The sequence below is a fragment of the Micromys minutus genome (assembly GCF_963924665.1).
Source record: "Micromys minutus genome assembly, chromosome: 1".
NCBI classification, from domain to species: domain Eukaryota; kingdom Metazoa; phylum Chordata; class Mammalia; order Rodentia; family Muridae; genus Micromys; species Micromys minutus.
In genome coordinates, this window is record NC_137969.1 from 140,600,703 (window position 1) to 140,672,791 (window position 72,089).

General features: G+C 39.3%; 1 protein-coding gene and 1 pseudogene across 2 annotated transcripts; one reads left to right on the forward strand and one right to left on the reverse strand.

Annotated features, from left to right (window-relative positions):
* Nucleotides 1–23,449: 23,449 nt before the first annotated feature.
* TMPRSS11E (transmembrane serine protease 11E) lies at nt 23,450–43,707 on the reverse strand (the record flags this gene model as incomplete). The annotated part of the gene is made up of 10 exons (XM_080910188.1): nt 23,450–23,611; nt 26,036–26,178; nt 29,816–30,075; nt 30,604–30,784; nt 32,351–32,389; nt 34,651–34,814; nt 36,220–36,287; nt 39,782–39,903; nt 42,983–43,284; nt 43,661–43,707. 10 exons carry the CDS (start codon nt 43,705–43,707, stop codon nt 23,450–23,452), a joined length of 1,488 nt encoding a protein of 495 aa, XP_080766314.1.
* Nucleotides 43,708–48,309: 4,602 nt separating this feature from the next.
* Nucleotides 48,310–48,923, forward strand: LOC308415232 (high mobility group protein B1-like; annotated as a pseudogene). The gene has a single exon. The product of its transcript is annotated as a high mobility group protein B1-like (transcript).
* The last annotated feature ends 23,166 nt before the right edge of the window (nt 48,924–72,089 follow it).

Genomic DNA, 72,089 nt, shown 5'->3' on the forward strand with positions numbered 1-72,089 from the left:
CATTTTTAGAATGTGAGACCCTAAAGTCACAGAAATGCTTAAAGTCAGACTCAGAGACTTTCCAGTCATCCCAAGGCTATGAGATCCCACCTGTGCCTGACAAATAAAAACAATGGCCCAGAGTAATTCTCAGAAAAAACTCAGAATATACTGACTGACAGCCACCTGGTCATCTAGTCATTTGCGGCTGTTTCAATCATGAGTAGAAAGAAGGAACCACACTTTATGGATTTACAAGTTATTCTAAAGGGCTCGGGTTTTCTTCTTTAATGCCGTTGAGATGGAAAATAGAACCGGTAGAGTTATATTCCAAATAAGAGGAAAATACTGGACAGAATTGTGGATAATAGCTCCATAAGGCTTTAGCACACACCTTTATTCCCAGCATTCAGGAGTGGGCAGATGGACAGTCATGGACAGTCTCTGAGTTTGAGGCCAGCCTGGTCTACAAAGTGACTTCCAGAACAGACAGGAAGAAACCCTGTATAAAGAAAGAAAGAAAGAAAGAAAGAAAGAAAGAAAGAAAGAAAGAAAGAAAGAAGGAAGGAAGGAAGGAAGGAAGGAAGGAAGGAAGGAAGGAAGGAAGGAAAGAAAGAAAGAAAGAAAGAAAGAAAGAAAGAAAGAAAGAAAGAAAGAAAGAAAGCTGCTGGAAGTACCTCACATGGTGTTTAAAGTTTTCTCTGATCATAGTTGGTCTGTTCATCAAATGGCTGGGGAGGGTAATATGAGAAAAACCTGTCATTAATCTCTCTATTGAGTTCTTCACTATTAAATCTTGGTTTGGGTGATGTGACAGATGAATTAGGAAACATGAAAGTAGGCTTTGAATATCTGTTATACTATTAGATGTGATTATTTTAAAATATGATTCTTAAGGTAAATTTTGTTCACTAAACTGAAAGTGCTTTCTGTGACAAATTAAAAATTATAAAGTATTTGAAGCAACAACCATAAAAAGTACAAAGAAATTCTTTTCACAATTAAGCACAGTGATTATGCTGAACAGTAACATTTTATTAAAATGTGAGCTTTTCTTATTAATTTCACAGTGACCATAACTAAAAAGAAAATGTCTTGACTTACAAAGTACAGTACTACTCAGCTATTAAAATCAATGACTTCATGAAATTCTTATTGTCCTGAGTGAGGTAACCCGATCACAAGAATACACCCATGGTGTGCACTCACTGATAAGTAGATACTAGCCCAAAAACTCGGAATACCTAAGATACAATTTACAGACCACATGAAGCTGAAGAAGAAGGACAACCAAAGTGTGATGTTTCAGTCCTTCTTAGAAGGGAAAACAAAAATATTCTCATGAGGAAATATGGTGACAAAGTTTGGAGCAGAGACTGAAGGAAAGGCCATCCAGAGACTGCCCCACCTGAAGATCCAGCCCATACACAGCCACCAAACTCAGACAATATTGCTGATGCCAAGAAGTACATGCTGACAGGAGCCTGATACAGCTGTCTCCTGAGAGGCTCTGCCAGAGCATAAGAAATACAGAGGCACATGCTCACAGCCAACAATTGAACTGAGAACAGGGTCCTTAATAGAGGAGTTAGAGAAAGAATTGAAGAAGTTGAAGGGGTTTGCAACCCCGTAAGAACAAAACCAACCAACCAGAGCTCTCAGGGACTAAACCACTATTCAAAGAGTACACATGGACAGACCCATAGCTCCAGCTGCACATGTAGTAGATAATGCCCTTGTTGGACATTAATGGGAAGAGAAGCCCTTGGTCATGCCAAGGTTCAATGCCTGTACTGCCTGGTTTTATGTCAACTTGACACAAGCTGGAGTTATCACAGAGAAAAAGAGCCTCAGTTGAGGAAATGCCTCCATGAGATCCAGCTGTAAGGCATGTTTTCAACTAGTGATCAAGATGGGAGGGCTTAGCACATTGTGGGTGGGGCCATCCCTGGGCTGGTAGACCCGGGTTCTATAAGAAAGGAAGCTAAGAAAACCAGGGGAAGCAAGCCAGTTAGCAACATTCCTCCATGGCCTCTGTATCAGCTCCTGCTTGAGTTACAATCCTGACTTCCTTTGTTGATAAACAGTGGAAGTGTAAGCTGAATAAACCCTTTCCTCCCCAACTTGCTTCTTGGTCATGTTTGTGCAGGAATAGGAACCCTGACTAAGACAATGCACCAGTATAGGGTAGTGTCATGGTGGGGAGGTGGGGAGGGGAGTATGAGGAGGGAGTGAACACCCTCATAGAAGCAGGGAGGGGGAATGGGATTGGTGGAATATGGAGGGGAATCCAGGAAAGGGGATAACATTTGAAATGTAAATAAAATATATCTAAAAATAAAATAATATAAAATTTCTTGACATGTAAATATCAAAGTGAAGCCTCTGAAATTATACTTAGAGTTGAATTAAAGACAATAAAAAGCTTGATTAACCACAGTCACTAGCAGGTAATACTTAGAGCATTTAACAACACATCTGGGAAAACTGCCAACAACTAATTTGTAATATTGTAAAATAAAGCCTTTAAATTTTTTATTAATTACTTATTTTATTTATTTATTTACATTTCAAACATTGTCCCCCTGGTTCCTTCCCCCAAGGTTTTTCCACCATTCTTCCTCACCTTTACCTCTGAGAGGATACCCCCTCCCACCACCCCCATCCCACCTCTGGGAATCCCCCTTCCCTGGGACATGGTACATGGACTAGGCGCATCTTCTCCCACCAGACCAGGCAGAGACACACGTATGTATCTCTGCTACATATGTGCCAGGGGCCTTAAACCAGCTCATGTATGCTCTTTGGTTGGTGGCTTCATCTCTAGGAGCTTCCAGAACTCCAGGTTAGTTGACATTGTTGGTCTTCAGCTCCTTCCCCTAACTCTTCCATAGGGGTCCCCAACCTCAGTCCCATGCTTGGCTATAAGTATCTGAATCTGTCTCAGTAAGCTGCTGGTAGAGCCTCTCAGAGAATAGCCATCTTAGTCTGTAAGCACATTATGGTATCAGTAATAGTGTCAGGATTTGGTGCCCATGCATGGGATGAATCCCAAGTTGGGCTAGTCACTGGTCAGCCATTTCTTCAGTCTCTGCTCCTTTTTTTTTTTTTTTTTTTTTTTTTTGTCAAAATTTTTGAAGGTGAGTTGGTGTGGTCATTCCTCCACTGTGGGCCCTGCCCAACTACCGGAGGTGGTCTCTTCAGGTTCCATTTCCCCAAGGTTGGCATTTTGGCCAAGATCACCCACCTTGAGTCCTTGGAGCCTTTCCCATCCCAACTCTCTGGGACTTTCTAGAGGTTCCTCCCAGCACCCTAACCCTGATAGCTGCATATTTCCATTTATCCTCTTTGCCCTCTGGGCTTCTTGTCTGTCTCCCTATACCTGCCCCTGCCCTCACTTTTACTTTCCTCCACCCCTCTCCCACCCAGGCTCCCATCCTTCTGCCCCCCACCATGATTATTTTGTCCCCCTTTCTATGTGGGATTGAAACGTCCTCACTTGGGCCTTCCTTCTAGTTTAACTTTTTGTGATGTGTGGGGTGTGTCATGGGCATTCTGTACTTTCTGGCTAATATCCACTTATCAGTGAGTACATACCATGCATGTTCTTTTAGGTCTGGATTACCTCCCCCAAAATGATATTTTATAGTTCCATCCATTTGCCTGTAAACTTTGTAATATCCTTGTTTTTAATAGCTGAATAGTATTCCATTGTGTAAATGAACCACATTTTCTGTATCTATTCTTTGGTTAAGGGACATCTGTGGTTGTTTCCAGTGTCTGGCTATTATGAATAAGGCTGCTATGAGCATAGTGGAACATGTGTCCTTGTGATATGGCGGAGTATCTTTTGGATATATTCCCAGAAGCAGTGTACCTGAGTCTTAAGGAATAACTATCTCCAGTGTTCTAAGGAACCACCAGATTGACTTTCAGACTTGTACCAGATTGCAATGCCACCAGTGGAGGAGTGCTCCTCTTTTTCCACATTCTTGCCAGCATCTGCTGTCACTTGTGTTTTTGATCTTAGCCATTCTGATGGGTGTAAGAAGGAACTTCATAGTCATTTTGATTTGCATTTCCCTGATGACTAAGGATGTTGAGCATTTCTTTAAGTGCTTCTCAGTGTGTGGAATCTCTAAGAAGTCCCAGAGACCAGGGATGGAGGAGACTCCCAGAACTCAGTGTGGTTGGCCTCAGACAAAATGCTCAACACTGGGGTTATGGAACCTGAAGAGACCACCTCCAATAGTCAGACGGGACCCCCAGTGGAGGAATGGGGACACCAACCCACCTACAGATATCTCTGATCAACAACTTGAGAAGAGGTATCCCATATCTGGACTCAACTTTTCGTTTGGTATTTATTATTTATATATACTAAGATAAGAGTAATTCCCCATGGAGGGAATCTTCAATGTGTGTGTATAGTACATGATATGTATTTTATAACATGTATAGCATAGTATGTATTATAAGATAGATTTCCTTATGTTTTTAACATTTTGAGAGTTAATTATCCCTCTCGATGTAAATCCTCTGCCCTCCTCCCACTTAAGCCTCCTTCCCCCTTGTTAACTCATCCTTCCTGAGTTCTACAATCCCCCTTGCCTTAAGTGTTTTCTTTTCCTCCTCACCATTAGCATCTCTCTGCCTCTTGAATTCCAGTACTACCCAAACTAAATGATATATAAATCTAAAAATTTGATGCTATGATTTACCTATGACTGAAACATAGATTTGTCTTTCTAGGTATGAGTTACCTCCGTCTGTATAATTTTTCCAGTTCCATAAACAATTCACAATTATGTGAACGTCATAGTTTTACTTTTCTTCACAGATTAATAAAACCCGCTAATAGGTAGCCACCATGTTTTCTCCATCCAGTCACCTAGTCTGTTTTCATGCCCTAGCTATTGTGAATAGAGCATCAGTGAATATGGATGTGCATATATGTCTTTGTAGTAGCAAATGTAATCCTTTGGTATATCCAAAGGTCAGGTGGAATGGAAGATCTGTTTCTAGTTTTCTATAAAACTGCCAAACTGATTTGCACAGTGACTTTATCAATTTCCAGTCCCAAGAACAATGCATAATGATCCTCTGTTCCCTATATAATACCAATGTTTTTTGGTCGGTTTTATTAATCTAAGTCATTCTGACTACTATAAGATGACATTATTTGTCATTTTCCTGAAGGATAAGAATAGTGAATACACTTTAAAATATTTCTTAGCCATTTGTATTTCTTCTGAAAATTCTCTCAGCCCCATATCCACGTTTTAAGTGGGTTGCCTGTTCTCATGGTGTTCAGGGTATTTTTTTTAGTTCCGTGTATCTTCTATACACTAATCCTCCAGCAGATGTGTACCCACCATTTTTTTCCCATTCCCATGACAGCCTGTTCAGCAAACCAACAACTTCCTTTGTTTCACTGTAATGGGACTGGACCCAAGGTAATCATCCTTTGAAGAGAGGCACTCTGCCAGAAGTCAAGAAAGCAAGAAGGATCCCTGTCCCTTCTAAAGGGAGGACTCTCTATAATCCCTGCAGGTGGGTGGCTTGGTTCCATTGTTGACTTCCCGATTCCTCTCCATGCACACTGGAGTGGAAATTGTCTGTTCTAGTCTTCTAACCTGCCACATAGCTGTGAAATGTAGGCATCTTATGTGCTTTCATATACATCACCTGTGTGTTAAAGAACAAATCACGAGTCACTCCAAAATCTTCCACTTCTCTGGTACTCGCACTGGATGACTAAGTTAGGGCTCTGCGTCCCCCACTTCCTCTATTGTTTATTTTGTACTGCAGCTCAAGCCAACAGAAGTGATTTCTCTGCTGACTCCATACCTTAGCAAATGTATCCTTGGCTTGCTGATCTATTATGAAGTACACTGTTAGCGCAGAGAAGGCGAAAGGAATTCCAGTGGGCTCACAGCCCCAGTAAGAAGCACTCACACTGAGCAGTCCTGCAGCTGGAGATCTGTTAAACAGAACTCTTGTATCTAATGTTCACAACACTGGGTGTCACATGAATTACAGGCCCCGGACTGTAAAGGAGCAACATAAAAGAGGACCACAAAATGTTCTGAAATGTTAGGTTTTATTTAGAATCTAAGAGAAACAGTTATTACCATCCCACATATAACAAACAGTTCTTCTCATTAGCATCCTCCAAAAGAAAACGATTTTATTTAAAAGTGCATCGTACTGAGCACTGGAGAGATGACTCAGCAGTTAAGAACCATTTCAGCTTTGCCAGGAGACCCAGGTTTAGCTCCCAGGAATCATGTGGTGCTTAAAAACCAGAGATGTAAGGGGCTGGAGAGATGGCTCAGTGGTTAAGAGCACTAACTGTTCTTCCAGAGGTCCTGAGTTCAAATCCCAGCAACCACATGGTGGCTCACAACCATCTGTAATGTGATCAGATGCTTTCTTCTGGTGTGTCTACATAAAGTAAACAAACAAAAAGTAAATAGACTTAATCACTGTGATTCTTGTTCCAGGGTATCTGCTGCCCTCTGCTGACTTCTAGGCATCTGTGTGGTACACACACAAACATGAAGGCATAATAAAAACAAGAACAGCAAGGGCCTAGAGGCATGTTCAGTGCAGTTCCCCATGGTCCTTGTCCACACATACATGCATTCTGCCACTAGATCCAAGCAAAAATCTGTTAAATGATATTAAAGAAGTGTTAAAAGATGTTAAAGAAAAGCAGGCCTTTTCCAAAAGATCTTAGAATACTAAAGGCATATGCAAGGGCAGCTTAGGGAGACTGAGACTTGAAACCTAATAGAAGAGTCACTGGCTTTATCTAAGCTGTGAGCAACTCCCAGAGATAAGGATAGGACTTTACAGATCAGAGGTCATAATCCAATAATAAAAATAATGGTGGTCAATATTTAACTGTAGGTTGATTTTTACTTAAAGACTAAGAAAAGGTGAAAATTGACACAGTAAGTAAAATTCTCTTTTAAGCCAGGCAGCTGACATTCTAAATGTATTCAGCTTCTATGTAGAAATATGAACACTGACGTCTAAAGCTGGAACTGTGGGAGTTTGGGAGTTGCCACTGAGGGCAGGTTGAAGCTTCGGACTAGCTGAGCTCGTCCAGGGAAGGGATGTGAAACAAGAGAGAGGTGAACTAGGCTGAGCCATGAGGCAGCACAGCCTGTAGGATCTGAGGAAGTACAGGTGACGCTGCCTAGAAGACCGAGGGGGACTTGATGGGGAAATAGAAAGATTTCAAAGAAACATGCAGAGCTACCAAAATAAGCACCTCACAATCCCCTGCCCTCCGTCATTTCAGATCGCTCCTGCTGCAGAAGACAAGCGTGAGGAAAACAAGAAAGACATAACAGGAAAAGCTGTTATAATAATTGCAGTTTTAGAATCATTCCTTAATTCTTGATGGGAAACATTGGATCTAAACTCAATGAAGTTAAATTAGTTGATTTACCAGAAATGATCAAGGAGAGAAAATTCCCTTCTCTAATCTTGTGTTTTAAACTATGAATTGAGAGACTTGGTGTAGAATGACTTCTGATATCTTTATCACATGAATTTATAAAGTGCCTAACTATCTTATAAATAAAAATATACATTGCTTTTTTCATATGTTCTAATTTAATGAAGTATAATAATAAATTATGGGATAAAACTAGTTTGACCAGTATACCATATATGTTTTAATACTTACAAGTAAGTATTTCCCTTTAATTATGAAAAACATATTAATGTTAATCCTAAATATAATGGTAAGATAAATCATAACAAGGCTGTCAAAGTAGTATTTTAATATTCTTCCCTTTCCATTCTGTTTTTTATGTTAGTAAAATAGATTAATAAATGAAGAGACATGTTAATTGAAATAAAATACTCATGAAGATATTTGTATTTTGTTGTGTTAAAAACATAAATGATACATTGGGCTGGAGAGGTGGCTCAGCGGTTAAAAGCACTGACTGCCCTTCCAGAGGTCTTGAGTTCAATTCCCAGCAACCACACGGTGGCTCATAAGTACACATAATGGGATCTGATAGCCTCTTCTGGTGTGCATGAAGACAGTGAACACATATACACAAAATAAATAAGTAAATAAATCTTTAAAATACTTTAAAAATGATAATTTATCACTAACTAAAAATAGATGTTTAAGTAATAGATAAGAGATCTTGAGAATGTTTTTATGTTCCATTTCACAGTTATTTTATTTATAGTTATTTTTCTTTTTATAGTGACTTTTCTTTCTGAGTCCAGTCTTGGTAATCCAGTTGCAGTAAGTGGTCATTTGGGTGTGTACAACTGGTTTACTCTTTTCCCCACATCCATTATTCCAGTTTAATAGTCCAACAAAATGCCAGATAATACTAGAATTAGAAATATCTAGTGGTACCAGTAGTCCACCAGAATCATTCTAAAAGAAAAGAAAGCAATGGTTTTTGTTTGTTTGTTTGTTTCATGGATTTTAATAAAGAATTTTCTTTTGCCTGTCCTCTGAAGTTACCAATTTCTCCTGAATACAGAACCAACTCACTTTCTGTAGGTTTAAGATTCTGGAAATATTGGGTTAATTCAAAACCCAAGGCAACTTCAAGACAAAATATATTGCTGACATCTACTAAATGTTGGAAGAGCAGACACTAATTTGTCTTTAGAGTCCAACCATGAATGTCAGAAGGGCAACTTAACTGCTGTGAACATTGCACTGAAGTGTCTCTCCGGTGTCTTGGATGGTGCCAGATCTATACGTGAAATTAAATTAAGAAATTTTGAAGTGAATTAAAATAAGAAACTGCAATAAGAAATCATTAACTCATAGACATGATTTTCTATTGACCTAGGAACTATTTTGGGAAGTATTTTGAGGGAGGGGCAATGACTGGATAACTATGAGACATGTGGTTCAGGTATCAGCTTTTCCTGACACGTATGTATCCAACACACAGCATTGAATCAGTCACTAAGCCAGAAAATGAATAAGGGGCATTGCAATTTTCATTGTCAATAATTTTCAAAAAAAGCTTAGAGTATTACCGGAAATGAATCTAAAGACAATAAATGCTGTGCATTATAGAGAGATAACCTTGTTTCTTGCAAGAAAGAAAATATGTAGCATAAATGAAGTTCTTTCATTGTTTAAGATCCAGGTCGGCCTCAGGCTATGTTAGTCTCCTTTAGTCTCCTTCATATTTATGTTGTAAATGGCTGCCCCTCAGCTCACAGTGTCTTTCCAAATACCACTCACAAAGTTATCTGAGAACTCAGACATAAGAAATTGTACATTATGCCAACATAGTAGCCTTCTTTTCAGTATGTTAATTGCAGAGAAGGAGGGGTTAGTGATGGATGTTTTGTTATGAAGGGTGTTCCCATGGAGCTATTATGTTGATTGACAAACTTACCACTCAGTGAAACTGCACACTGTGGACAAGGACGATTCAAACTGGATGTACCCTAAAAACCTCCTTCCTGTCTAGCTTTCATAGTACTAGAAACTACTAAGCAAGCTCCCAAAGGAGGGACACAATCAATTGTCCTATGCACATGTGACACCTATGAACCACAACAATGGCCCACAAGTATCCATAGGAGATGAGTAATGCCATTGTGCCCATGGACTCATTGCTATTATGGTTACCTACACAAAACCTACACATGTTCAAACCAATACAGTCAGTCGGCATTCCAACAAGCAACGCTAATCAGACCCAACGTATTAACATCTAAGGGGGAAAGGAAATAAGGGACGAAGGCAAGAGTGGGAAGTGTTGGGAGTGCTGGAGGAGAGAGAGGTAGGGGATACAGGATCAAGACACATGGCTGGAAATAACAAGAATAGAAGGACTATCTTGAGTAAATTTGTTCTTACAAAGGTTTAATGATCAGAGACTTCACATATTTTTTATGCCAGAGCTTAGAAAAGCATCTGTTGAGAGGCAGGAAAGAGATTAAGAAAGCCACCCCGCATATTCCCTCTCTACCTTCCTACCTTCCTCCACTGCCCTTTTTTTGAGATATTATCTCAGTCCTGTCTTAACTGATCATCCTTCTGACTTTGGTCCTGAATGCTGGACATATAGTAGTAGACCACCACCCTTGGCTACACAACGTATATTTCAATAAAATTTAAAACAAAACTAATTTTTAATTTTTTACTTATCTTCAATATCTCTGCTCAGATCAGCGGCGGCTTATGAATAAAACTACTCACGGCTGTCAATGTGAATTACTCCAGAAATGTGAAAAATGACCTTGATAGTACATCTTTCCTGTGGCATAGAGAAACATCCAAAGAATTTAAATGTAGGAAGAAATGTCACTTCTGTGTTACTGTCTCAAAACTAACATCAATATGTTAACCATTCACCAAGTGCCAAGAATTCACACAACAACACCTTCCTTCCCTTCATAAGATGACAGCCATTAGTGTCCTGAAGAGTCCTGGTGGGTACACTCTTCAAAGCAGGAATACCAACTGCTAGAAAAGCCCACCTGATCATACGCTCCAAATGAAGCACATGAATGTTTCATGTACTGTTTAAAGTCCCGGCTTGGTGAGTATTTTTAACCCTACACGCTCCTGAAATAGTAAATATCACAAGCTTTCACGCTGACTGTATTCTGCGAATGGCTTATACTCTCCTGTATTCCTTGCCCTGTTGCCTGTAGATGTCCTTTCCCTTCCTTTAAACCATCCCATGAAGACCTCATGCTGTCTTTCCACCTCTATTGTGTGGTAGTTCTTCAAATCACAAACGCACTTTTGTGTTGCTGGCATAATTAGCCATTTGTTCATTTCGAGAGAAATTGTGTGTTCCAGTCTACCGTTATTTTTTTAGGACATGGAAATTATGAATTCCTCTTCTGAAGGTCTTTCTGGCTAGTGTGTAGTCAACTTGACATAAGCTGGAATTATCTGGGAAGAGGAATCCAGGTTAAGAAATGTTCTACCAGATTGCCTGTGAGAAAATCTCTAGGGTGTTTTCTTGGTGAATGATGGATGTGTAAATGCCCAGTGCACTGGGGTAACAGTGCCACCCTGGGCAGGTGAGCCTGGTAGCCAGGAGGCTAAGCAAGCAAGAGTGTTCTTCCATGGCTTCGGCTTCGCTTCCCACTCCAGGTTCTGGTCTTGATTTCTGCCCTGGCTCCTAGATGATTGATAGGTTATGGTGTGCAAATATAAGCAAATCAATAAAACCCTAACCCCAGATGATTTCAGTATAGTTTTTAATCACAGAAATAGAACGCTAACTAACACAAACACACTATTTCATTACGGGCATAAATCTGTTTCTTGTACTTTTACCATTTTCTTTTTTTTTTTTTTTTTTCTTACAGTAACCCATGCATCTGAGGGTGACATGCCATGTTCTGCCCTATGTAAAAAGCATGCATGTGATGTCAGAGGAACTCGCACCAACCATGACAGAAATGGGTTGGGCCGCCTCTGCATTTCATCGTAGCCCTCTAGAACATCTTTATTAATCATAAATATTAATAGAGAAAACTAAAGAGACTTTGATAATATTTTTTCTTACAACTTTATTTTAAAAAGAGAGATACATGTACATATTTTCAAAAGCATCTTGGCATAACATTATATGAATATATTTTTGTCTGTACTTAATTCTTTTAGAGGTTTGAAAGCATGCATTGAAATCCCACTTAAGTTACCATAAGCATAAAGAACATGTAGGACAGAACGTCACATGGAAACTGAGTTTTTATGGTGTGTATAGATTAAACATAATGATCTTTGAATACCAAAAATTGCCACAAGGCTATATTCCTAGCTCTTGGATTATTAATGACTTAAGGTCTAGGTGTACCACACTCTGAGAGGATGATATACACTTATTTTTTTTCCTAAGAAGGACTGAGACTTTCACTATTTGGCCTTTGTTATTCTTGAGCTTCATATGATCTGTGAGTTGTTTCTGGGGTATTCAGAGCTTTCTGGAGCTAGTATCCAATTATCCTGATAATGTTTTATAATTTTAGTGCACAAAGCTTGTCAATAAATATCTTAGAGAAAGTAACTATAACCTACTAACTTAGTAACTATAACCTACTAACAGAATGCTGAACCTGCATGTTTACATGAAGGCAGATAAATTTGTCCATAATAGAAGATATCATGTCCAGGTTCAAAGAAACCATTGTGTTAAGATTTCCTACTCTGGCTTATTTCTAGAAAATCATACTGCTTTTCTTAATTATTATTATGAAGTCCATCGTTCTCTGATTTTTATTTTGAAGCTCTAGATGGCACAGTAATCTTGTTTGGAGACAGATTCTTATAGAAAGAAATTATGGTTTATAAAAACAATTATGATGAGAGCCCATGAGCCAGAGAAATAGCTCAGAAATTAAAAATACTTTCAGCCAAGCATGAGGAAATAAATTATATCCTCAGAATCCACATTGTAAAAGAAAAGAACTTCTGCAAGTTGTCCTCGGAGTGGAACACATGTGTTGTAGCACATATACGCGTGTATACACACACAATAAATACATAAACAAATATTAAGATTAAATAAGAATAGTTGAAAATAAAGAAAATAGATTTTATTAGTAGTCAGTAAATCACTTAACGAGAAAATCAAGAGGGAAAACATCAAACCAGTATAATTCTTTCTCATATCCCTAACCCTCATCTGTACAGAGTGAAAAGCCCATTTGAGAATCCAGTGAGAAGATGATTGTGAGCCAGGAAAATTCATCAGAAACTGACTCAAAGAATACCTAGGCACTGAACTTAAAACTTCTGTCTGTGTTGTGGCAGCCTGAGCTGACTGATAGAATTGCCTACCTACAATCAATGGTAACTTTGTGTCTCACAGTGTGGCTAGAAAGGTTCAAATTTACAGAGCCAGCAGCAGTCAACCAGCATGGCAGCAAGCCCTTTCATTCCCAGAGTTCGTAAAAAAGTGTTCTGTATTAACAGAATAGATGCGGTGCTACCTCTCTGGAGTGGTATGGTAAACTAAGGGGTGGCCACAGTCTCTGAATCTCAGAAGCACTATAAAGAGTCTAACAACACAAATTGACTGATCCTGCCCTAATGCAACCAAACCAGAAAACCCTAAGGATGGCATAAGGGTAGATGGCTCAATGTGCAAGCGTGATTGTCGTACAAATATGAGAACCTGGTTCTGCATCTCAGAACCCCCACGTAAAGAGACTGGTGTGAGACAAGTCACCTGTGGATTTCCCCCTTGCTATTTACCAATACTATTCTAATAATCAATAGCTCACCAAGAAGAACAGGGACCCCAAAGTTTGTGTTTGTTTACTCAACAATTCAGCCAGCCTACCAAGAGCCCTCCAGACAAGCTCTGCCATTGCGTGCTGGCAAGAAGCCCTGCAGTCTTGCCCTCACTGCCATGCTTGGACACAGGGCCGATCAGGAGGGCTGCAGACTCAAAATCTTAATAAAGTGTTGTGGCAGTTAACAGAAAACCATAATAATGGAATAAAATGGTAAGTAAGTAAGAAAACTTGCTAGAAGAAACTCAATATTGCTGGCTTTTTCTCAATTTTGTGAACTAAAGGATTGAACAATGCTGAGTAAAATTGAGAATAGGATACTATAGGTTAGTACCAATGGCCAGAAAATGAATGAAAGAGCCCAATAGTTACTCCCAAGACTACAAGGGAAATAAGGACCACCATCCACAGAGACCCAGGTCCCCAGGAGGATGTACCAAGTTTCTGAAAGAAGGTGCTTCAGATTAGATGGTAGATGTTCCAAATCTACCTGGCTTTCATTCAGGTCATACATGGTTTATAACTTACGTATTAATACCTGCTACTTTAGAGCAGAGAGGATTCAAGTGTTTCAAAGAAGAAACTCTCTAATGTTTGTTCTCTTGGGGGCAAAAAGAGAGAGACATTTGACTATTACGTTAACTAGTGAGGCTACCACTGAGTACAAATTAAAAATTATGTATAATTTCAGGTTTCGGGTTATGGAGACAAAGGAAAAAAAGAAAACATTTTAAAAATCAAAAACATATTATAAAGTATTAGATTGTGGTTTTATTGTATTTTTATAAATCGTGAGTATATCATGGTTATGAATATATACAATTTATGCATAATTAAATCAATTCTATTACATTGTTCACAGGCTTATGTGGGAGGGAGCACTGTCTCTCCTGTCACCTTCATTAATCCTGCTTCTATGAAATTAGGGTTGGTCACTTCCTTTGCTGTTTAACTTTCTGCAACTGAATGTTTATAAAGTTTGGCAACGAGTGTCAATTATCCATCTAATAAAAGATGGTGATTATTTAGTATTTATTTCATGAAAATCAAGCAATCAGGTGAAAAAGAATCACAAGATATACCAGCTTAACATATGAAAGTAGAACAGTTTACAACTAGAGGTAGGTTTTCAGAGCCATACTTAACCTAGTCTATATGAAGTTTGAGTGTTGTCTTTCAAATTTACAACTCTCTCCCTTCCCCCCCCCTCTCTCCCTCCCTCCCTCTCTCTCCCCCTTTCTCTTTCTCCCTCCCTCTCTCTCTCTCCCTCTCTCTCTCTCTCTTTCCCTTCCTCTCTCTCCCCCTCTTTCTCTCTCCCTCCCTCTCGCTCCCTCCCTCCCTCTTTCCCTCCCTCCTTCCCTCCCTCTTTCCCTCCCTCCTTCCCTCCCTCTCTCCCTCCCCCTCTCTCTCTCAAATAACTCCAACTATTTATCCAGTCTGTGTTTTGCACCACTCTCTAGAAACCTTAAAACACAGCTGTGGCTGGGACATGCCCAGCAGATTAGCTGTGCCCTGTGAAGATGTGGATGTTTTTGTTCTCATGGCAATGAACTGTTAGGCACTATTGTTTTATTGGGTAGGATTGTCACTTGCTTTGCTTCAACATTACCTTACCCACAGTTGAGCAACTCTGCCTGCTCTTATTTCCTCTTAACACCTCTCTGTGCCTAATCCTCCTTCCTTGTACTTATCCCTTTTGATGACTTGTTAATCAGCATCTTCCAGGAACAACCTTATTTGTGAAATCTCTCCGAAGAAATTCCCTATTTCAGACACATCTGGTGTCTGCTCTCACCTGGAGCTCGGCTATTTAATCTCATCCTCAAAGGGAAAATGATTACTCGGGCCAATGTTTCCTTCTAGGGTTTCAACTCCTTTGTACTTTATAAAATGCCTTTTCTGATGACTGTAAAAAGATTTACAGTCTGAGTAAGGACTCCTTTGTTTTGGACCATCCTGCTCACATAGGGTGCAGCTTGATACATCTGGGGTGTGGACTTAAATGTCCAACAACCTAATGATGGAATGCTGAAATGACTTCTACAAAAGTAACTACTATTTTACAGCATAGGAGAGAATGAATGTTCTCTGAAAGCCGCGGTTGGATACTCTGGAAAATAATAAAGAATTTATACTGCTGTCTCCAGCTCACAAAAGACTGTTCTCCTTCCGTGTGACCCTCTTCCTGTCAAACACAACAAAGAAAAATTCTTTACCACGACTTATAATTAGTTCATCTTTTTCTTTAGTAACTATGATACATGTATTATAGAAATTGACTGTTTTGATTAATCGCTAAATTTGATATTGTCTAAACAAAGGCAGAAAATAATTTACTGTCTTTCCAAATTCATTTTTATTACATTTGTGTGAGACAGGGCCTTGTGTTTCATAAGCTAGTCTCAGGCTACCTGTGTACCCCAAGAAGAGCTTGAGTTCCTAATCCTACTGCCTCTACCACTGGGTACTAGCATTAGAAATGTGCATTCCCACACAAGATCTGTGGGGTTTGGGGACCAGAACCCAGGGCTTTGTGCTTGTTCTGTGAACATTCTACAACTGAACAACCAAACTTCTCCGGCCAGTTCAATTATGTTTTCAAAAGAATTTATATTTCGGGATAGTTCTTTAACAAATGTTTATTTTTAATTAACTTTCAACAAACTTAAAGTCTTTCATACATTAAGCTAAGCTTAAGATTCCTTCACTTTGAAATTAAATCTGTTTTAAGAGTTCTTTGTTATTCGGGTGAGTCAGCCATTGGTCTTATTCATCATACAAAAAACTGCACTATTTTTTAAATTAATGTAACCACCATATTCACAATACTAAAACATCATCTTCACTATGAACCTATGCTCAGACTCCATGACAAGTATCACTTCTAGGTTAGCTTTGTCCATAACTATACTCAGGAACTGGTTCTGCACTCAAACTGTACAGCACACAAAAAAAAAATAGTTTAAAATCTATAAGGAATTAGATTTACAAACTACCTGATTTAGTTCTTCCAGAACCCATTATATTAAAGTCTTAAAGCAAAGTTCCCTGAATTCTGTAAAGATAAGCATTTTTCGGTAGACACAGAGATAAAAACTTTCAGTAAGGAGCTCAGAGTCTGATTGGTGGCTTCTACAACTCTCTCCGGGAACCGTGGAGCCCATAAGCCTACTGACAAACCCAAGGAGTTTAAGAAACACCAGCTACCTCGTTTGACTTCTTCGCCTTAGACTGGGGCTGCCCAGCAGACACCCTGAGTCCAGGCACCTTACTGTAGCTTTCAAATATTGCCAGACTGAACAAAGGCATCGACACAAAATAATTTTCCATAAAAATAATCCTTAGGACAGACAGTTGAAGACATTTATATTCACTGTGTTTATCTAACAATTTAAGGTTTTCTGAAATAATTTTTGTACCATGGCTGTTTGCTTGTCTTCAAGGTACTTCTTTCCTTTCAAAGCAGGACATTTCCATGGTGGTCATCCTTCAGTAGCAGATATGACAGGCTTAAGAAAGTGATTTCCACTGTCCCTATCCGGTCACCTCACTGAATTGCATCCTATGGTTGTAGGTTTTGTGTTTAAAAAGTATAAATGTGTCTTTAGTGCTTTTAAGCAATGGTCTCGGCAGAATTTTATAAATGTATTTGACCTGATAAAACCAATTTCTAGCTTCCCTCTTAGACTGTCCCTCGGACAGCTTTACCTGACGACTGGGATAACTTGAACATGGTGGGTAACGCAGCTGAAGTGGCCTTACAGTGCAGATCCTGCAGACCCTCTCAGTCATGGAAGGTGCTCTTTGCTAGACAGAAACTTGCTGGCGTCCAGTATTGTTATTTTTGTCTAAAGTTCTGTAAATACAAACTTCAATGCTCTCTTTGGGAAATCTATATAAATAAGAGTCAACAACATAGAGACTGTACAATTCTGTGTTACATGTGTGCCCAGTGCTCTTCTGGCACTTAATAATTTTAAGTAACAAGACTGATGGTCACATAGTGAAGGCATATTTTTCTTCCGACTTGAGACAGAATATGACTCTATATTAACGAGACTCAATAAACCAAGCCTACACATGAGAACTTGCCTCATTACTTTCTAGCCATGCCATGCATGTTTTTTTAAACCATAAAAGACAATGAAACTGATTTTTGAAATGAGAAAAAGAAAGAAACACCAGCTACCTGCCAACAGCTAATTTGTGTTTTTACTAAAGATGGTTAGTAATAATACTCACCTATTCATTGTTTAAAATAAAACATTTTTTTTCTGGTGTATGCATGCATGGTGAGTGTGTGTGCGGTGTGTGCATTTGAGTGTACAGGTGCTTGTGCACACGAGTGTGCATGCAAGAGGTTAGGTACCTTCTTTTCCTCTCTGTCTCATTATCTTGAGGTAGGGTCTCTTGCTAAATCAGAAGTTCACCATTTCAGTCAGGCAGGAAGCTCCAGGATCTGCCTGAGTCTGTCCCATAATTCTGGGGCTTTAGAAATACACATCCCTATGGTTCTGGGGTTTAGAATTCAGGTCCCTTTGGCTTGTAGAGTAAGCATTGTTACCAACTGAGTCTCCTTCCCACCCCTAAGGAAGATTTGTATAATATAAAATGTGAAAGTAGGCCTGGTGGTCCATGTTTGTAATTTCAGTCCTTAACGAAGCTGAGATAATGAGTCAGGGTTGAAATAAAACACATAGCAAAACACTGTCTCACAAAGTCAAGAAACAAAACAAAACTGTTAATTGTACAAAACTATAGTGTCATATGGATGAGTAAGAGCAGAAATGTTATACCTAACCCCATTAATTTTTCAACTCACTTATAAATTTAGACTTTCCCAGTAAATCAAAACCATACTACGTTATGCTCCTTTTGGTTTTTACGTTTTTTACCTTTGAGAATTTTCTCGGGAACATCAATGAGCTTTTATGCATTAAACAGATGGAGCAGCACTTAGAGCTCCCGCAGAGGCCTCTCCGCACCTTCTTTACAGCACTAATGATGACTTCCCTCATGCAGTACAAATAGAACCATGAGAGCAGTCGGTTGCGTCGTAAGCTAGTCTCACGCTCTTACGTCACATCCTCCGTGATGCAGCCTGCAGGGCCCATGATGTCTTTTCTCCCCGCAGCTGTGCTGGGGAGGATGGGCGCTGGCTGGCAGACTTGGAAAATGCTGGCCGGCATTCTCAGGCCGATACGTGATTGATTTTTCTGTGCCCTGCAACCAAAAAGGCTGAATGGCAACGAAACTCAAGTCCCCCGTCATGGAGGGTGTCTGTGGTTGGCTACAGACAGAAAGGGCATTAACTGGTACAGGATGGAATCCTGAAACGGGATGTAGATAAAAAAATTCTTATCCACAAACAAAATTATTTGTTTTTTTTAAGCTGGTAAAATCTAAATAAGATTGACAGGCTGGATTTACTGCCAAATTCCTGATCGCATAAGACTGGATCCTTATACAGAACCTACAGAAAGAAAGAAAGGAAAAGAAAGGAAGGAAGGAGGGAGGGAGGGAGGGAGGGAGGGAGGGAGGGAGAGAGGAAGGAAGGAAGGAAGGAAGGAAGGAAGGAAGGAGGAAGGAGGAAGAAGAAAAATGTTACTGTTGCCTTTGCTTTACCAGAGTAATAGGACGGAGGATTGTCTGAAGTGTGTCCTGGAAGTATATGAAAACCGAACCCACTAGATCTCAGAAGAGAGTACCTACTCGGGGGTCACAGAGACATTTATAGAGGTGGCAAAATTTAAAACAGACTCTAGTGTAAACTCTGCGGTTAGCTTTAAAAATAAGGATGCAAATACAGCCATGCATTGTTTTCTGGTGGGATGCGTTCTGAGAAAAGAGTCACCAGGATGTTTTATTGGCAGAAATGAGCATCATATCGTGTGTGCGAAACTAGACAAGAGAGGTCAGTGGCTCAGCGCAACATGTGTGATGCTGGTGATGATGATGATGGTGGTGATGGTGATGATGGTGATTATGGTGGTAATGGCTTAACATGACTCAGTGCTTTGCAGTAAATGTTTTTAATGTAAAAGGTGTACATATCAAATTAACAATAAAAATTACAGAACAGTAAACACACGAACTATTGTTATGGTCACTTATTATCATCCTTAAGTGCTAACTTACACTTTCCTCCAGCTGACAGGCCTGTTCACAGCACTGTAACTACAAATGCAAAGGCAGTGTTCTGCTCGTCACGGTGACTGTAGGAGCAGAAGGCTGGGGGACTTCTCAGCACCATCCTAATCTTACAGGAGCGCCGTCCTGCACATGCAGTGTCACTGATGAGAATACTATTAGGTGACACGTGACAGCATAATACAGCTGCGCTTTCTGCACAGTGACGTCAGTAGAAGAAGCATCGAATAATACGTACGGAAAGAGTATTATGTGGAGGGGCGCCTACTGGTGGTGTGGGACAGAAGGTTGGGAAGGCAGATGCCTGTTCTGTGTAACGAACACACTTATCCTCTTCCAGTTGTGCAGCATGGTTCACATGAAATCCCGAAAAGCACTAAAGCTCAATCTGCCACACCAACCCCAGGAGATTCTGTGTGACAAGTCCCGCAGACTGAGGCGCAGACTCGGAAGGGAGGAGGTCTCCTGGAGTCGCTGTGCAACTCTCTGGCCGGAGAAAAATATTGAGCAGTCATTTCATGGCGTTTGTCTGCTCTGTCTTCTTCTATTCCTTTCTATATTTACGAGATGTTCCTGACAGCCTGGGCTGAGATTTTAAGCGAGGAAATGAGATAAGAAGCCATCCCTTGAGATGCGGTCCCTGGCCATAACCTTTTCTCCAAGAGATCCAGCACTTTGCTTCATGATCATTTATGTAATTACAACATAGTATTATGATAAAACCTTCCCAGCACTAAATGATCTTTTATGGCTATGGGTGTGTAGTTGAGGTGGGCTCCGGCACATTGCTGAAGAAAGCATTCTTTTAGAAAAGAATTAAGAACAGTTTTAAATTGAACTTTGAGGATTTGTAATAAGACAGGAGCTAGATGTTAGATAAAGATTACCCATAGAAATGTATTAACTTGTGTAAGACCTAGAGGCCATAACCAAGTGCCCCGAGGACCTTATGAACTCGCTCGTGGGAGTTTGCGATTAACTAGAAGTCATTTTTGCACTTTGTTCTGATGTTATCTGTTCCATTCATAATTGATTCTTTGAACTCACTTTTTAGAAACTGCAATACCTGAATGATCTTGTATTTTCTGTGCCACATGATCACAATAATTATTCTTTGTAACTGCTTCACTGGACACATATTTTGGAGTCTTAATACCTGTTTCTCTGTGCATTAAAAACGCCCGTTTGAAAGCTGCAAAATGCACTCAGATTCAAACTGCCTCTGTGTTTTTTTCTGTTTGTCACCCCGAATCCTTACCCACATCCCAGGGACCCCATGCCCGGCTGGGGTGACCCCACTGGGGTGACCTGTGGCATCACTTTACATTATTTTTCAAAACAAGTTGCTATTTTAACGATATGGTATTTAACGCAAGTTGATATTTAACATGCTGACGACTCCATATAACATTTGAAGAAGTGTTTGGGTTTTTTCTTCTTCTTTTCATTTCATTTTGTTGCCTTAAGCAACAAAAGTTTGTTGTGACACAAACTGCTAATTTTTTTTTTGTATTATATATAAGGAAACACTACATATATTTATCTAAGAAACATAGCACTATCATTAAATTTAAGTTTCGAAAATTTATGTTCCATTTGACTCCTTAAAAGGTGGTTTGTAGGGAGAGTCTCAAATCATCCAATATTAATTTTATTTTAGTTTGGAACCCAAATTCCAGAAATCTGAAAGATACTGATAAATGACCTAAATTAGCATAAATTCATCCATAAATCCGTTTTCAAACATAAATTTTATTTTGTGGTTTTTGAGATACAGAAATTTGATTTCTGTTTTCACTGTATTTTAAATACACAAATGTCCTTAAATTCCTGACTTTCCTAGTAACTTCCCACAGCAGTAGGCTGCCACCTAGAGGTTTGCATGAGTAGTACACTGTTGTAATATTTTTTTTTAATTAGTTCTTTTCTTTCCTACTCCAAGTTCTCCCGTCTGTCTCTTCTCGCTCTTATTTTCAAATTCATGGTCTCTTCTTCCTTCGTTGTTGTTACATAAGATATACATAAGTACAATCTGCTCAGCCTGTATATATATATATATATATATATATATATATATATATATATATATAATACTTTCATGTATATTCTAAGGACTGACCAGTGGTATTAGATACCAATGAATACAGTTGGATACGACATGGTGCAGTCTTCTCTAAGGGGATCTATTTCTCCTACTCTTTGTAGGTGTGTAGTCTGTGTGTGGATGTATGAGACAGTGCCCATTGAGGCCAAAGGTGTTGAATGTCCTAGGAGCTGAAGCTAACATCTGTTGAGTGCTGTCCAATGTGAGTGCTGGGAACCAAACGTCTATCCCCTGGAAGAGTCCCTAACCTCTGAGCTCTCTAGCCACTAGAATCACTTTCTAATAGGTCTCTGAAAGTAACCTAACTTTAATAGTCTTATATACCTTTAAAATTTATCATTTTTTAATTTCCCCCCCAAAAGTTTAATAAGTAGAACAATAACACTGAATATTAAATATTGACAATCTCTGTCAGTTTTTGTATCTTATTTTAGACAAGTGCCAAATTATCTGCTGATATGTCAATATGATTTAAGTTAATAGAAATTAACATTTTTATGACAACATTAGTTTATGATATGACTATCCTTTGGCATAATGTGTTATATTATGGATTCTCAGAGTCCGTATATAATGATGAGAAAGTTGCCGAATGCCTTGGTGAAAACCTACTGTTAACATGTCAGAGACCCCAGCATCAGGCCGAAGTTTATTACATCCTGGATCATTGGATACAGGATATCTAATGGCTCAGCAATAATTTATCAAACTAAAATCACTAAGGGGGCTAGTATCACACACTATCTCTCTCCAGTATGCTGTTGATCTGGGCTCCGATTCTACACCTGTCTGAATGTAGCCTCCAGAATGCCTTCCCTGTGTTGTCATTCCAGAGAGTCACATCTCAGCACAGATGAATGGAGCGTGCCCGCTGTTTACCTTCAGGCCGAAAACCACAGCAGAGCAAGCATATCTCCCATCCTTTCCAAGAAAAAGACCAAGTCCCAACTATGACCGCATGACTATTGCTACAAACCAATATATGAACCTTATTCCAGCCATGATCTGGAACTTGGAAAGAGGTTAAGAATAATCCCACCACTGGCGTTAGTGTAGACTGAGATTTTAAATTCCATTCAACGACACAGTTATTTTATCATAAAGGGTAAGCTGATTATTTTGAAATAAACCTTTAATTTACCCTCAAACTTGGAGAGGCTTTTCGGGAAGTTGATTAATAATATACTCCACACCTTCCATTCCTTCATTAATTTTTATGTTACAATGTCAAGCAGCAAGTCAGAGCTTTGGGTATGTCATCGGCTGTATATTGACATCCTCTGCAAGTCGATTACCAATAGATCATCTCTGTATTGATTTGTTCATAACAAGCGCATTACAATGAGTTCCTATGATTTTTGTAGCCCCAGGGGACAAGAGCTCTTGTGTTGCTCTTGTTAGTTATTTAGGAATAAAATTAAAGTATATGTCAGTTTCTCTGTTTCTGCAACTTCTTCTCCATTGTAGAGTTCTGAGCAGTCTGAGGCTGCACCTGCTCACTGGTCTTTGATGGTGAATATGATCATTTCCCCGAGTTCTATTCGAAAATAACGCCAATGTAAAGATGGGTTTTGTTCTTTTTATATTTTACTTCATTCTTTATCTTACACTTGAAAAGTAGACGTTTACTAATGTGAGAGAAACTGAGAGATGAAGGAAGGGGGTGCTTCACCTTGTACGTGTGCCTGAGTACTTTAGATGGCTGAATCAAAACTTGGGCAACAGAAAACTTGTCAAAAATGAGTGTAGGCTGTGAGTGTCCGCCTGGAAGCTGCAATGTGCTCGTGTGAAGAGCAAGGCTGGGAAGGAAATATACACTTTGGATGGTTCAGTGAGGCATCTCCGGCCCTCCTGATTGGCAAGGCTTCTTTTCCATTTGTATGTGTCCAGGAACAGTTTACAGGCAAAAACATCCATTTCATCCCTCTGGGTCTTTATGCTCTAGATACCGGTGTAGGAAGCAATCCAGTCTCGGAAGGCCGTCACTCTAGTATAAACACCAGGCTTGTTGGGTTGGCCACATTCATCTCCCCAGCTCACTACTCCAGCCAGGTACCAGATGTCTCTGACGTCCGGAGTAACAAGTGGGCCTCCGGAGTCACCCTAAAGAAAAAGATTGTTCTTAGCCAAGATAAACTGTAATGAACGTAGTAATTTTCAAGTATGAGCAGGGAGGGTTCAGCTACCTCCAAAAAGGAGTTCGGCTGCTGGAAGAGCAGCGTAGGCCTCAGGTTTCAGTACTCAAACAGAAGTCTTCATTTAGCTAAAGACTGAACAGTACTGTGGACTTCCCTGACACACCATCTCATTGAAATTGTCTAACCCACCAGAAAGCGGTGAATAATCTACTACTGAGAAAAAGACAGGCATGAGCTTTGAGAATCCACTGAGACACTAATACTTGAGGCTGGAGAAATTGCTCAACTACAGAGACCTGAATTTGGTTCCTAGTACTTAGAACACCCTGCTCACAAGTGCCCATAATTCCAGCTGCACGGAGAGCCAACACTCTGGGCTTCCATGGGTATCTGCACTCACGTGCACACACTGACACACATGCACACATAGTAAAAAAATAGTAATAATAAATAAATATTTAAAAACAGCATTTTACAATCCTGAGTTTGTGGTGGCAATTAAATTTTCAGCTCACACTAATTACAGTAAACATGAATAGAAATGGCTCTGAAGTGGAAATTTGAAAATAAATTTGGACAAGAGTTTAATTTGGGAGATGTGAATCTTTGGGGAAGTCATTAAAACAATTTCAGTTAATTTTTTTAAGATGGTGTATTTTAATGGGAATACAGACAACAAGGGAAAAAATTCATATGATGTCTGAATTTTAAATTATCTGAGGAGGCATCCGTATTATGTTTCTGCCAGTGACCGCTACTTGGCACCAGCAACAGTACTGGAGTTTGGTGGATACGTATGGGGTGGATCCCCAGGTGAGGCAGTCTCTGGATGATCTTTCTTCAACCCCTGCTCCACTCCAAAGAAGAAAAAGTTAATACCAGTGGACTATAATAAGGCACATATCACATACATGTATTTACATAAATAAGTTAGAGGAATTGCTAAATTCTTTTTCTACAAAGAAATAGTCAAGAGTAGTAGTAGATAAATAAGATAGAATTCCAAAACAATTAATTATGTGATTTTACATAACATTCTGAAAATCAAAGGATTATAGAGATAGGGAAAAATAGGGAAGGCCAAGAGTTTATTACCCATTGTAGGTGTTCAGGGTGATGGAAGAAGCTTCGTATTAACTGCAATGGCAATTTCATACATTTATTGGCAAATGGCAAAATACCATAATGCCTAGATGCATATTTTTGGGCATTGCCAACTCTCTGGATTTCACATAATTACATTTCCCTATAGTTTTATCATAGCTATGTGAGTGTAACCATGGAAGAAAATTGGATAAAGGGGATCCAATGGCAGGCAACAGTCAGAGACAGTCTCTGCTCCAATTCTTTACAGAGCCTGTGCCACATGCTGTTATATCTCGTGTGTGTGTGTGTGTGTGTGTGTGTGTGTGTGTTTGTGTGTGTGTGTGTCGAGGGCTGGCAAGAACGCTCAGTACCTCAAGATCATTTGCCACCAAGCCTGGCTCCCTGCACTCAATTCCTGGAACAGGACTACAGAAGAAGAGAACCTGCTCTAGAAAGTTGTCCTTGGCCTGGAACTCCATGGGAAGAACAAAATTACTAACTAGCCAAGCCCACCACAGCTCCCAGGGACTAAAACACCAACCAATGAGTTTGCATGGAGACCCATGGCTTCAGGTGCATATGCAACAGAGGATGCCATTGTCTGGCATCAATGGGAGGAGAGGCCTTTGATCCATCGTTTTCCCAATGTAGGGGAACGCCAAGGTGCTGAGGTGGGAAAGGGCTGAGGTGGGAAAGGGCGGGTGGGAAAGGAAGCACCTTCATGGAGGGAGTATGGGACTGGGGGGAAGGGGAAACCATCTCAAATGTAAATACAAAGAATATTCAATTTTTTTAAAAAGAAATAAGAAAAAAATTGTCCTTGGCTTCTACATGCATATCATGCTACCTGAATGCCCCCCCACCCACACACACGAGATAAAACAGCATGTGGCACAGGCTCTGTAAAGAATTGGAGCAGAGACTGTCTCTGACTGTTGCCTGCCATTGGATCCCTTTCCCCTGGCTGGACTGCCTGGTCGGGCCTCAGTGGGGGAGGGTGTGCTTAGTCCTGATGTGACTTGATGGCCTAGGGGCAGGAGATACACAAGGGGAACTTTTCCTTCTCTGAGAAGGAAGGGGGAGGGTAATGAGGGGAGAAATTTGTGAGGGTGAGTCTGGAGAAAAGGAGGAAGAGGCTGAGACCAGGATGTAAAGTGAATAAATGAATTACAGGAAAAAATAAAAATAGAAGAAGACATGTGACTCTTCTCTGAAATGTATGCAGCTTCCTGTGAATCTGTCACTATTTTGAAATGAAAGCTGAACGAGTCATTGTACAGTATACTAAGGGGCAAGCCCTTACCTGGCATGCATCTTTTTCCCCTTTTAAGAAACCAGCACACAGCATCCTAGGAGTGATGGCACCATTGTAGGACTGAGGCTGGTTGCAGGTTTGGGTGTCTATGTAGTCCACCTGTACTTGCCGAAGGTAATTCTGGGTGAAACCTGGAAAGGTAGCAGTCATTCTGGAGGTACATGTATTTTATAAACCTCAAAAAAAAAAAAAAAGATAAGATGGCAGTATGTGTGTGTGTGTGTGTGTGTGTGTGTGTGTGTGTGTATGAGTGTGTGTGTGTACAGGTATGTGTGTGTGCATGTGTGTGTCCAGGTGTGTTCGTGCAGGTATGTGTGCCTAAATGTGAGTGTGTTCATGTGTGTGTGCATTGCATGGGTGTGTATGTGTGTGTGAGTATATTGTGTGTGCATGTGTGTGTCTGTGCAAGAGTGTGTGTGTGCGTGCATGTTTTAAGAAAAAGTTGGGAATGGTTGTTTATTTGTTTGCTTGCTTTTTGAGACAGGATTCTTCTGTGTGTATCTCTGGCTATCCTGGAACTCATTCTGTAGACCAGGGTGGCCTTGAACCCACAGAGATCTGCCAGCCTCTGTCTCCTAAAGTCTGAGGTTAAAGGGATAAGTCACTACTACTTGAAGAACAGTAATATTTGATGAAATACTTTCTAACTAGTTTAAATAAACATTTTAGTGCCTAATTAAAAAACCTCAAGTTTTTTAAGCTCCACAAGATTGTGTTTGGGAGAACAGCTGCCTAGTTAGTTAATCTTCTAATTGGATATATAATCAAATCCTAATTTCTCACAAGGCTAATTGTCTAATAAGAAATTCAGTAAAAAACAGTTCTGGGGAGGCAGAGGCAGGTGGATTCTGGGGGTTTGTTGGCCACCAGTCTAACTGAAACATGTAGCTACAGGTTTAGTAGGACATCCTATCAAAAACATACATGACAGCTCATGCTGGTGGGGATGTGGAGCAAGAAGCACCCTCCTCTCCTCCACTTCTGGTGGGAGTGTAAACTTCTACAGAAACTTTTCAAATAAACATGACAGTTCCTCAGAAAACTGAAAATCAATATACTTCAAGACCCAGCTGTATCACTCTTGGGCATATACCCCAAGGATGCTCCAACCTACCACAAGGGCAGTTGTTCAACTATGTTCACAGCAGCTTTATTCATAACACCCAGAAACTCAGCACAACCTAGATGCCCCTCAACAAAAGAAAAGATAAAGAAAATCTTCACTTTGGAGGTAGAGGCAGGTGGATCTTCATTAGTTTAAAGACACACTGGTCTACAGAGTGAGTTCCAGGCAGCCAAGGCTACACAGAGAGGAGGAGAGAGAGAGAGAGAGAGAGAGAGAGAGAGAGAGAGAGAGAGAGAGAGAGAGAGAGAGAGAATCGGCGAGAAGGAGGGAAGGAGGGAGAGAGAGAGCAAGAGAAAGAGGGAAGGAGAGAGCAAGAGAGAGAGGGAGGGAGGGAAAGAACAAGAGAGAGGGAGGGAGAGAATGAAGGGGGAGGGAGAGAGAGCAAGAGAGAGGGAGGGAGGGAGGGAGAAAAAGAGAAAGAAAGGGATAGAGAGCAAAAGAGAGGGAGGGAGGGAAGAGGAGAGAGCAAGAGAGAGGGAGGGAGAGTGAGAGCAAGAGAGAGGGAGGGAAGGAGGAAGGGAGAGAGAGAAAAGGAGGGAGGGAGAGAGAGATAGAGCAAAAGAAAGGGAGGGAGGGAGGGAGGGAAGGAAAGAGCAAAAGAGAGAGGGAAGAAGGGAGAGGGAGAGCAAGAGAGAGGGAGAAGAAAGTAAAATAAATTTGGTACATTTCGACAAGAAAGTATCACAATTACTCAACTGTTAGAAACAATGGCAAAATAAAATCTGCAAGCAAATAGACAGAACTAAATAAAAAAATCATCCTGAGAAACAACCCAAACATGGTGTGCACTCACACATAAGTAGGTGTTAACTGTTACATAACAGATAGTCATTACAGAATCCCTAGACCCAGAGAGGCTAGGTAACAAGAAGGAGAGTATAGAACTCCCTGGGAAGGGTGAACTGGGGGCAGATAGGGGTGGGAACAGGAGGAATCAGGAACAGAAGAAGAGGAATACTGGGGGACAGTACTGGAATCGGGAGGCACTGGGGTGGTGGTGACCCTGAAGTGTAGTGCAGTGAAAATTCTCTGGAGTCTATGAGAGTGACTCTAGCGAATACTCCTAGTGAGGGGGGATGTGGATCTTGAACTGGCCGTATTCTCTATCCAGGCAAGGCTTCCAGCAGTGGGACTGGGACATCAACCCAGTCACAAAACCTTTGGCCAATAGTCTGTCCTTCCTGCAAGATAAGCAGGGATAACAGTGGCACCGAACGTGTGGGAGTGACCAACCAGTGTCTGGTCCAGTTTGCGGATGAAAGGGAACCATGTCAGACACTGTATGAATATCCATGAACTAGAGGATAGACAAGCCAGAGACATGGGATAGAAACACACCTAACTGGGGAGAAACGGGCCAGTTATTCCTAATGAAATTCTGCTAGACTCATAGATCAGTCACTAAGCCCCATTGTCATCAAAGAGGCCTCATCCAACAACTGATGAAAACAGATGCAGAGACCCACAGCCAAACACAGGGGAACCCTGAGGAGGATGGGGAGGAAGAATTATAGGAGCAAAAGGGATCAATGATACTGCAAGAACATGGCCCACAGAATCAACTAAACAGAGTTCATAGGATCTCCCAGAGACTGAACCATCATGGTCCTCCTAAGAGTCTGAGCTAATTTGGTGTTCTTGTGGGACTCCTAAAATTCCAACTCCTTTTCCCCAATTGTGATTGTTTCTGTCCTGGGTCTCTGGCTGTCTAGCCTATGGTTCCTGGACATTCAGGCAGTGACAGGCATGGGTCAGGCCTCAAGTTGGACCAGTCATTGGCTGGCCACTCCCACAAGTTCTGTCTTACTACTACCCCTTGTGTGTGAAGGGTTGTCACTGACTCTTTTGCTTGCTCTTGGGACTCTTCTCCTATGGGCTGCCTTTTCCAGCCGTGATATGATGGTTTATGCCTAGGTTTATTATAACTCGTGATGCTGGGCTGGGGAGATGACTCAGTGGTTAAGAGCACTGACTGCTCTTCCAGAAGTCCCGAGTTCAATTCCCAGTAACTACATGGTGGCTCACAGCTATCTGTGATGGTATCTGATGCCCTCTCTTGGTGTGTCTGAAGGGAGTGACCATGTACTCACAAATATAAGATATATAAATCTTAAAAGAAATAACTTGTGGTGCCATATCTGGTTGATAGCCCTGAAGAGAAAGAGAGGAGTGGAGAGAGGGAAACTGTGGTTTGAATGTAATGTATGAGAGAGAGATTTAAAAAATTAAAAAAAAAACCTGTTTCTAAATAAATAAGGTAGAAAAGAATGAGTAAAACCATCTGTCACCACCCTCTGGTCTATACACACACTCACGTCACACCAAGCATATACACGCATGCATGCACACATGCGCACACCCTACGGTACACACACTCATTGAAAAAAACTAAAGAAATTCAGTGGCCAACAGGCATATCTGCTCCTTCACATACCTCACAATACTTATGGTAACGGAAGCAATGCAATAGATAGAGGCAGTGGCCAGAAAGAATGCATGTGTCTTCTAAGTGACACAAAGCCTGCCTTAGCCTGAGTCCACACACACAGCACATTTTTTATAGCTCTCAGTTCTTTAACTGCCTTGGAACTCCAAATTAAGTCAATGCGACATGATTTGATTTTTTTTTTTCTGATGCTCACCATCATTTTTCAGTGCTCCAAATCCTGTCACAAACATCCTCTGCCCCGGCTGAAACTTATGGTTTGCATCAGGGAGACAAACCTTATGCACTGCATTTGTGCACGGGACTGGCTTAGACAGCTCTGCAAGTGCAATGTCATAGTCGTGTGATGGGTACTTGTATTTCTCATGAACAATTATCCTCCGGAGGCCTGTCCTCCGTTTTGGAGGTTGTAATGATGCCCCAAAGGTAGCGGTCCATCTGGATGGGTCTTTGTGCCTATCAAAAAATAGATAAATAAATAAAATAACTGATAATAATTATAGCTTACCTTGATACTAATGTAATAATTTGTAAGGACTGATTGTATCTACAGGTATCAGTATAAGAATTTTTAAGTCATAGTTCATAACAATAGACAGAAACTCTTTTCAGTCTGAGAGCTGGACCCGGGGTTCAGGCAAAGCAGAAAATACACAAAGGTGCTTTTTCTAGGTCAAATGTAACACCCTGCACTCTGCTGCCTACTGCAGATCCAGAGGCCAAAGGGGACTTAAAGCTCCATATTCTTTAGCAAAGTATCATAAACTTATCAATGAGTAATTACACCCCAGCAGTGTACTTTGGCAACGTTTTCCTTTCCAGAGACCATAAAACCTTTCTTGAGATCACCACGATGTCTTATGATAAATGCGTTATTTTTGATGTGTACCAAACTTTCTCAAAAGTTCATCAACTGTTTCATAAATATAAATGTGAAATCACACTCACTTCCCTTCGCCCCCGTCCTCAATGGTCAGGACTTACGTTCGAAAGCAGTGAGCAGCACTCACGAGCCATGTGTTGCTGATCAAAGTTGCTCCACAGCGATGAGACCCCTCCCACTGCAGGCTGCTTTGCCAAGGCCACTCTCCCTCCTCTGCCGGAGTCCCACCGACGATCCTCACGCTAGTCTCTGCTGAAGACTTATTCCGCCGTGTCCCACAGCCTGCCAAGTAGACAAGAGACACAAATCGGCAGTTGTGTAAGGATCCCAGTTTTCTTTGATCTTGCAACCTAATAGCTCGCGCATGCCCCATGTTTTTGTCACTCTGTAAATAACATTTTATTTAACCAGCTCCTATTCGTGTTGTGAAACTTTCTTCAGAAAAATATATTTGTCTTAGACCTCTCTATCAATTTCTCTGCTTCTAAACTAAGTTAGTTAAGACTTCTTCCATGCTTCCTCAGTGACAGCACAAACAATGACAGTCCATCTGTCTGTCGGCCATTTTGCCGTTATTCTCCCGCAAAATCACTTACAACTGAGTTTCTTCTCGGCCCGGGTTCCACTGCCACTGAGAATCAAAAGAGTTTTCCTTACGAGTGACTATCCTGTGCATCATAGAAAAACTTACTTTAGCTCCTTCTAATCGAGACAAACTAGACCTCAGTGATATTTCCTCATAGTCATGATGAAAAGGCTACAACGGTGCATGATGCCTTCTGCAACAGAAAGACCCTGGGATGGAGACTTGAGTTCGTCTCAAGCATCTTAGTTAGATCAGAGTGTAAGCTGCTTTAGGCCGGCCCATGCTGCCCGTTTGTATCCCTTTTGGCTAACACAGATCCAGCGCCTCCTAGACTTCTAATCATGACTGAATGTGTCATTTCTATAGTGGAATTAAATGTTTCATTCTAGGTTAGTGACATTTATGAATTAATCAACACTCTCAGCTTTTATTTTAGTTAATTACATTTATTTGCTTCATGCGTATGTGTTTGTATCTACATACTGTACCAGTGTATGTGAATTTGTGTGTGTGTGAATGTGTGTGTGTGTGTGTGTGTGTGTGTGTGTGTGTGTGTGTGTGAATATGTGTATGAAGGCTAGAGGAAAGCCTGCAGTAGTTGGTTCTCTACTTCCTCCATGTGAGTCCCAGGGATTTAATTCAGGTTGTCAGACTTAGCAACAAGTGCCTTTCCCTGCTAGACCATCTTACCATCCCTCCTTTCATTTAAAAAAAATAAATATCCTGTTACAAATTTTGTAACTATTAAATGTGTTCTTTGAATAAGTATAATTGCTCTGCTATAAGAGAATGAATGAGTAGGTCTATAAATTTCTAGATCTTTAAATTTTCATATTTAATTTCATCAAATATACCACAGTCCACGATTACCTGCAATTGTTATTGTAAACAAGCAATGTTGAAATGTTTTTATTTAGAGTAGATTGAGATTTATTTTATGTCGCTAGGTAATAAATAAATAGATAGATAGATAGATAAAAAATAAATAAATAACACAAGCAAAGAGTGGTTTTGCTTCTTCTTCAACAGTTGTTTAACTCACTCTCCTCCTTCCCCATGGCCACAGGCGCCTGTACATCTGAAATTCCCCCAGTCTTGCTATTACTTAGTGGATCTCAGAGACAAAACAAAAGGCCACGAGCTACGTACAAATCATGCAAACTATTGTCTCTGGAAAACCAACACAAGACACGTGTAAATGTTCTAGAGTATTACCTTCCTGCAGTAAGGAAACCCAATCTTAATGAGTGTGTTCAACTTACAGTGGTTGAGATAGTTGTCTGATTCTGTCTTGTTGATTTCTGAAATACACACAAATAATGAATAAGATGGGGGAGTAAACCAGGATCCCACTGTCTGAGCTTCTCAACGCCAGACAGCTGATAAAACTCTAGGATGGTGTCCCTGGGTTATAAAGAAATAAATGTAGCTAGGCTGTCACAGACACGCGTGTTTTCACCATTTCAAAGAGGAAAGGGGTGTGAACAATGAGTCTGGAGCTCCGGTGTACTTAAGAAGCATGTGGACCACTTGTTGATAATGTAAATTACTGTTGCATTTCTCAATGACTCTGATTCAGGAGTTTTGTGTTGAAATCTAAGGATATGTGTTTTATACCAGGAAATAAGATTCTGGAAGTCTATACCCCCTTCTTAATAAATACCTAATCAAACTGCAGTGTTGATTCCCTAAATGCAATGGTGGTTTTACAAAGCATCGCTTCAGAATATTTTATCATCTACATAGCATAGTTCCAACATGTGGCACAATGCTCAACTCCATGATCATATTTAAAAATAATGTCACTCCTCTCTAACTTTTCTTTATGCTAGGGATTTAGACATATAGACTGCCCCCATACTCATAATCAATTCACCCAATCCTTATCTTGGTAACCCTTGGCAGTCAGAACCTAACCATATGTAAACATTTGCCCCAATAAAGGGTAAAGAATATATTAAGCATTCACATTTCTTGACTTAATAGTTTTACAGTGGTCAGAACTATTATATTCTCTTTGAACACATATGGCAAAACAGGTTTGTAAATGCAAAAAAATATTAAAATATTAGTTTTCCTTTTTGTGTTTAACAATTTGGATATACTGAAAATTTTATTACAGACACTCTTTTTTACCTTCTCCCTCTGACCATTGTGGGGAAAATGGAAGACACAAGGAGGATTGAATATTGAGTCTTAGGAACTGTTCAGGTACTCAACAGTCTGTTTTCAATAATCCATTCTCTACTTCAACTTCTTTCTAAAAACTCTGGTTTTGTCTGTTCCCATACTGGGAATAGCTTTCTCGCTTGGTTCTACACCATTCTGCTACTACCCTGAATAATTTAATAATTTTATCTTGTAGCTAGTGCTTTGAAAATGAAGTCTGGTGAGATATTCGAACACGGCATGAACAGAGGAGGCATGTGGGACTTGTGTGTCTTTGCAGGTATTAGTCATGATGCTCTCTGTGAAGTCAGAATCCTGGAAACCACCCAACATGGGGGAGCACAGCAAGACTCAGAACAAGTCCCAGACCGATGTGTTAAACTCAGCATCAAGAATGGAGGGGGACTGGCAATAGAAGAGGGCATGTCTGTGTTTGAACTAGAAATTTCTAGAACTCATGAAGAAAGCAATGGCATTCTAAGAAGCAAAATGTTTTTTGTGCGTATTAAGTAATAGTTTTTATCTGAAAATAGTGGCACTGAAAAGAAAGATAAGGAAATATAGCCCTTTTTCTACCCAGCCTTTCTTCTCATCAATAAGCCAAAGCTTTTAAAGAATGTGTCTTATATAGAGGATCAATGTAAGGACATTCCCAAAGATGACAAAAACCAATGGTGCTCTAAAATAGTTTGGTATCTGCATGTGTTAAAAGTCATGCATCTTCTTATGTGCTTTAAATCTCTCTAGATTACCTAAAATTCCTGACAACACAAAGTCTAAGCAGAAAGTTGTTTTTCACTTTTAAAGAATAACAAGAAAAAATGTGTATAGTCAGTAAGAATGTTTTCTCTGTGCCTGTGTGACTGAATGGATGTGGAGCCCGTAAACCAAGAGGGTGACTGTACATGAACTATAAAATAACATTGCACAGTCCATTGTGGTCCCAGAAAAAGATAAACAAAAATATTTACTTCTACCTGTTCAGTTACAATAGTAAAAAACACAGAAAGATGAACATATATGAATTACAGTTGTTCACTGGAAAATTATCCTAAAAAGCAGCTATGACAACATGTATGTTGAAGCTTTTCTATGTCATACTCTCAGAACATGTGTTGGAAGCTAAAGAATATGCAAAGCTACATTTTCCATATACAATTAGAAACCATATCAACATACAAGGTACAATTAAAAAATGTCCCAGGAGATAATGAAAGCCTGCACAGGAGACTTACACTTGGAACACTTTCGTGAATAAAAATGGTTCGTTAACACCAATTTACTTCCAAAGCAATGACCTCAGTGACAAGGGCAAGAGGATTTTCAACTGAATGCCTAAAGCAATCCTAGAAGTATTCTGTGTAGGAGAAATGAGCAAGGCCACCCAACCTACTTTTAATTTGAACTGATTCAGGATCAACGTTGGGGGGTCCCGGAGCGTATTTCAGCTTCTCACGCAGAACATATTCAATCATTTGATGCACAACATCAGGTTCCTCAGTAGAGCGGATTCGAAAAATCAGCAGCATGTGAGCCAACACCCCATCGTCTTCTTTACTATTGTCCAAAAAGATGAAGAAGGAAGGGAAGCGGGGAGAAGGATAAAAGTGAGGGAGGGAGGAAATTTGGGTGGAATTATTATGCATGGCTCTTGGTTTTCCTTTTTGTATAATGCTGTGTTTTTCATCTTAAGTTCCAAACTTAACAAACACTACCGAGCTCAGCTCCCTTTCCTTCTTTCCAGTCAGACTCACTGTCTCAGTTCCTCTGGTCTGCTAATGTCTTAACTTGTGGGTCTGCTAGCCATTCAGCCTTCCCCTAAGCTTACGCTTCATTGAGGTACAGCATCAAAGGAAGGAAGGGTGAGTAACAAAGGCAGGTTGCTGAGATACAGAAGTGGACACACTGGAAAGCAATGTGGGAAACATAGCTGGTCAGCATAATCATTTTACATTCTGAGGGGTTCAGGTAAAAGGGATGTGACTGGCAACTTCAGGTTTCTCAGTGGGATGATGAGATTCTTGAGTTTGGAGGATTAGCCATGAAAACTTTGGCCAGGTGTGCAAGAACAAGCAAACAGAGGAACTAAGAAAACCATTCAGACTGGATGCAAAAACTTTGGTTTTTTTTTTAAAGGTGCCATATGGATGATGTACTTCTTGAGAGAACAGAAATTTATGAAGTAGACAGAGATCCAAAAAGAATGCCATCTCAAGTACAGAATTATCAGAATGAAGGCCATCCAAGCAATGCCTCAGAGATACCAGCTAAGTGACAGCTCGGAAGACATTCAGTCATTTACGTAATACAATAAACAGTTCTTAACATTTTTGAAAAACATAAATGAAGTGTGTTAAAATACATTATTTAAGGTCTTATGTAGTGTTTTGCCAAATAAATACACACTTGGAATCTCACCACTCAAAAGAAAAAAGGGTTGGGGGGTCAAGGCAAGCCTCTGACTATGCAACAAGACTTGGACCCCAACACAAAGCAACAGTAGTAAATTGTGTTCTGGCATTGCCTATGGAGTAATAATTGATAAGGGTTCTGAAATCCTCTTTGGTAAATGTTTGAGGCATAAAAAAAAGTAGAATAGAAGAAAATGGGCTAAATTAACTGGAATAGGGAGCAGGCAACGCAAGACATGAGACATAAAGATCTCATTGGCCAGGGCACTACTTGCTATTAAATTAGTCCTTGATTTTGATGGTCAGTTTTTTGTAAACATAAACACACATCATAGCATCAGCAACAGTTATACCTCTCTTCTCAGCAGGCATCCTGCAAATTTTCATTTTCAAGTAGGAGACTAAATAAAGTGCACTGAGCTCATGGTTTTCATGGCTTGTTGAACTGAATCATATCACATCATTAGTATTTTAAATATGTCTATTGCTGACCAGGTTAAGAATTTCAGCAATGAGTTAAACCCAGAATCAACATTTTAGATTCAACGTACCTGAACTTTATAATGTGAGCCTTGACAAGTTGTCCCCTTAGTGGAGATTTATGAAATGCATATTTTACCTGTTTAAAGATATTTAAAGCATGTCAACAAGAACAGTTTTCTGAAACTCATCACGTAATCCAATATTCTATAACACTGGACCTCAACCTTACTAATGCTACGACCCTTTAACACAGTTCCTCGTGTTGTGGTGACCCCCCAACTATAAAATTATTTTCATTACTATTGTGTAACTGTAATTTTGCTATGACTATAAATCATAATGTAACATCTGTGTTTTCTGATGGTCTTAGGTGACCCCTGTAAAAGGGTCATTTGACCCTAAGGAGGTCACGACCCACAGGTTGAGAATGATTACTATGTAGACAGTTACAATACAAAACAAAGCAAAAAACAAAAACAAAATACATTGAGCGACATTCACTATGTGCTGAAGCTGAAGATTCCTTTATGGAATCAGTTGGGAGCTGAACTGCTTATTGTGAATGACAGCCACAATGAGGCTAGTGTGGACCTACATGCTCTGTTCTGAAGGAAGAAACTGAACACTGTTTCCTTAAACGTCAATTCATCTCCTAAACCCCAAGTTAAGAACTTCTACTGCAAAAGAAGAAAATAAAGCATCTACTTTAATTTTTCAGATTTTTATCACTGTGATAAAATGTGTAAGCAAAACAACTTAAAGGAGGAAAAAAGATTACTTGGACACCTGGTTTTTGTAGAAAGAATGAAGTAATTCTTCTAAGTAACAATCAGTCACAGGAATGAATGCATGGTGGTGTTGTATGAGGCCGTTACCAAGTGTGCTCACATACTGAGTGGTCAGCTGGGAGCACTCTGAAAATATCCCATAAACTGGAACTCTGAAGAACCACAGCAATAGGATTTCTCTAGTAAGATGGCAGAGGTGTTTGGAGGCAGACACCTCTTGTTACAAATAACTCAAACGAATTGAAGTTTTATTTTTATTTCGTGTACTTTGATGTTTTGTTTGCATGTGTGAGAATGTTATATGACAATACTATAGATACGTCCCAGCACTGATGATTCACTTGGAAGCATTCACTTAAGAATTTACTTGTATCAAGTAATTTCAAAATTATTGTTATTGTTTGTTTGTTTGTTTATTTATTTATTTGTTTGTTTGTTTATTTTGAAGGTGCTAATGATCTTTATTCCTTTAGATTTAAATTTTCCTGAACAGAACACCAATGGCTTATGCTCTCTAAGATCAAGAATAGACAAATGGGACCTCATAAAATTATAAAGCTTCTGTACCACAAAGGACACTGCCATTAGGACAAAATGGCAACCAACAAATTGGGAAAAGATCTTTGCCATTTCTACATTCTATAGAGAGCTAATATCCAATATATACAAAGAACTCAAGAAGTTAGACTCCAGAGAATTAAATAACCCTATTAAAAATTGAGGGACAGAGCTAAATAAAGAATTCTCAACTGAGGAATATCAAATGGCTAAGAAGCACCTGAACATCCTTAGTCATCAGGGAAATGCAAATCAAGGGAAACAAAAATATTCACAGGAGAAAATATGGAGGCAAAGTTTGAAGGAGAGACTGAAGCAAAGGCCATCCAGAGACTGCCCAACTTGGAGATCCAGCCTATATACAGCCACCAAACCCAGACAATATTGCTGATGCCAAGAAGTGCATGCTGACAGGAGCCTGATATAGCTGTCTCCTGAGAGGCTCTGCCAGGGCATGACAAATACAGAGGCAGATGCTCACAGCCAACCATTGAACTGAGAACTGGGTCCCCTGTGGCTAAGTTAGAGAAAGACTGAAGGAACTGAAAAGGTTTGCAACCGCATAAGAACAATACTAACCAACCAGAGCTCCCAGGGACTAAACCACCATTCAAAGAGTACAAATAAACAGACCCTGTGACATCTGTAGCAGAGGATGGCCTTGTAAAGAGAACATCAATGGGAGGAGAAACCCTTGATCCTGTGAAGCCCTTGGTCGATGCCCCAGTGTGGGGGAATATTAGGGTAGGGAGGCAGGGAGGCAAGAGGAGTTGGATGGGTAAGGGTGCATCCCCATAGAAGCAGAGGAGGGGGTTTGAGATAGAATGTTTCTGGAGGGTAAACCTGGAAAGGGGATAATATTTGAAATATAAATAAAATATATCCAATTTAAAAAAAAAAAGAAAGAAAACTCATTTTAGAAAATGTCACAAAAAGGGAGGGGATGACATACTGACTTTCTGAGCCCTGCTGCCTTTGCTTTCTTTACATGAGTATTAACACTAGGGGAGAGATTCTGATATTATGATATTTTCCTTGCAAGGACACATGAAACCAGGATCTGATTTCCATCTCGGTGAGTAAAAGGATGTCATCAGTCCAAGGCTTAGACACGGTTTGAGCACCTCCCAGGGATTCCACCATCATAACTTAATCCCATCATAGTATAGCAAGAGAGTGAAACTCCATACTGTTTAAAGAAGAGGCATTCGGGAAGAGAGTCAGATTAGATATGGTTACTAGGGCAGAGCCCGTGATCAAATCCTGGTGGCTCTGGAGAAGAGAGAGTAGAGACTACACAAATGCTCTCTGTCTCTGACTGGTGATGTGGTAAACCTCCTTCTGAGGCCGACAAGAAGGGAAGACCATCATCAGATGCAACCCCTTGACCTAGAACTTCCCAACCCATGAACCAAAATAAACCTTCTTTCATTGGGAAATAGACTACTGGAGTGTTTCACTATGGCAACAAGAGCAGACCAATACAAGTGATTTCCATCTGTCCCTATTCAGAATACCGAAGCTAGAAGACACTTTGCAAATTATATTAATTTAGTGGCTAAATTGTCATATGAGAATTTGTCCAGAATGAACAAAGGGATCTAGCACACACTGACACATCAGGACTGTCAGTTGGTGGGCGGAGCTGGCTCTTCAGTTCCCTTCCCATCACTTTATACCACAAGTTACCTCAGTAGCCGTGAAACTTCCCACCTGTTGTCTAGGTAACACAGAGATGACAATTTATCACCTGGGCCTTCATTCTTTTAGTCTGTGATACTAATTTTCTCCTTCCGAACTATTCCATTCCTCCCTCAGAAGGACTACTGTTGCCTTTCCACAGCCTTGTGTACCTAAAATGAACACAGTAGATGTGTCTACAAGTAAGCATAGTGTTTAGATATGGGTCTGAATGGATTTAAATCACTACTCCTGCCCCTCAGAGACCCTTCCATAGGTTGTATGTCTATGTGACACCCATGTCTATTGTTCTGGACCCCCTTCAGCCTCACGTGCCCAGAGTTTCTGGACTATGTTGAGCAAGAATAAATATGAAAGTATGGAAAAGTGAGTGGCATTCTTAAATGCCTAGATGGTCCTTGGTTTGGCCTTACAGATATAGTATTCTAAACCGTGTATTGCAAGTTTTCTTCTGGATCCCTTTTGCATGACTTTCTGTCAGTTTTTGTCAGTTTTCAAAGTTGTGCAGGGATCAATTGACTAGCTATTTTAGAAACTAGAACCCCCCCCCCTTTGTCACAAACATGGAGACAAAGCTACTCACCATAGTTTCTATTCTCTGGCTCATTTCTGTGAAGTTTTTAGAAGCCTCTTTTCCAAACTCAGAATACAGCTTGTCACTGGTGAATGGCAACGTGCTGTAGTAATTGTAGGTTCTCCTGTGATCTACAGGGAAAGAGGCAGAGCCCGGCATAGCCTTTATCAGATGTATGAAGCATCTTTAGTACCCTGTTTGCTCATTACGAGAAACACTAAAACAAGAAGGAACACTCCCAGCCTTGGTCACCAGCTCCTCATCTTGCTTCAGGCTCCAGAGCGATCTCCATATAAAGAGAAATACTCATCAGGCTACTTTATGGAGTGGAAAAGCCACCACCTGGTGAAATGCCTTGAGCTCTGGAGTGCTGTGCAAATATCACATGAGAGCTGTGGGCTGGTTACTCACATGTTATCCACTCCTGGTTAGCCCAAAGGATAGCCAGTCATGTCATGTGAATAGACACATCATTCAGAAGATTCCCAGGGATGAATTATTTTACATTAAAGAAATAGAACCCCCCCCATTCAATAAACTATTCATTAATTCTCGACTCTGCTGTGAGAAAATATGTTTTTGATGGAGAAGGAAAAAAATGAGGGAAGGAATTCAGAAAACCGAAACCTCTAGAGAAATTCTAGAGAGGTAGAATTGCCGCTTGGAATAACCTTCCAAAGACAACAAATACGTTAACTGAGCTCTTTTGTCACAGAACTTATGTTCTCCCACTGGGCTTAGGGCCTGTCTTGTCTGCTTCTCATCCACTGTGTCCGGCCTCTGCTGCCAAGTCACACAACCTGCTTTGTTGACCTACTGTAGAGTTAATGCAGTACAGTTTTCCTTTTGTACATAGTAAAGAGTCCGAAACTGGTGTCTACCGTCAGTGAATATTAATGCCTACTGCATTTCCATGATAAACACTGGGCCAAGTGTTATAAATATAATAATAACCTAAGACCGTTGAAAGCAGTTACTGTAAGAAAATGGACTATATCTCACCCAGACTCAGGCTCTTTCTTCTTTTTCCAAACTGATGTTGATGTAGCCAATAATTAATCACTTATTAAATAGTAATGTTACACAGGAGAGGATAAGAGGCCTCTCTGGTCACGTAAGCATAGCTTTTAGAGCATAGCTTTTTTTAATTATATATTTCATCACTTGAATTTATTATTTTGAAGAGGCAAAACATGGTCAACTATCGGTACTACAAGGATCAACCACAGAATGAACTTATGTACTGAAGATTGTACATTTCTCTGTAGATTGAAACAGGCCATAGAGTTTTCATAATAGGAAGCTTCTGATATTATATGCTAGCTCTTGAAATTTAATGAATATTGAATATGTTAAAAATATGCATGAACATGAGTTTGTTGATAATTTTCTAAAAGGCTTGTAATTCTACAACTTATGACGACGATGTTGTTCACAGCACAGAGAATCAGAAGAAAGCCCCGAAGGCACTTGATGGGAGTTATACAAACAATTCTAAGGTGTCCTGGGCTTTATAAAGTAAGGCGTAAAAGGATGCTTTTCCAAATCTCCTCACATTCCTCTCTATCCTGTAATGTGTCTATGGAGTTTGGCACGTGAGTTCTCAACTGCTCATTGTTTTATCTAATCTGTTGTTAGTTTCCACATCCAGATGGTAAGTCATCCAAACAAAATAGGAACATACTAGAATCCATGTTTACTCAGGTGTGCTGTGTGGGTACTGGGGACTGTGCGCTACAGTTTCTGAACTGATCACACAAGCAGTATGATCCTGAAACCAGGTACTCCGAAACATGACCCAGTTTTCTGTGTATGCATATGAGTAAGACCCATAATCTTACAAAACCTGGCTTATGAGAAAATTCAAAGGAGATAGAGAAAGAAGCATTTTTTTTTTCCTCTCACAAAAGGGAGCAAGCCTCTGACATTCCTAGGGCTTTCTTATAAAATCAGACAGTCCTAAAAGTATGCCATTTGTTTTTTATCACTGAGTATTAAATATAGATTTACAATGTACCTAATATATTTCAAGAATCTTCGATTTTGGAGGGAATATGAAAATGAATAAATCATAACCTCCCACATGCATAGAGAGATAACAATGCTTACAACATAATGAGGCTCAGTATATTTAGAACAGATCTGTACTGTAATGTTTTTAGGAACTCTTTTGTATTAGAAGTATTTCAGAGAAATGTCTATTATCAAAATAAAGACACCTCAGTTTTAAAAAACAGCATGTGTATAAACACCACGCAAAAAGATTTGTTTTGAATATTTTTTTCTCTAAACCACCCAAAAGAGATGTATCTATCTTGTTTTGAAAATTGAAATTGTACTTTGTAGATAGGAGAGAAAGATAAGCAGATGGCAGATCACCCTTCCTCTGTACAGAAAAGCACCTTTGTCAAATTCCCAAATAAATTAGAATCAAGTGATTAGCTTCTATGGTTGCAGGGCCTTCAATATCAAAACATAATCTAGTCACACAGGGAGATATTAAATGAATAGATCGTAGTTGAGTCAACTAATTAAAACCCAAGGAACAGGATAGAGAAACTTTAGAAGGGTTGTTATATATCTGTAGTCCCATGAGCACTTGATTAATAACAGCAACTAGGAGTTCTGGCAGTAAGAAACCTGACAACAGAGGGAGCCTCCTCATAATGAACCTCAGTATATCTTGACCTCTGTCATCACTCACATCCCAAGATGAGATCTTAAATGACATAGGCACTTATTTAGCAATACAACATTGTGAACACCTCTCCAATTTAGTACAGAACAGAGCTTAGCCCTACGTAATATTTATTTGAGTGTGTAGCTCATTTATTAGAATGTTAAGATTTTGATAAAATTATCAGTTTAATAATAAAACTCAAGGTTATTATCCTGTGATGTCAGCTCAAGACATTGTATTCTAGCTAACCCATGGTCTCCCCTTATTGAAGATTTCTCTGTCACTTCCTGGTTATTTTGAAAAGTAGCTTTCTGTTCCTAGCAGGAAGCACTATTACATCAAAGATGGAAGGATGGCTCCTCCCAGGTTTCTGAGGATTAAAATAAAAAACAACTAAGCATTCAAAGAGTTCTTAGCTAATGCAAATAAATCACAGTGATGAAGAAATAGCCCTGAGGCAAGCCAAAACAGGAAATTCCATGAGAAACAATTGGAGTAGGTCACGTGACGGCCGAGGCTCTCATACTTACTATATCTGACATAGTGAACTGTGAGTCCAATGCACACTGCCAGGACAATCAGGGATAAGAAAGAGATGAGGCCAATAACCCAGGGCTCCACAGGAGTTCTCTTCCTTGCCCTCACCACAGGTGACCTGAGGAAGAAAGAAAATGGGTGGATTATAAGGAAGCCGTGCCTCATATGCACCTTAGGCAAGTTAGGCACATTCAGATGACAGAGAGGTGCCTTGGCTTCCAGCTGCTGAGAGGAATCCTGCTTCTGAATGCACAGACTTGGGCGAGCAACCTGATTCCTCTGTGCCGCCACATGTCTATTTATAAAAGCAAGAATTAAACAATGGTTCTTATATCCATTTTGGTCCTTTATTGGGACTAAACCGAAGTCCTATAGGTAAAATAATGACAATACATGAGTTTTCTGTAAGAGTTAGCTGTCCTGTGTCTAACCATCTGTGACCAATCTCCAGAGTGGGGCACTGTAGATCTATACATTTAAAGTTTTTTTTCAGACAGTAGAATTTTAAATGGCTTATGAAGTATAGTAAAGCATCAGCTTTCTATCACACTGCAGATCTAATTCTACTTGTCTTCTGATTTTATGATTAAATTCCAAACCAGACCTTGAAAATGTACAGGTGGGATTCTGGAAGAGCTCCAAAGAACCCAGGAGTCTGTGCTAACATTTACCTGTAAGCTTCAGTGATATCAGGGGAGCCCTTTCTGTGTGACATCATCTTCCCCTCAGAGCACACTCCTAACCACTGATTGTAGGCCAGGCTCTGGCTTGGTTGGTAATGTTGCCAGCCATGCAGATTACATATTCTAGTTGGTTAGTAGATTCAAACACTAGGAAAAAATTAAGTCAGTGCTTGGAAAGGCTTTGGGCTATGGTACTGCGTTTTTGGTTTTGTTTTATTTTTTTTAACTAGCTATTTCTCACGTCTATAAATTGAGTAAAATGGGCTTCTTTCTTTCTAGAATGCTACTCTTCCCTTCCAATAAAGGAGGGAGAGAATGGAATGTCCTACTGCAAAAGTCCTGGGTACTGAATCCCATTTAAGAGGATTGTATGCTCTGCTTTTTCATTACCAGCTCTGACTCAGGCTCAAACCATTCAGATGCTGAGCTGAGTTTCTCCACCTGAAGGCTCACGACACCCAGCCTGTGTACAGTACCAACGTGAGGTCAAGCTTCTTGCAAAGTGCAAAGCACCTTGCAACGAGTGCTTTGTTTTTAAACTTATAGAAATCAAGAGGACTCGTTGGCCTGGTGATATAAAAATCACCAGAATATATTTTCACATTGGTCCTGCAGCACAATGGTCATCGCATATTTTTGTCTGGTTACTGTATAGGGAAAAACCAGTATCACCATCTCCACTGCAGATTATAGGACACAGTTGCTAGGCCCAAGGGATCCTACTTGTTTCCCTCCCTTCTTCTGGGATCTTCCCATGGGACGGTAGCCATGGAAACTGCAGTGTCCTCTCTCTAACCTCTTTGATCTCCCTTGAGTAGGGTTCCTAACACCTGTTCCTAGAACGGCAATTACTACAGTATAAAAATACTTTTCCAGGAGGTGCTTACTTTTCCCTGCACACTTGTGCCCAGGAAGCTCCCCAGCCTGACCCCTGTCCCTTCCGTGTCTGAATGCTTGCTATTCGTGTGCTGCAGAAGAAGAAAAATGCATATAGTAGACGTAAGTACGACTTTGTGGTTGATATGGGAAGGGAAGGTTTTCCAACAAAATCTGTGCGTGCCAGATAGAAAATATCAGTTTATGCTCACCGAAAGTAGGTACAATTGTCAGAAGTATATGATAACTCTGCTGATATATGAAATATGATAAGTTGTATTTGTTTGACAGTGGCTTTTAGTCCATATAGAAATTCACGCTAAGCACTCAGCGATGAGGATAAATCTGCTTGTATTAACATGGAAATTGTCAATTATCCATTGAATAAAAAATATAATGATGAATATGAATGAGGTATATTTTGCATTCTAAGGTTTCAAATTATTATATAGTGTGTGCATAATAAAAATTATAGGAGGCACTGAATTATTAACAGTAAAAAGTGGGAGGGCACTTTCATTTGAATTCATACGTGGTTTGGGTTTATGGTAGATCCTTTAAACAATAGTCTTTTGAACTCAGCACAATAATGGAGAAGAGAGAGGTTAAAAAAGAGGAATGATAATTTATAAAGAATAAAAAAAATTACTGAAGCAGATCATAACTGGTATGTGTTCATGTGTATGTGTGTGTCAGTGTGAGTGTGTGTGTGTGTGTGTGTGTGTGTGTGTGCATGTGTAGTCCATTTCACTACTGTGTCAAGACACCGCACTGGCTTCCTTCCTGATCCTCACAATGAGGCAAGAGGAACATTATTGGACGAAGACATAGAATCTAGTAAAAACAATTTGGATAAACAATTATGAGAGTGCGTTTCCAAGTGTTGCCTCCACCCTCGTCACTGTACAGTTATATCCGGAAAGATGCGTACTCCCCACCTTTCTCTGTGTGAAAGCCTGGGATTGTTATTCCCTCTCCTTGCCTGATAAGCTCTGGGAAGGTTTAAATGCCACTGATTTATTACATTTAATGTCTGTGTGAAAAATATATCCAAATGTCAGTAGTGGTCATCATAATTATCCTAATTATCATTAGCAATATTAATGTCCACATTACTAAGACATCCAACATTTGAAACATAATCTCTTCCTTCCCCAATTTATAAAGTTGTTAATCATGCCAATTAACTCGGTTTCTCTTTGCCCTTTATTAAGGTATAATTGATCATTTTAGTGACTTTTTTGAATTGTTTTTTATGCCAGTTAGTTCAGTTTCTTTTTCCTTTTATTAAGGTATAATTTATCATTTTCAGTGACTTCTTTTGCATTGTTTTCCATGCCAGGTAACTCAATTTCTTTTTTCCCTTTATTTTCTTACTTTTAGTTACTTTTTTTTTCCCGAGGAAGTCATTCAACACTAAACTGCTCTAAAGTACACATGGTTAGAAAGTGTTCTCAAAAACATCAATAAAATGGAGGAACAGATCTGTCTCTCCTATCAGTGGATGCTCATGTAATTTGGCTCTCTGTGCACAAGGACACTTAAGCAACTCTTCATTGCCACTCCAAACCCTAGCTGAATTCACCTATACTTACTCTAAAACAGGCTTTTGGGGTTATAATCCCTTCGATAATCTCAAATTACCGAAGTGCTTCCTCGTGTTTCTTTTCTCTTGGAGGAAATGTACAAGTAGAGAGGAGTCGAGTGAATGTACAGCTAAGGTACAAATACACTCAGCTGGCCTTGAACTGCTGGAGGCTGAGTACTGGCCGACCTTGTGTTATCAGTATCATTTCTTAATATGTCATTGTAGAACAATACTATAAAAAGAAAGGCAGTAACAACAAGCGGAGAGGGAGAGTAAAAGGTGGAGCGGCAAGCAGGTCATATAGGAATGACTAAGAAAGGAGGGTAAGGCTTCTGAGGAGGGCCTGTCAGAACAAGCCTCTGGGTAGCTCAGTGAGCACTGTTCTGAACAACAGTGGCTCTCTGGTTTCTTGATCATTCTTCCTGATGCTGTCATTCCTTCTCCTTAGCAGCTCAGTCCCGCCTCGCTGTTTGGTTTTTTGTTTGTTTTGTTTTTGCTTGTTTTGGTTGGTTTTTTGTTTGCTTGTTTTGTTCCTCGATGTATTTTTTTCTTTATTGGATATTTTCTTCATTTACATTTCAAATGTTATCCCCCTTTCCAGTTTCCCTTCCAGAAACCCCCATGCCAAACCTCTTCCCCCTGGTTCTATGAGGGTGCCCCCCCATCCAACCTACTCCCTTCGCCTCCCCACCCTGGCATTCCCTTATACTGGGGCATGAAGCCTTCACAAGACCAAGGGCCTCTCCTTGCATTGATGCCTGACGATGCCATCCTCTGCTACATGTGCAGCTGGAGCCATGGGTCGCTCCATGTGTGCTTATTGGTTGGTGGTTTAGTCCCTGAGAGCTCTGGCAGGGGTCAGATTGGTTGATATTGTTCTTCCTATGGGGTTGCAAATGCCTTTAGCTCCTTCAGTCCTTTCTCTAACTCCTCCAATGGGAATCCCTAGCTGTTCTAACAAGCATGTCCATGATGTCCAGAATTTGGATACTTCTAAAAAGTTATCATCAACTTCTTCAACAGGAGTCTGACAAGCTTTTGTGTGAAGGTTCAAATGATGGATCCTTCTGTTCCCTAGGCTGTGGGTTCTCTGCTCCAGCTGCTCTGTTCTGTCTCTGTATCCTAAACAGAGCCACAGCTGAGATAGAATCCAATGAGCACAGCAGTGTCCTTGTACATTCTCATTTCTAGAAACTGATACTTAAGTTAGTTATATTTTTAGTTATCAAAATATGTTTCTGATCCCTTCCAATTTGTTTTTAGTCCCTTAAAAATGTGAAAATTGTTCTTAGTTAAAACACCATATAAAATCGGGCAATGAACCAAATTTCGTCCCTAAACTATAGTTTGCCATGGCTGGTTAATAGATAGCCTACAAGTCAACCCTGATGATCTTTTCTGGCTCTAGTCTGGCAAACCTGTAGCCTACTGCACAGCCAATGAACTTGTTTTAGAAATTGTCCTAGGAATCTTCCACTAGGATTTGACCCACAGTTTGATAACAGTTTTCTCTTCTAGCTCTGAAACACCTTCTGTTCTAGTAAAATGTTTTTTTCCAAGTGTCATGGACAAGGGCTTAGTAAGAAATCCCACAGGGATCCCCTTGGCAAGCTCTTTAGGTTATCCCCTATTTAGGGCATCTCAGAGTCTATTACCCCACAAAAAAAAAAAATGTTTCTGTGTGTTTAAGAGAAGATTTCAAAATTCTCTGATCTGGTTTGTCTTTTCATCCTGAGAATCAACATTGACAACTTTTTGTTAAAGACAACAAAAGGCAGCTCAGACCTTGTTAAGAATAATTGCTAGTTCAGGAAGCTTGACTTTCATAAAATATGTTATGCTGTGATCAAGATTTACAGGCAATGTTACTCATATTTAAAACATATGATTTTCCAAGTATATATTTTTTCTGCTATAAAACTGTTACCAGCGTCCACAAAGTGAAAGGCAAATAAAAAGACATGTTTAAGGGTCATTGTACATCATTGTAACATCAGAAGCAAAAGGGAGGGAGGGAGGAAGGGAGGGAGGGAGGGAGGAAGGGAGGGACGGAGGGAGGGAGGAAGGGAAGAAGGGAGGGAGGAAAGATGAAACCACAAGGTATTAATGTCCTACTATGACACTAAAAATTTCCTGAGTCAGTCTGTGCTCTGAGGAGGAAAATCAACTAAACATGGGCAAAGGAGATCCTAAGAAGAGGCAAAATGTCCTCATATGCATTCTTTGTGCAAACCTGTCGGAGGAACACAAGAAGAAACACCCGGATGCTTCTGTCAACTTCTCAGAGTTTTCCAAGAAGTGCTCAGAGAGCTGGAAGACCATGTTGGCTAAAGAGAAGGGGAAATTTGAAGATATGGCAAAGGCTGACAAGGCTCGTTATGAAAGAGAAATGAAAACCTACATCCCCCTCAAGGGGAGCCCAAAAAGAAGTTCAAGAACCCCAATGCACCCAAGAGGCCTTCTTCAGCCTTCTTGTTCTGTTCTGAGTACCGCCCCAAAATCAAAGGCGAGCATACTGGCTTATCCATTGGTGATGTCGTAAAGGGGAGATATGGAACGACACTGCCGCGGATGACAAGGGGCCCTGTGAGAATAAGGCCACCAGGCTGAAGGAGAAGTACGAGAAGGATATTGCTGCCTACAGAGCTAAAGGAAAACCTGATGCAGCGAAAAAGGGGGTGGTCAAGGCTGAAAAGAGCAAGAAAAAAAAAGAAGGAAAAGGAAGATGAGGAGAATGAAGAGGATGAGGAAGAAGAGGAAGATGAAGATGAAGAATATGATGAATGAGCTGGTTCTAGCACAATTTTCCTTTGTTGTCTATAAAGATTTAACCCCCCTGTTCACAACCTATTTTAAAGAAAAAAATTGAAATGTAAGGCTGTGTAAGATTTTTTTTTAACTGTACAGTCTCTTTTTTTGCATAGCTAACACACTACCGAATGTGTAGTTAGATAGCCCTGTCCTGGTGGTATTTTCAATAGCCACTAACCTTGCCTAGTACAGTCTGGGGGTTGTAAATTGGCATGGAAATTTAAAGCAGGTTCTTGTTGGTACACAGCACAAATTAGTTTTATGTGGGGACAGTAGTTTGGTTGCTTTTTTTTTTTTTTCCATTTTTTTTGTTTTGGTTTTCTTTTGTTTTTTGCTTTGTGTTGTTTTCTCTTTTCATCAGTTGTCTCTGATGCAACTTATATGAAGATAATTGTTGTTCTGTTAACTGAAGACCACTCTGTAATTGCAAAAAAAAAAAAAAAAAAAAAAAAAAAAAAAAAAAAAAAACAAACAAACAAAAACAAAAAAATGGGGCTGTTTTGTTAACATTCTAAATGCTTCTAAGTAAATCCATTCTTTTTCTTAGTATTGTTGTTCTTTTCATAGGTCTGAAAGTTTTCTTCTCCAGGGGAAGCTAGTCTTCTGCTTTTGCCCATTTTGGGTCACATGGACTATTACAGTGCATATCCTTTCATAGAGTTAGCTGGAGAAAAGCTTTTGTCCACACACCCTGCATACTGTGGTAGGGGTAACATTTCCATCCATAGTTGGGTAAGAGATGTTACATAACCTACTTGGCATAGCAAGGAGGGGTCAGTTCTGTCACACCATGGGATGATTAGAATCGAGCAATCTGAAAGTCTGTCCGTGAACGACTAATAGAGAGAATGTGTTCTACTCCTCACGTGAGGACTGTCCTCTAACTGCCATCCCTGTGTAATGACAGTTATATTTTGTAGTTTCCTACTAAAGAGACCTAAGAGTGTATCCCCAAAAGTGTGAGCTTAAAACACAAGACCTCGTGCTCTTTGTCCTCAGTCCCAGCGAAGGCTGTCACAAGAAGCTGCTACAATGCCCTTGCCCTTCTATGTACATACACTTTGCTCAGGATGGAATATTTAATTAGTTGGGCCAGTTTTTAAAATTATGCCACATTTAAAATGAAGGTTATAGTTTCCTATAGTGTGGTTTGTTCCTTTATAAGTCAGATACAAGGAAAGAGGATAAACTTTGCATATTAGTACCAGTGGTCCAATTCATTTGTTTTTCTTTATAAAACCCAAACTCATTCATTAGTCATGTTTAATCTGCTTAGTTTTGTGGGGGGGGGGGGTTGAGATTATTGTTCTCTTAAAGTGCCAGTGTTTTAAAATAGCGTCCTTGTAACTTTACACACTTTTGTGATGGAGCACTGTTATATCATTTTGACTTAGGATCTTTACGTTTGCGTTTGTTATGTAATTAAAGGAGGAACACGGAACATGAGTCCTGGATGATACTAATAAACCAATAATTGCAGAGGTTTAAAGAAAAAGAAAAAGAAATGTCCTGAGTCAGTTCTTAAGATACAACAGAGAAAGCTGCAGATAAGTCTCAGGGGATGAGGTGCTTCTGCCCAAGAATGAGGACAAAGTCAGATCTCCAACACCCACACGGCCAGGTATGGCAGTGAATGCTATAATCCCAGCACAATAAGACAAAAACTAGAGGATTCCAGGGACTCACTTGTCAACCAATGTATCCAGTTGGTGAGCTTCAAATCCAGTGAGACACCCTGTCTCACAAAAAAGAAGGTGGATGGCAACAGAGGAAGACACGTGATAGAGAGTTCTGGTACCCACAGCTGAACACTCATGAAAGTGGACACCTCCACACCCATACACACGAGTGCACATGTTACTTTTCTTAATTAAAAAAATAAAAATAAAAATAAAAAAGCAAGTGTGGCATAGTGGTGAATGCCTTTTATTCTAGCCCCTAGGAAACAGAGGCAGGCAGATCTCTGAGTCCAGGGTCAGCCTGGTCTACAGAGCTAGTCCTAGAACAGCCAGGTCTACACAGAGAAACTGTTTCAAAAAACCAAAAATAAATATAGAAAAACATTAATTAATCATTTCCACAGTGTTTACCACGTTTGGCAGCAGCTTAGCTTACGGGATTGTACCTGCTTTTCCCACCCATTGCTGCTGCCCATGCTGTACCCTACATTGACGAAAACTTGGATTGTTAGGACCCTTTGATTTTTACTCTTCCTTGTAGTCCTAAGACAAAATGACTTAAGTACCCAAGGTCAGAACAAAATTAAAAGTATAGACGTGTGTAGGTATTGTGCTGTCAAATTTATATCAGCCTGACACAATCTGGATTTATCTGAAAGGAGGGAAGCTCATTTGAGAACATGCATCCAATAAGTACCAGCAGCTATAAGGCATTTTCCTAATTAGTGATTGATGGAGGAGAGCTCAGCCATGGTGGGTGATGCTGCTCTTGGGCTGGTGCTCCTGGGTTCCATAAGAAAATAGTCTGAGCAAGCCATGAGGAGCCATCCAGGAAGCAACCCTCTGTGGCCTCTTGAAGTCCTTCCCTCACTGCTTTTGATGATGATATGGAACTGTAAGTAAAATGAACTGTTTCGTCCCCAAGTTGCTTTTGATCATGGTGTTTCACCACAACAATAGTAACCCTGATGAAGACAGTAGGCGCTCACTGTTATGTTTTATTGTGTTAGCATAGTGCTTGCATGCCTACTGCCTAGGGAGACCAGACAACGGTATCAGATCCTCTGGGATTAAAGATACAGATGGTTATGAGGCTGGGAGCTAAACCTGAGTCCTCTACAAGAGCCATGCTCTCTGAACTGTTGAATTATCTTTCCAGCCATTATTCTTAATTTGTTAAGAAGAAATTTAGGCAAATTACTCTTATAAACTTGCAATAAAAACCATATTTCTATTTTATTCATTGATGATTCAGCTATAAAATATCTTAAAGTATCACCTTAGTCTGTGGGCTGAATTGTGTGTTTAATCCCTATAACAATAATTATAAATAATTTCCATAAGGGAGTTGCAATTAAAACAAGAATTGTCATCTAGTTGCCAAACAACTATTTACAGTTTATTTTTACAACATCAATGCAAATAAAGAAAAATTATTTTCATTTCCAGCTCTGGATGTTAATTTAGGGACTAGGGTAGGTAATTTTATCTATCAGAGTTCTTATCATAAAAGTTTTTGTCTCCCATGTTGAACTGAACTGATTTACGATGACTTAAAATAGTGGGGTGTGTGTGTCTGTGTGCGTGTGTGTACCATTGTTATTGCTACTAACTTAAGTTTATGGATAGAAGAAGGTAACAAAATCTAATTACAAATACACAGTGAAAAAAGGTTCTAAAGGTATTTGCACAAAGAGTGTGCAAATCCTGGAGTCATGCCTCAACCTGGGTAGGTTTCTAGAAGACAGCCTCCAAACAAAACTAAACAAAATGTACAAACAGAGGGTGAACGGCAAATCCTGAACTGGTATCGTCTTTTTGGCACTGGTAGAAAAGAGCAGAGCAGTTGCTCAGCAACACCATTATTAGGCCTCCCTAAAATGCACAGTGTGTATTATAATGAGCTTCCGTCCCTGTGATTAACATCTAAACAAAAATAGCTGCATAACACTCTTATTGTGTCCCTCAACTCTGGTGGTGTTGGTCACAGTTCATTAAAAGGAATTTAATAGGAAGGGAGCTCTATGAAATCAATCAGATATAAAGCCCTGCAATAAATTTTTAAATATCTGACCAGGCTTTCATAACTACTATTAGAATGGCTTTAGAAGCAGTACTGCCTTGTAAAATAGCAAAAGATTATTGGTATAGTAGGCATAAAGTTAGGCTTTCAAAGTATCATAGTGTTTGATAAACCAATAAGTTCTACGTAGATATTTCAACAGAAATCCTATATTTAACTATTAACTTAGGCAAGCCCCATTTTTAACCATTTCTATATTTAATCTACCACAAAACCCAGGTGACATTTCTTTCCAGTAATGTTGACAAGGCTGCATCAGACTTCATAGAAGCTTTACATAAATGCTCAGAGTGAATCAGCAATAAGACCTTGATGTGATTATCAGTCCATGGCGCTCCAGTCAATGTCTTGATAAACTTCCCAACCAGATATGCTATGACTCACGTTACCACAGATTGACATGCATGTTGACACTTTGCCTGGCCTCTAGAAATTTAGAATTATGAGTAGATGGGACACAATAATATTTTAAAAATATACCATTGAATGGGTTAGGTATAAATAGGATTACACTTACAGTTGGTCCATTGTAGGCTTTAGTATCACTAATGTTTACTTTTCTCAAACCCTTCTATTCAAGATTTAAAAAAAAAAAATGTCATGGAGGGACTTCAAAACCATACTTTCCCATAGCAGGACAAGTAAAGCATGCCACTGCAGCAAAGCTGGGGAACAAGTGGGGTGGGGCAGGAATTACCAGGCGACAGTACTGTGTTGTAGAGGGGATACAGAAGGAAGGCTGAGGAATCTTAGCCTCAGACTTTCCCGCCACTGTGAGCAAGAGCATCAGACGCTCCAACCCGCTCCATGATGTTGACCACGATGCTGTATCCCCATTTAGACTCCTGACCTCGGACCCCCTGTGAGAGTTTGCGTGCCAGGGGAAACTGGCTGTGAACTTGAAGGCCAGTGACCCGTGTCTTGCTTGGAACAGAAATCTGAGTGCAAACATCACAGTAGCCCTAGTAACCCAGCTTCCAGCAATATAATGTTATATGTTCCTTTTTTCTTAAGAATCAATGAGCAAAAATGAAAATTCACTTTAGTGTCTTTATAAGTATTAATGTTGAACTAATATTCAATATCTCAAATAATCCAGAAATAATGTTTAGCATTCTTATAAGCAATGTTCAGTGTATTAAACAGTTTTCATTTGATTTTTTCAGATGTACTGTTTTTCTATTGGCTACAATAGCAGACAATTTGACATGATTTGCAACAAGCTAAGAGACGTAAGACATTATAAGTATTTATTTTATTTTATTAATAGCTTTACTTTTAGGAAATGAATATAAGAAAGGAAGTGAAGAAATCTTTTACCTGTCATTTTTTTAAGAATCTCAATGTTTTCAAGCTACCACAAATTGTGTTTTTGCATCAATGTAAAATAAAAGCATCTGAAAATATTGTATGGACACATAATCATTAAGTATCAAATCTATAAAAGGTTATGATTCTTAAAAATTTGTTTCTTGAGGAAGTTTTAAAATCCTAGGCCCTGATTAAGCTTAAAATTCAAATTGCCACGTGAACCTTCTAGAAGCTAAGACCTGTATGCTAGATATGGCTTCCCAATAAGCAGAGGAATGCATCACCAAGAACACCCCAAAACCCCACAAGCTCTTATGTATACTAAACCCTTGTTTGAATTACCTTAGCAACAGTGGGTCATTAGAAAGTGGGTAGATCTCGTTTATTGTTATGTTTGTTCAAAGGAAGTGACTTTACTTAATAAATTTCTTGCCACAAACAGTAACCTGTAACATATATGTACTAATATTTAAATTTCAAGTGCATTGCAAGATATGTGAAGGTGATCATTACACATACAACCATACTCAAAAGTATTGGCATTTTAGTATTAATACATTAGTAATATTCTCAAATTCTTAATTAAATAAGACATATTTTCCATGTAAATCAATATCCTGAAATTACAGTGGAGGTATTCTAATCAGAACTCCAGTGATTATAGTTACCAACATCCATGAGTTAAATTTATGTCTATAAACTTATAGCTACCAAACCTGCTGCTGTGACCCAGCTTCCTAACGTTAGAGCCGCGTAGCCACCTGCTTCCTGTTTGTCACAATGGCTCCACCCCTTGGCCTGACATAGAGACCCCTAAGTGCCTATCTCAATGATTTGCTTTTCTCCTTAATAATAAAATCCTTGATAAATAGCCAGGAAGCATGACAACCTACAGGGTAAAGGTGTTCTTCATTGATAAAGAGCCACCATTTGAAGCCAGGTCTGATTGTGCAAGCCTATTACCCCAAATACTCAGGAGCTAACCTGAAATGCTTAATAAAACACTGTCTCAAACTTTAAAAAATAAAATTAAGGCTGGGAGGTAACTCAGTAATCAAATTCTGTCTTAGAATGCTTTAGAATGCTCGAGGCATTCAGTACTTTGAATAGCAATGTTCCGCCCTCCCCACATACTTGAGTGCGCCAATGCTTGGCCCATAAAGAGTGACTTCATTAGGAAGTATGGCCTTGTTGGAGTAGATGGGACCTTGTTGGAGAAAGCGTGTCACTGTGGTAGCAGGCTTTGAGGTCTCCTATGTTCAAGCTGTTCACAGGGTGACACACCAACATATTAAACCAATGCCATAATCCAGTTCTGTTCTGCTGCCTGCAATCTGTAGATACAGAACTCTCAGCTCCTTCTCCAGAACCTCATCTGCCTGGACATTGCCATGCTTCCCGCCATAGTTCCCGATAATGAACTAAAGCTCTGAACCTGTGAGCCAGATCCAATGAAATGCTTTCCTTTATAAGAGTTACCGGGATCATGGTCTTCACAGCAATGTCCCTAATAAGACATTGCCCTAGATTCAATCTTCAGTACCACAAAAAGAAAGGACAAGAGAGTAAGAAGGAAAACGTGCCAAATGAATAAGTAGACACCAATGGAGCCCACTGTGGTGGCTTGACTCCTGGTGTATATTTTATAATTAAAATACATATTAGCTAATGAGAGATTAATTATCCGAATTAGATTGTGACTTAGAACATATGCGCTAATTTGGGGAGAACAGCATGGTAAAAGGAGCCTCGGTTCCTAATTACCAGCTTCTTGTTCCATAGCTGCTGACCTCCAGACCTTTTTTACACTAAACTAAATGAAATTTCTCACATCATCTACTGTTATTCTTATCCTGCGTTTCCTAGTTAAATCTCACACGACTGAAATACAGAACAGATCAGGTGTGGTAATGTGATTACCGTTTTATGCCATGTTTAGGAGTAAAGAATCTCAAGATGAATGGCTAGTAACTTTCTGGAAACATCTGTATCGGAAGAAAAGATGATAGACTAGTTGTATTCAGTGTTTTCTAATAGCGATGTAATTTCTGAAATACATAATTTAATATAAATATAAATTTAGCAGTAACATTTCAAGACATAGGCTTCTCGATTAAGGATCTTCTTGTTACAGCAGATGATCAGAGGTGAGGATGTTGAGCACTAATCTTCCAGGCTCTCATCTACCCAGCCATGATCTAATGGTGGCCACAACTCCCGTCTGATAACCCCTCTCCTGTAACTAGAGCCCTTGGCCATCCTGCAGAGTATTTTCCTGTAAGCACCAAGCCTGCTGCTGATGCTAGAACATTTTACTGTCCTTTGGTTTTATTTTGTTTTGTTCTCTGTTAATTTTTTAAGATTTATTTACAATACAGCTGATGCCTCTTCAGTCCTCCCACCCACAGTTCCTCATCCCATTCTTCGCTCCCCCTATATCCAAAAGGATGCTCCCTGACCACTAGGCCTTACACGTCCCTGGGGCCTCAAGTCTCTCAAGGAATAGGTGCATCTTCTCCCACTGAGGTCAGATTAGGCAGCCCTCGGCTACATATGTGTCCTGGTTGGTGGCTCAGTGTGCTGTGCTTTGTTTTATGGCCCAGAATATATTCTAGAATGATATATTTTCTGTATGCATTTGAGAAGAATTTGTACTCTGCCCTTATTGGGCAGAGTGCTTGCCACAGATCAATCGGCCCAAATGTTTTAGTGTTTTCAGGTTCTCTGTATCCAACCTGAGCTTCTGTCCACTTGTTCTGTCAGATAGAGAGGGAAGAGTTGACATCTACAGGAGTAACTGTGAATTTGCCAATTTTACCCATTAGCACTGTCTGCTTTATTTCTGTAAGCCTCTGTTCTGTAACAGAGGTAAACACATTTTGGACTCCTGTCTTTTTGGCCAATTAGCCTTTTATTCTTATTCTAAAGTCTACTTTGTCTAAAGTTAATATATACACTTACATATATATCTTAATTAATTAGTATTTATGTGATATTTAGTTTTTTAAGTATGCTAAAATTTTCTATATTATCATATTTGGAATAGGTTTCTTCAATAAGAAAAACAGTAAGGTCTCCATTTTCTTCCTTAATCCTATCTGAAAAAATCTCTTTTAGTGTGTATTTATGTTTAGTATTCTAAATGACATTCACTTGTTTGTGGGGAAGAGTAAATATGTCATGCTATGTATATAGAGATCAGAAGACAACTCCCAGGAGTCAGTTCTCTTCTCCTTCTATGTGTGCTCAGGGGATCAAACTCAGGTCACCAGGACTGGCACCATGCCTTCAGCCACTGAACCAACCTTTCAGTCCCGTCTTTCAGTATTTAGACCACTCACATTCAATATGATTATTGATGCATTGAACTCAGGCCAGTTTGCTTCGAAATACCTATAATATTGTAAATTTTCCTTCCAACATTCATTTGTATCTTAAAGTCCTCAAGAAAATAACAACCTATTCTATATACTCAAAAATAATAATAATCTTCTGTTATAAGCTCTGTAACTTCAAGCTAATGGCTTCCATTGTCTTATCTGGTGTACTAAACATGGGTTTTTGGTTACTTGCCTCCCTGAGTCTACATTTTTCCACCAACATATTAAACTAATGCCATAATCCAATTCATAAGGATCTTCAATAGCAAAGAACAAATATGTAAAGAGCTCCTGGCACCTTGTCAAACAATAAATACTCAGTGACTGTCACCTACTGTCACTACTTCCTTCATAACAGGAAACCAATTTGCTTTTTTAGAACCCTCACCTGTGAATGAGGGATTATGGAAGGAAGACAGAGGAACCTCGCCCTGATCCTAATCCGTCTTTTCCAAGGCCCACTTTAGGCAAAGAACAATTAGGTTTGAAGACAAACATTGTAGAAAAGCACTCATTCTGGGGTCAATATGGTGCTAAGTTCTGAGGAGTCATGCATCTACATCGTGTTAGCCTGGTGAGTACAGTTTAGTGCAAGTGTTAGAACACCTTGACTTCCCCAGAACTAGCACTCCACCACGTAGGAGGTGACCAAGTGCTTAACGATAGTTTCACTGTACTCTATGTTCTAAATGTTTTAAAGTGTCATAACTGTATATTAATTTGTTGTTTTGGGACTTAGATTAGAAAAACTAGGATGCGGGGCTGGAGAGATGGCTCAGCAGTTAAGAGCACTGACTGCTCTTCCACAGGTCCTGAGTTCAGTTCCCAGCAACTACATGGTGGCTCACAGCCATCTGTAATGAGATCAGATGCCCTCTTCTGCTGTGTCTGAAGACAGCGACAGTGTACTTATATATACTAAATAAATAAATCTTTTTTTAAAAAAGAAAATAGGGATACAATGATAAATGAAGTCTTTAAAAAAACAAGGAAAGTTAACTCTGCTTCTCCAAGGGAGGATTTAGGAGTTCGAGCTTGTTAACATGATAGAGACAGGAGGGGGGATGGGAAAACAGAACTGGGGTGAAAATGTGCATGTTAAACCTTCAATTTCACCAACTACAGTCTCAGAGATGTAGAGGACTCAGCCTCACAAATCTTGGTTTCTCTGTACATACTGCAATCTGATATTAAAATTAGCTGCTCACAGGGTTGCTATAAGGCAAGGAATGACAAAATATATTATGGGGATCAAATATCTATCAGGGAGTGCTCTCTTTGTTTCTCCTACATAGGTTTTCAGTTAGCTAGGAGGGATAAGCTCAAGACCAACAGTAGCACATAGACACTACAGTGAATAACAATGTATCAACATGAGCATGAAAAATACTGGAGTAGATTTTCACGTGTTCTCATACACACAAAGAAAAATTTACATGAAGTACTGCATGTTCATTTGCTTAATTTAGCCATCAGGTGATGTTTAAGTATTATATGTATATGAACATGTACATAATAAATATATAATGTTAATTATTAAGAAGGCCATCTGCTTTTTTTAAGTTCTAATAGTAGAAGTCATAACGACAGTTCCTGGGCCATGGAGTTAACCTACACTAACCTGTGTCTCCTCCTAAATTCTGCAGAGAACACAGGTGCACTGGAAGGTCAGATTCTATCTCTAGTGAAGACTGACTCACCTACTTCTGTGGCCATATGCAAATGATTTCTTCTTCCGGAGCTGTGCTACCTTTGTAGAATGGAATTTCCATGCTTCCTGTTGCAAAGGCTAATTTTAAAGAACATTTATTGAATAGCTGAAGCACTCTGAAAATATATAACTTGTCTATCTCTTGGCACGGTAAGACAATTGAGCTAGTCATAGAGGGCACACATCGATAAAAAGGCCCTGTAAAGATGGGTTGGCATTATAATTAAAACATAGGCTTTAGAGGCTGGTAGACCTGCCTGTGTTTATGTCCATATGTTTCATATGTTCTGTCATATGTTGCCAATTGAAAAAAATTTAAAAGTATGCTCTTAGCATCCATTTCTCCATCTACAAAATGGGTACAAAGTAGCCATAGGTTGTTATAAAGGTTAAACACAAGAAATGTTTTACAATGGACATGGCTACATAATATCATATTCAAATGATAGCAATTATTATGTTGTCCTACTCTGACTCTGATTTAACTTTAGTCAAAGTGCAAAAATCCTTCTGTGTTTACTTAATCAGCTTCAAAATACATATGTCATCTGACATCTTCAGATGAAATGTGGTGAGTTAAAATGTAATGATGCTTCAGTGGTATTTAGGATTTTTCTAAAACTATTTATCATCTTAGAATTACTATTTGAAAACTCTGAGAACTTCCCCCTCGCACACAAGCCAGGTATGTACTTGGAGAACGGTTAGGCTTGCAGTCTTAGCATGATGTCTTAATGTATCTGCAGCCCACTCTCATTCTCAGCCCTTAATCCTTCCTGATCCCTAAGCTACTGGTCTCAGAACTGTGAAACTATGTCAGAATTGCCAAGAGCATTCTTCCCATTTCTCACCTACTAACTTCAATTAAGTAGCTCCAAGAAAATATGCTGGAATAAATTCTATCTTGTTTTGTTTTCTTGAGCTGAGGTTTCACTATATCACCCGGGATGTTCATAAACTTATAAACCCAAGCAATCTAACAATCTCAGCTTCCTGGAAGCCAACTCACCCAACATGAATAGATAATATAGTTCTTCTAAACCCTAACACTGATAGAGCCACAGAACATCCATTCAACCCATTTCTCTACACAATGCCTCAGAAGAGCTACTCCACAACTAGAGTTCTACGTGCTATTATATTTGGGAATAAAACTCGGTGCTGGTGTTTCCAGTTATGCCCTCTTTAAAATAAGCAATCCCATTTTAGAGAGTGAGAGACAGTTGCAGTTAATTCTCAACAACGAATTCATTTGTAGAAAACAGTCATGTAATCAAAGTGCTGAGCTCACAGCCACTGGTCACCTTTAAGACAGTAGGGAAATGGAAATCAGGTCATGTGTTTATTTTATACAAGAAAAAAATTTAGACATCAGTAAGGTGCTTGGTTAGTTCTTTAAAGATGTTTAGAAAACCATGTGTGAAAGTAAAATTCTATTCCAGCATTTTCTTTTTAGCACATATGTAGACGATTCCATGTTGGCTTTATATACTGTCTCTTGACCTATGCATTCATAGTGTGTGTGTGTGTGTGTGTGTGTGTGTGTGTGTGTGTGTACATACATACAGACATATTGGAAAGCTTTAGAGAAAACTTTCGTATTTTTCATTTCTGTAAAACTTTCCAGTGACTGGAAGGTCCTTGGGTTAGCACCTGGGATAGACTTTCTGGAATAGGTAAAGGACCTAGACTTCCAGACAAATACAGAACCACATCATCTTTTCTTGTAAAAGGAGTAATCGCAACAATCACTCAGGAGAGAATCACTCAATGAAATACATTTTACAAGATACGCAGTGCGAATCCACATCAGGCTGAATCCCAAAGGAAACTCACTAAAGCTTTTTACAGGACTAGGACCGATCTTAGCTGAAAGAGAAACAAGTGCATGTTAAACCCTAGGAGCACAAACATGTCGCAATGCTGAGCCTCTCCGTCGACAAAAAACCCTTTCAATGTCACTCCTGACTAATTTCAGGGTGTGGCACAGTGTTACAGTGGTGAAGTTTTTCCTGTAAACAAGCCTGTTTGTAAAATGAAAATAAGACCTGTTTCTCTGTTTGACATAAACTACCCAAATACACCTGTGCCTGCCCTTCAGTTTCCATAAATTCTGAAATGACTGCCTCTTCCTTAATCATCGAAGGCTGCATAACATAAGTAAGTTCTCGCCACCCTTGAAGGGAAAGGTGACTAGGGACAGAGTACCGCCCATTACGATATAATTATATCAATTTAAATAAAGCAAAGGCTGACTTCATTCTAATAACAACTGTTTCATCTACGATTTGTTTTTGGTTCAGCCTCACAGGTTCCTTTCCTTTTTATGTCTACTGTTTTTGGGTTTTGTTTTGTTTTGTTTTGTTGTTGTTGTTGTTGTTGTTGTGGTTATTCTCAAACACAAGGGACTAAAATTTTCCTTTGGTCAAACGTTTAATGTTTGAGCAAATGTAGTTCTATCCCAAATTTATTAAAATTTATGACATGGGACTAAATAGCTCTATTTTTAGTGAGTGCTTGTTGATTCTGATGGGAGGGTTACATGGGCCACTCTTTGAGAAGTAGTTCATAATTAAATTTGTACTTTTTGTTTCATTTGAAGATTGCTTGTTTTGCTTTCAGCTATCTAAAAAATATTTTAATTCCTACAAGTTTAATTCATTTACTCTAATTCTTATTATCATGTTATTGATAAGCATACTTAAGAAAATAAAAATATTTAAGGAATACCTTCCTTCCTCCCAAACCTCCTCCTGTAACCTCACCCAGCTAAGCTGCCTTGGACTCTCTTGTTTATGTTTATAAAATCTTTGCATTGACCTCTTCATACTCAAAGGATAATATAACTCTTTAAAGGAAATTGCAGGATAAAATAGAAATGCTTCACCCAGTCCAAATCATTTTCTTACCCTTACATTTCTTAAGTAGTGATTCTCATCTCGATGGGACAGGGAGAAGGCTGTCGGAATCTGGCGATAGATGGAGCAAAAGACAACTCTCCAGATACACTTCCATGCTTTCCTAATAATGAGCCAAAGCCCTCAAACAGAAATTATCAACATATGCTTATTCCTCTTTCTTCAGAGCAATCTATTGAAACCCTTACCAGGAAAATGTGTATAATAAGCCGGACCCCTCTCCACCACAGCCCGTTCCCTTTCTTTCATCCACTAGCTCCCCATTCCTTCAGAGTTTGCTCCATCGGCCATACACTCTTCAGATCAGAAAGATATTTTTTAATTGTTGGTTGGGGATTTTTTGTTTGTTTACTTGAGAGGGAATTTCCATCCATTCTGAAACAGGACTCTAAAACCTTAGCACATCTTCTGTTTGAAATTTAGAGATTAATTTCAGAGAAACAAATTTGCAGCCAAGGTCTCCTTCATCAACAACTTCTCTACATGGTTAAAATCAAGTTCAAACTCAGTCAGCTCTAGCAAAGACCAGAACTGAGAAGACAGGTCAGCAGATGCTACAGAGACTTCTGTGCTATTTTCTGTAAAGTTCTTAAAGTTGATGAAGGGAAAAAGAAAAGATACAAAACCATCGTAGATTGTAAAGAAATGCTTGTAAAACAGACACCGCTCTATTTGTAAGATCTACAGCTTTTACTGCCCTCTTTGTGGGACTAGAGGAATATTCAAATTCTTCTAAAATATATGTACAACCAGTGAGGGAAAAAAAATGGGTTTTTTCCTTATGGAGTGATGGCACAGATTCCACTGAAATTTCTCTGTTTTCTTCTCACAATATAAATGAAAGAGTCTTGCTCATCAAAACACAAGTCAAACAGGGTTCACCCATATGTCTTAGAGAATAAATTCTAATGAAAAACTAAAGATGAGTATTTGGATTCCAAATTATGAAACCAAAATGTTCTTACTGTTTAGGTTCTAATGCTAAAAGGAAACAACAGAGAAGTTTAGTGTGGTGAGGTAGATGGGAGTGATGTGTGTGTGTGTGATGCTGAGGATTGAATCTAGAGTCTCTCACCAGCCAGTTAAATGCTTTACCCCTACTATACCTCCATAACTGGATTTATTTCTAAAAATCTAATTATGATAATTTAGCTATTGAAAGAGGTCATCTTAAGTTGCTTCTTATGTTTCCAAAATATTTTAAACTTTCTAATCTTAGGCTACTCAGAGAAGCAATTTTAAGCCACATGATCTCACATATATATTTCTTATATATACTTTGTGAAATAAGTGTATTTTCCATAAGAACAATAAAGCTTTATTAGATAAAAAGTATTGTATTTTTCCCCCAAACAAGCAAATACATCTCTGTCCTCTTTACATTTTAGAAAGCTCTTCTGAGCTTGAACAGAGAGGAAACACTCCTAAGGAAACCTGCTTGACACAATGTCCTATAAAACCCCAAAAGTGATTTTCCATATTAAATACACTCAGATGCAGATCCACAAGTCCTTGGGTGCCTAAGACCACTGTAATCTACAAGCTAGTAGGCAAAAAGGAGACAAGGACTCACCGATACATTGCTGACCAGCAAGTTACGAGTCCTGTGGTGACTGGTCCGTGACTGAGTGTGTTCATCAGCTCACCTGTGGCTTTGTAGGCTAAAGTGAGGTGAAGAAAGAAGCCACTGATGATCCATAGAGAACCAGTCTGACAAGCCTTGACTAGTGAAGAGACTGTTTGTGTGACTAGTGTGATGAAGACACTTTTTATAGGAAGCAACAACAAGAATAATTTATAAGCACTTTCTAGGAGTAAGGACTCAAAAGCTATCATCTAGAGCTACTTTTAAAGTATTAACAGGATGAAATTTTTAGGATATTCAGATATTTATATCTATAAAAAAGCAAAATTAAGAGTTATGGAGCTTCCAGTGAAGAAACTGACAAGGACTAACACCAATATATTTTTTTTAACTAGGCTGACACATGTTCTACTCAGTCAAACATATAAATGAAAGTTTCCCTTTGGGATTAACTATAAGCCAGTTTTGGAACTGCATCAGAGATTAGAAAAACATTAACATCTTAAAACTATGTGTCATTGTTGCCCTAGAAAAGTCAAGGCATTCACAAATACTAATCCCCAATTAACACAGTCTATTTCTTTTACTTTATTAGAACCCAGCACATCACCTAACTCACCCTTTCATTTATTTCAGAAAATTGTCATTGTGTTCTTGTGGACAGACTGTAAACATTTGTATGCTTGTTTGAGACATCGTCTGCAAATTGTTTTCTTTAATCCCCATAAAGCAGATTAGTTCTTCATGTTTGTGCTCTCATGGTTTTATAAACTCTATGATACCACGCACTATAAAGGAGTTTTTTCTGTTGTCTCTCACTGTACTCAGCCATAAAATTTTCACAGAAAGGAATCTATATTAGCACACATAGACTCTTAGACCTGTATGTGGAAAGGAAAGAACCCTGCTTGATTGTACTACATAACTAGTTATCCCAGGGCTCAGTTAAACAAGGGCAGGAGTAGAAAGTCATGATGAGGAATGGGGGTTGGATTTCCTCAAGTAGTATTACAAGATCCTCCAAGCTGGGCAGACTGTCCTTGGGTCTTTAGAGATGTACTCATTTTCAAATATCTCCCATTTGGGCCCAGAAAACTCTGTGGAAGACGAGGTAGGACAAGTGTGAGAGACAGCAGAAACAGAGGATGCCAAGTAAACAAAGTCTACAGTAGGACTAATGCACATGTGCACTCACAGAAACAGGCTCAGCTAACAAAACTTCATGACTCCTGTTCTTCCCCAAACCCACATTTCAAATTCAAATAAACTATTCCTATGTCTCTAAGATTTTGCATACATGACTCTACATATACCTAGAAATAAAGATGCAGAAAATGAGTGGACACTCTTCAGCTTTGTTTAAACACTGTGAGATCAGGCTTCAACAAAATCCGCCATTATGGGTAGGCAAACAGACTTAGATACATGCCCGCTGAAGGATATTGAAAGATAGTGACAATATGTTTGCTTTGTCTTCAGTTCACTCCAAAGCCACAGCATGGCCTGGGGAGATGGATCAGTGGAACCTGAATTCTGATCTCTAATAACCACAATAAAAACTGAGTAGTGTCGTATAGATGTAACCCCAGCACTGTAGGTTGGGCGGGCATTAGAGAGACACAAGGATCTTTGGTGCTTGGTAACTGACCAGTCTAGTAAATTGGTAAGTTCCAGGTTTCTCGAAATACTTGCCTCAAAAAAATAATGTGGAGAGCAATGGAGAAAGAAAACACTTGATGCCTCTGGTTTCTGGAGGCAAACACCTCGCACACGCGCACGCGCACGCGTGTGTACACACACACACACACACACACACCAAAGCCATAGCAGCACTATAACCCATCAAATTGTGTGATATACTTAACAGTTTAATAGAACTTGAAAATGACAAGGAAAAGGGAGAGATTAAAATGTTAAACTCTAAGGCACAACTTAGTGGAGAATTCATGCATTTATGCATTTTTAGAGTTACCCTTAGAGTTGTAGGATATAAATAAAACTATTTTAATTATTTCAAAATTATCTCCAGGGGAGACCAAAAAAAAGTTACTTGGAGTAAATTTTGTTTTTCTTTTTTTTAAGATGTATTTATTTTATGTATGTGAATATTCTGTCACTCTTTTCAAACACACCAGAAGAGGGTATCTGATCCCATTACTGATGGCTGTGAGCTACCATGTGGTTTCTTGGAATTGGACTCAGGACCTCTGGAAGAGCAGTCAGTGCTCGTAACCGCTAAGCCATCTCTCTGGTCCAGAATTTTGTTTTTCATCCAAATACTTTTTTCTTTGCCATTTAAAAAAAATTATTCTGCCCCTACATTCTAAGCCTTGGAATGCAGAAGATGTTGTGTGAATATAACCTTTTACCGGGGTATGCATTGATTATGAATGACCCAGCCTCTACACCAGTGAAATCAGGACTCAAGAGACTATCTGGGCAGGTGAGTCTCCTGTAAGCCCATGGTAGACAGATTGCATTGCATAACAAGTCAAGTTACCAGCTTGACCGCAGGAATTTTTATCAGCCAACAAACTGTCATATTGTCCTTCTATACACTTAGCAATTTGACAGCAATGACCATCTGGTGCCACAAGTGTCAGAAGTACAGTGCCACTATGGCTAGTCAGGGATGATGCTTATCACTGCTTAAATACCCCCTCACTTGTACCAAGTTCTTTAATGCTAGATAATATGATTAAGCTTTAATGATACCTGTGATACCTGTGGTTAAAATTACCCTGAGGTTATATCACTCTAATAGTAAAGCAATGCTTCTTACTGGTCAGTTTATTAGAATGTATGCTGCATGTTGACCAATATTGTTAAGCTAGTGAGCTAATTTGATATCTGAATCAGCAAAGATGTTGCCATTTGTGAATCCATTCTCTTCCTTTTGTGTAAAAATGTATAGATGATGTTAAAAGTGAGAAATCAGAGTAGGTAAAATGGTCCAGCAGAAAGACACATGCCAGCAGGCCTGATGACTTGAGCTTGCTCCTCAGGGAAGGGACTCTCCTCCAAAATGCATGACAATTTAGATCATAAGTAAATGTGGGGAAAAGTGGAACATCAAATACACTTTAGATCTGGTTTAAGACATTTGCTTTGATAAGCTTTAATTTTGGCTTTGAACCCCTTGGAAGGAAGAAATAGCATGGAAAACAAAGTTACATCATTTCATTATGTAGAGAATAATGAAAAAAGACTCTAGAAATAAAAAATCTCACTTAAAGTGGAATAGGGGGATGGGCACAAGCCCTGGCTTTGAGCTATCCCTTCCCCTCTACTACTCAACTTTCGTGTTTCTACTCTCTAGGAGGGAGACAATGGTGGTGAATATCTCACATATCCATTGGTGTGTCTGTATATACGATCTAAGGTTTTTGCCAGTTAGATCCAGATCTATCTATCACTAACAGATGTTGGCACCTGGAGATCTTCCTGATGACACATGTGGTTTTCTACAGTGCCCGTCTTTGCTCTCGTCATCAATAGACTGTAGCTTTTGATATTGGCCCCTGTACCTGTTCCTTCACCATTTGGAGTGTCCCCTTCTATGTCCACTGTCGTGACTCTTCTCTGTTCTTATTTTCTAGAATTCTTTTTCTTCTGATTTTCTTAGCATTCCTTTTTGTCACATCATTCATGTCTATGCTCAAAAAAGCAACTACTTGAAAGAGTCCTGGACATTCAGCAAAAACAGCCTTTTGCAAAATCTACAGTGATTCAACTTGATTTTTATTTATGTATAAATATAAATAAATGTTTTGTATTTTTTAAAGATTTATTTATATATGTTATGTATGTGAGTACACTGTAGCTATCTTCAGACACCCCAGAAGAGGGCATCAGATCCAATTACAGATGGTTGTGAGCCACCATGTGGTTGCTGGGAATTGAATTCAGGAACTCTGGGAGAGCAGTCAGTGCTCTTAATGACTGAGACATCTCTCCACTCCAAAATGTTTTATATTTATATTACACATGTTATATATAATATAAACACTATGTAGTATATATACCATAACATATTATTTGCCTAACCTATACAACATTTTGGATTCAGTCCTCAGCATCACACAAGAAGAAAATTATTTGTTGCATGTTTCTTTGCTTTAAAAAAGGGGGGGGGGGGCTGGAGACATGGCTCAGTGGTTAGGAGCACTGGCTGCTCTTCCAGAGGTTCTGAGTTCAATTCCCAGCAGCCACATGGTGGCTAACAACTATTTGCAATGGGATCTGATGCCCTCTTCTGGTGAGTCTGAAGACAACAGTGTGCTCCCATACATTAAATAAATCTTAAACAACAACAACAAAACAGAGAATAGAGTTAACCTAGATCATACAATGGACTAGCTATGATTGTAGCTAAATTTTAGTTTAAAGCATATGCTATTAACAACAGTATTCTTATACAGCATGTATAACTTCCAAATCAATTGGCCTTCTAGTCTTAAAGTGCTTTTAATTTAAGAAATAAAAACATCACCTTTATGAACCAAATTCAGATTTATTAAGTAAAAAAAAAAACCTGCAGGGTTTATTAAGATGGCATATAGTATACAGTCAGGTCTAAGCATGCGCATTAGGAAAATATATTTAAGAACATTAGTATGTACTGAAGGCAAGGGATCCTTTTCAGTAAACATGTAAGGTCACAGTGTGTGACTGCAAATGACTAAACAGAAGGGAAACATATAAAATACTGTCTATATTGGGATGCATTAACTATTCAGGATTCAATGCTACAAAATCTTATTAATTTTTTAAATTTTATTTGCCTAAAACCTGCACCAAAATCAGGCTGGAGAGATATCTCAGTGGTTAAGAGCACTGGCTGCTCTTCCAGAGGTCCTGAGTTCAATACCCAGCAACCACAATGGTGGCTCATAACCATATGTAATGGAATAAGATGCCCTCTTCTGGTGTGTCTGAAGACAGCTACAGTGTACTCATATAAATAAAATAAATATTTTTAAGTTTATACAAAACCTTGTTCTTAAAAAGAAAAAGTAATATACCTTTTAAAAATAATAATTAAGTACATGATATATTGGAAGAATATACAATAACCTTATATTCATTCTTCCACCCCCTAATCAACAATCAGTGAACATGAGATGGCTTCTGAAAGAGGAAGAATGATTTTTCTCTAAAAAGATTGGTCCTTGTACACTAACCACCCTTCAGCAGATGGGTCCACACTGGAATGTATATTGTATATTGTATATGATATATCGTATATTATAGGTGGGAGTATATTGTAGCATAAATTAAAAGAAGGTGATGATGATAATGATGAGGCAGTATCTTTTTTGTTTTCTTGTATTGAAAGTAGATTGATTTCCATATAACAGATCCTGATTACGGTTCTCCTTCCCTCTACCTTTCTGATTTGCTCAGCACTTCCCTACCCATCTGGATAAAATTCTCTTTGGTCCCTCATTACAAAACAAATAGGCTTCAAATGAAATAAAATATGTAATGATAAGATAAAATAAGCACATTGGAGTACAAGAAAACAAACAGGAAAGAAAAGGTCAACAAAAGACATAAGAAATTGATATAGACCCAGAGACCCACCAGTTAGCACATTCAGAATTCCCATCAATACAATGATGCACAGATACACACAGAGAGGCTTAGTCCATGGTGTTTTATCACAGCAACAGTAACCCTAACTAGAACAGAAGATGTGTCCACTTCTCCTTGCAGCTCTAGAACCCCATCTGGCACATACCAGGGGAGGCCTTTTGCACTCTGCCTTAATTCTGTCGGTTCCTATGTATGCCAATCTTGTTGAGTTCAGATGGTCTTGTTTCCTGGATATCCTCCATTCCTCTTTCTCCTACACTCTTTCAGTCTCCTCTTCTGTAGGGTTTCCTCGCCCGTGTAGGGAGAAATCTTATGGAAACATCCCATTTATGGCTATGGGTTCCACGGTCCAAGGTCTCTCATGTTCTGCATGTTGTCTGGCCATGGGTGTCTGTATTTGTTCTCATCTGTGTCAGCAAGAAGCATCTCTGATGAAGACTGAGCAGGGCACTGATGTATGAGTATAGCAGAATGTCCCTGGGAGGCATTTTATTGATCTGTTCCTGTAAAAGATCAGTCGTATTTGGTTTTACCCTAGGTCCCTGGACTACCTAGTCTCAGGTACTATTTACAAGAAAATGGATGAAACTAATTAAAAAAAATTAGCCAGACTGAGGTAACCCAGACCTAGAATGACAAGTATGGTATGTACTCATTTAAATGTAGATATTAGTTGTCAAATCAATAATATCCAAGCCATAATCTGTAGAAGCTCAGACGTTAGGTATGAAGTAAGCAACAAGAGATGACAAATCTTGTTAGAAAAGATAAAAGAATAGACAGCTGTGGATGGATTGAGAGCTGAAATGAGAATCAAGTTTGAACAGAGGGACAAGGGAGATAAAACAAGGATAGACAGCTAAAATTGAAGGCCATTTGAGGGGTAGTATAGAAAGTTAATATAGCTTTCTAAAGTATATACACACATGAAGGGGGTCTAAATAAAACAACCACAAAACAAAACACATAGGAGAGACAGCCCCAACTGGCCATCTCTTGTCACCAAATGAAGCTTCCAGTACAAAGGGGTTCCGCAGAAATCTTGGCAGCAGGTGTGTCTAGAGACAGCTACTGTGTATTCAAGTAAATAAAATAAATACTACATCTTTTTTAAAAATTGCCTCACAAATAAAATGTCACACAAGAGGGAGGTGCATCAGGATTGTTGATTGTAAGTTCAAAGTAGTCATTTTATCTACATTTCATTCTATAAACTCATCATAAGTTTAAAGCAATAGTTTTATATGTTCATGGCTTTACTTTAGTATGGTGCACACCTGTGGCCTAATCCTTGGGCCTGTCCTAGAATGAATGTTTTTCTGATTACTAATTTGTTGGAGATCTATTTTTCTTCCTAGTGCAATATGTGTCCTTGTAATATATGAAAGCTCATTGGATTCCTACTCATGTAGCCTTTATTTACTTTTCTAAGAGGCAGGGGAACATTCTATTCTTGATTCTAACTTTATTATATCTTCTAGGCAAAAAAGAAATTTAAACCATCCCCTTAATCATTTTATCAATTATTCTAACTTTCTAAAATTATTTGACTCGAATCAAGAATTCTATAAAATTGTTCATTCATTTCAAAAGCATTTATTAATGAAAGTTCATCTTCATGTTGATCCCCAGGAAATTTGCCGATAGGGTTAGCTAATGTCTAGGAATCAATCATAACAGAACGTAGGCAGAAAGGGTTTTTCTTTGCCTAATCACATCATGTCAGAAAAATGAGGAATACAGCAAGGGCAAGAATGGAAAGGCATATCAGTAGCAAGAAGCAATCCTGGAACGAAGTTCCTGGGATCTATGCCTCTTCAGAGCCCATGCACCATAGCCATGCAAAATGGTGGACCATCTCCGGGAGACTCACTCGCTTGTCACAGCCTTTCCTGAATGGCTTCCACCAGAAACCCCTACCCAGCATCGCTTAGGTGATCAACATCCATCTTTTTTCTTTGCAATTCTGAGGAATGATCCAATGGTCTTACGCTTACTAAGCAAGTACTCTTTTACTGATTGATGCCCTTGTTCTGATACATGCTAATTGACTAAAGGTTAATAAGGAATCATATTTTCGTAGCATTTTTATTGCCTGAAATACACTTGACATTAGCAGGGAGAAACCTAGATTAGTGTGCAGGGCCCTTTTGATGAAATAACGTGAAATGTACAGCTGCACACCATAAACAGAGGTAGCTAGCATATGGGAACATACAGAGGCCTTTCTTCATCTGACATCTCATTCTCCATTAGTCAGCCCCGATTAGCTGCATTTCCTCTATCACCACCCCAAAGGAGTTTCTCATGGCTAGGTGTGTCTGTTTCCGAATTAGGCAATAAGTCCCACCTCACATCTTACCTTTCAAGACAAATGCCATTGCCACCTCATTCTTCTATTAATAATCAGAACAGGAATAAAAGTCCTTCTGAATACTGACACCACAGTGGTCTCTCAGTAATAGAGTAATCAAAACAATCAATTAAATCAGAAAATAAGTTGAAGTTTAAACCATTTAATTCATAACCATTTGATGGCTAATGTGTTTAAGTACAGAGTTCTGGGGGTAAGAGGAAGAATTCACTTTTTTATGCTGCAGGATAGCAAATGGGGATTTTCCTCTTGCTTGCATAATCCACAGACTAAGACATGGACAGAAGTGGAGACTGATTCTGCCTGACAGGACAGACAGTTCTGTGAAGGGAACATACTTATTTTCTAACCCATAAGTCCACATTATCAAACTCCAAAGTGGAAGAAGCTCCCACGTCAAAAGCAGCCTTAGCAATCACTTTAAGTGATATCAGATTCCATAACTGAACAAGAGAAAATGTTTATCCTTTCTGTGGGCTGGGGACTTGTGGAACTCCCCATCC